This window comes from Excalfactoria chinensis, chromosome 1, assembly GCF_039878825.1.
Source record: "Excalfactoria chinensis isolate bCotChi1 chromosome 1, bCotChi1.hap2, whole genome shotgun sequence".
NCBI lineage: Eukaryota > Metazoa > Chordata > Aves > Galliformes > Phasianidae > Excalfactoria > Excalfactoria chinensis.
Window position 1 is genome coordinate 24,134,193 of NC_092825.1, and position 72,089 is coordinate 24,206,281.

Consider the following 72,089-nt stretch of genomic DNA (forward strand, 5'->3'; position numbering starts at 1 on the left):
ACCGCTATGGCCATGGGGCAGGAGAACTGCACTGCCCCCATCCAGCCCACTGGAGGCCCGGCTGTCCGGCATGAGGGGTGGCCTTAGATGTGGCTGAACGGGAGAGGTGGCCAATGCTTCATCTTTATACTGACTCATGGATGGTGGAAAATGCCTTATGGGGGTGGTTGCAGCAGTGGGAACAAAACAACTGGCAACGACAAAGAGGTAAACCTATTTGGGCAGCTGAACTGTGGAAAAACATTGCTGCCCAAATAAGAAACATTGTTGTAAAGGTGCGCCATGTAGATGCTCACGTGCCTAAGAGTAAGGCTACTGGAGAACATTAAAATAACCATCAGGTTGATCGAGCTGCCAAAACTGAGGTGGCTCAAAAAGACTTGGACTGGCAGAACAAGATTGAATTATTCCTAGCTTGATGGGCCCATGAGACCTCGGGCCATCAAGCAAGAGATGCAACATATAAGTGGTCCAGAGACCGAGGGGTGGACTTAATTATGCATGCTATTGCTCAGGTCATTCATGACTGTGAAATATGCGCCATAATTAAACAAGCCAAGACGAGGAAACCTTTTTGGGGGGAAGGGCGATGGCAAAAATATAAATATGGGGAGGCATGGTAGGTTGATTATATCACCTTGCCATGATCTCGCAATGGTAAGCGTTATGTGCTCACCATGGTGGAGGCAACCACTGGGTGGCTTGAAACATACGCAGTACCCCATGCTATCACCCGAAATACCATATTAGGGCTGGAGAAGCAAGTTCTATGGAGGCATGGTACTCCAGACACTGCCCCAGCAGTTCCACTCCTATCCCTGTCACCTGGGCATGAAGCAGAAGCCCATGGTGAGGATGGTGTGGATGTGCCAAGTGAGCCACCCCGCAGTGAGGGGGGTCATCCTGCAGCCACGAGGCCTGAGTTCACTGTTCCCCTACGAGGGTTTGGAGCTGAACTCTCCAGGCCAGGATGTGAAGCTGCTGGCACAATCGTGTGCCCCAGTGGCGCGGTGGTAGAACTGCCGCTTGCAACACTGGAGGTCCGGGTTCAAATCCCCTCTGTGGCGCAAGTGGTAGAAGTGCCGCTCTGCTACACAGAGGGCTCAAATCCCGGGAGTTGGACTCAATGATCTCTAAGGTCCCTTCCAACTTGCACAATACTGTGATACTGTGATCACCTGCTGGGGAGTTTCTTGATGAGCCTCTCCTTGATGCTTCTGTTCCACTGAAGGGAATGGATGACTTGGAGGATGGCCATACCACCAGCAGTGATGCTGGTCTGCTTCTCCCCTCTGCTTATGCTCTGGGCTCCTGACCTGACATCCAGATTGATGGAGACAGAGGAGGACAGTCCCGAGAAGTCCTCCGTGCAGCAGCCCTGTAGCTTAGGGAAAGGATGAGTGCACCTTGATGTGGGGGAGGCCCCACTAGTGCTGCCTTTCCCCTTTTTCTCCCTCCACCGTTATCATGTTCCTCTTTCCGGCAGTTTTGCCATTTCTCGAGTTAATAAATAATAGTGTGTAAAGTTACGGAGTTTTATTTTCAGCCTAAGGATTTGCATGAAAATAGATATAAATTGTTAAGAAAATAAGGTTGCTGATTGCTCACGACTATATATATGTGTGTGTGTGTATAATAAGCATAATGTAATGATGTAGAATAAGGGGTGGAATGTCATGGTTTTGCAATGTTGTAATTTTGCTATCAGTATTCCACATCATAACATCATGTTAAGTATAGATAATTTTGACGAATCTGCTGCTCACAGAAAGAAGACTACATGTCCCAGGGAGCACCACGGTCAGTCATATGACCAGGACTATATAATCTCACTTCAGTGCTGGACTTGCTCTCTTGGATCCTGCCAGCCAGGGGGAGAGCCGTGTGGGAGCGTTCCAGCCGTTTCGCCTAGAGTTACAGTAGGCCTCTCGGTTTCGGGACTCACTCTCTCTTATTTTACTTGATTCGTTAGCCTTAATTCCAATTATATTGTATTATATTGTGCTATTCTGTATTTCGATATAGTATTTAGTAAAATAGTGTGCCTCCTTAGATCGCTGCCGCTTTATTTATTTCCTTTTCCCTGTTTTCTTTTCCTTTTGGGATAGCGGCCCTGCAGGCCGTCTATACCCCTGTCATGGGTGCCGGTAGATTTTAGGGTAACCTTTGACACCTTTTTGTGGGAGGAGCTGAGGGGAATATTAGGTGCTATAGACACTGGCTAGAACACTGCAGCAAGTCTCAAGTAGTGCTACTATTCCAATTATTTACTACAAGAAGTTTCCAGCACAGTCTCAATATCAAGAAATCATGGTATGCATCCAAGCACAGAATTTCTGTCTCATGCTACCTGTGAAAACATCTCGGAGATATATTTTTATTTTAGACCCTCTGAGAATCCATGTGTACACAGACACAGTAGAACGTTCAGTAACTTTAAAACAGATGTATGAAAATTAGTACAAACGAGTACTGCTTCTGTAGTGTTAAAGGACCATAAACCTGTTCTCATCCACTTAAGCCACATGAAGAAATACCTGCTTAAATCACACATGAAATGGTCTACTCTGAGTTTAAACAAACTGATCTTAAAAATTTTCCTCAATTTATTGTATATAAACCTTCCATTTTGTAGCCCACAGAGGCCGTTTCATCACTATTTACAGCACTGTTATGAAACAACCAAATTACTCAGCTTGTTCTCAGAAAACCAAATACTGTTGAAGCAACTGCATTTAAATAATTTTCATTTTGATCAAACTTAGAAATTACTGGAATTCCATTTAATTTATTGATTACACTAAGACATGAATTTGGCCCCTTAATGATAAACTGTTCCACTGCTGTTCTGTACGAGCACCTGAGATGTAACAGATACACCTGTAAGACTGCTTGCCTACACTGTCTCAAGCTCTCTGTGCAAAGCACTTGAAGACCTAAGCCTTCAATAAATGCTGTAACAGAAAAAGCACAAATAAGACACAAAAATATTATTCAGAATAATAACTCAGTAGAAGAAGATATCCCAAAGTTTCAAAATAAAGATCTTTATTTCAAAATAGTGTTTGAGAATAGCACATCCAGTTAATATAAAATACAAAAAGCAAGTTACCATTTTTTCAAATGGGCCAGTTCGCAGAGCTATATACTGAAACACTGTACAGGTTCACAACAACAATTATAAAACACAGTTAAGTTCTGATGTTTTAATTTTACTTAAACTATATTTTCACATTTGTCTCCTTCTAATTCTGCTTGTTTTAATTACACAAGGTGCTTATAAGATTGCCTATGGAGTGAAAATTACAAAACAGAATTTGAGAATATAAATACAGAAAGAAAAGTCCTTAAACTACATACTAATATTCTCTGCTACGAAGATACATTTTACAAAAGTGCTAATATCTCTATGACAAATAGTAGCAGATTATATTTAAATGACAAACAAATCCCACATTTTTTAAATTGTCTGTAATACTTTGATAGTTCTAATCACTGTAAGGGTAAACAAACACAGCATTTTCAGTTCTTAGCATTTCACAAAGGAAGTGGGAAAAAAGTAATGTAGCTGTATATGTTTGTATGTGTACACGTGTAGAAGTGTTTGTACACATGCATGTACGTCTAAACAGAACTCTCGTATTTAGAATTTGTATTTTAACAGGGCTGGAAATAAATTCATAATGGTAAATACATTTCTCAGGATCTCATCGTTTTAGTTAAGCAAAACAATATCTGAGTTCCTGTAAGTAGAAACAAGGCTTATGTAAACTGTATGAATTTGTACATAGAAAAAAGACTCCTTGGATTGACATTTACATTTTTATACTATCTTAACCTGTGGTAAAAGTAATTTTTGCTAACATCCAGTATTCACTGAAAGCTTCAAATGCAAATGTACAGTTTTCCAAACACAAAGCGGAAACTGCTCAGGCAGAGACATCCCAGCAGTACCGGAGGCAGGAAGTCCTTTTTCCCGCCTCCAGAAGCACAAACAGACAAAGAACAGCCATAACTCACCCCTCTGTGATGAGGACACAAGGAAGGACAGCTAGTATTGCTACCTAGCCTCAGAGAACATGTCCCTATCACCACTGTGTCAACCATAGGCCTCCGATGGGTGAAGCACTGTCTACACTTTTTCCAAGGTGCATCAAGTCCCAGTGCACACCGTGATGCCCCCAATTTCCCCAGAGGCATTATGCCTTACAAAGGCAAAATGCCTCCAGGCACTGCCACTCAACCAATGCACCTCTTCCCCCTTCCCAATGTGGTTTAGACTTTTAGGAGTCATAATTGAGCCCCATGGGCCTGATTCTGAGCTCGGGGAATTTATCAATTTAACTATATGATTGCTTATTAGCCTGCCTATTACCATAATACCTTTGTGCTCCCTAACTGGAGCTACACCAATGGAAAATTCTGACATTAATGGAAATGTACTTAGTTAATGCAACACAGATCTGAATCTGGCCCAACATACAGGGGGAAATAAAACAAAAAAAAATGAATCAAAAAATAGATAAGACACCTTCTGAGTAAAACTGCATTGCACCAGAATATACCACAATACTGCAGATGTTAAGACACCTTCCAGCTTCCCATTACAGATGAGGACTTGGCTATTTTACCTTCAGTGATAACTTGCAGTAGTAAGCACTACTAGTCAGTGTTCACAGGGAGAAGCTTGGTTTGATGTTAGACAATTTGTTGACTCAGCTTCACATTCCTGCAATGTTTAGTTTGTCACATTTACATAAACTGAATTCACTACAGTGGAAAGAGACATTAATGGTCAATTCTCTTAACAGAAGAAAGGTATTGGCTACTGATGACCTTTTAACAAGTTTACTACATCCAATAAACTACAAATGGGAAATCTGGAGTGTAGATAGGAAAGTTACACTATGAGAAATCAAGATGTACAGGTGGTTTGTGCAGAAAAGTTAATAGTTTACAGACGTAAAGGGGATAAACTGGCAAATGGGAAAGGAAATGGGTACCATTATTCCCTAAATATGGGAATGTCGTAAACCTCTTTATATGTTGGACCAAATTCATTTCACAGTTTCAATGACAAAAACAGATATTAACTAGAAAACCTTAACGGTGTAATAGGTAAAAAGTTGCCAACCAAATCCCGGCTTATCAAACATTTCAGATCATGTTATCCCTCTCTGAAAAGGATATATATTTTTAAAGTATCAATTTTCTACACAGCTTCTTTTTAAGTAACACTTAAAACATATATAAGAATACTGTATTTGCTTTTTGCATATGACAACAAAATTCCTTGACTGATTCAGTATTAATTTAGTCTTTTTACCATGTTTCAATTGTTCTATCCTTTATGGGTATTTCCCACACAGTGAAGAAATAAATATTAAACTATGTGAGACTATCTGCAAAACAACAAAAACTGACAGGATCATTTATGTTTTGACTCTCGAGTAAACTATTGATAATTTCCGTTTTATAGCCAAATTTTAAAGATTTATTAGTCCATTAGTTTGTTAGTGTAAGGATATATTCATGTCTACATAAATTTCCGAAGTCTCTTTCTAAAAACAAAAGAAATGCTGTCAACGTGATGTTGCTAGCAAAATCAACAGTAGATTACTGGTGTTGACAATTTAACTTATATTACAAATATAGGCTGTTTTCAACCCCTAAAGAGATTGAATAAAGGACTTACAAACTCCTGTAAAGGAATGTTTTGTACAGAGCCCCTTGAGCATTTAAATATTAAAAGTAGGTAAAGACAAGTACTTAAGACTTTGCCCTGTAGTCTCCTCTCTGACCAAAACCTGTCACTAAATTCAAATAGCAACTTTGCATATATCACCTGCAGCAGCAAGTCTACAGTTGATTTTCAATAAAATCTTCCATTTGCAAAGCCAAAAGGAAGCTGGAATGTAGCTTGAGATTCACATACAAAACTATACAATTTGTGTGTTAGAATACAGATTTGAGGATTGCTTAAAAAAAATATTTATATATCGAGAATGAGCAGTGCAATACCAGTTGACTGTGTGAAAATCTTACCTTGTATTTCTTCAAATGTATTTAAAGAAAGGCTTTCTCCAGTTTTTAAGAGAAAAAACTAGGAAAATGTAAGTATTTCAGGATGGGAAGCAGATCCCACAGCATTCCATGCAGATCTCCAAGCAATCTGAAGATTCACAACATGCGTCCATTATGCCACAGTCCATATCACACGGGCAGTTACAGTCATCCCCCATCTCATCCCCACAGCAACAGCAGCAGGCCTCCGATGTGCAGATGCCACAGGATGCTTGTCCCAGAACAATGTTACAGAGGGTGAGAAATTCACAGAACAAGCAAGCCAGGATACAGTGAACACAGCAATCTTCATGTGCATCAGTTCAGTGGAACATCACATATTAAAGAGAAAAGGAAAAACAAAGAAACACATTAATATGTTATTTTAAATGCATACAAATCACAGTGTCAGATAAGAAGTTGAAAGACAGTGATTCGGAGTTGACATAATCCAGTATCATAAAAAACGTGTTCCCTATCTTCAGGGTCACATAAGTAGCCTTACATCTCCAATTCACTACCAGTTTTGGTGGAAGGTTCCTTTTTCTATACAAGCCTCCTGTCAATCCTTTTGAAGTTTTACTTCATTTCAAGATAGTTCATAACAATAACTGAATGTCAAAATGCATCTCTCGCAAGTATTAATTAACCTGAGGTAACTGCAAAAGTATTCCATGAACTGTCAGCAAAAAATCTGGCACCCAATGAACCAATTTATGGTATAGCTTCAAACAATTAATACATTGATTAGACATGACAAACAGAAACCAAGGTGCAGGAACTTGTACTTGGCCTTGTCATATGGCATGTTGTTCACATGGGCCTAACTCCTGAGACTCTCAAAGTCTCTATGGATGGTACCCCTTCCCTCCAGTTTGTTGACAGCACCACACAGCTTGGTGTGATTCACAAACTCGCAAAAGGCACACTCAGTCCCCACTGTCCACGTCACCAACAAGATGTTAAATTGTGCTGGTCCCAACACTGTTCCTTGGGGCACACCACTCACCACTGGTGTCCACCTGAACACCGAGCTATTGCCCACAGCACTTCAAATGAGACCATTCAACCAACGGTAAGCATTATATGCCCTCCCAGAGCAAACATATACTATCTATAAAGATTCTAAGAGGTAGTGAACAGCCAGTCCAGAAAGAAAACTAAACCTTAAAACTGAACAAAACGTTCAGCTTGAAAAATACTGTCCTTTTCTAGACTGAACTTTCATTCTTCATTTTACAGCTTGCAAACTTTTAACTCCTTTAGTCATAAACAACTGAATATTGGGAAGGCGTTCTAGGGAAAATATCCTTCACCATCTCATTCTTTTCCTGACCCTAAAATTCATCACAAGTATCTGCTACAAGAAATCATTAGCAAACACAGGATATTAAGCTATATGGTCATTTACTCTGAGCAAGTATACAATTCTCTTAAAATTCACAGATTAGAGCCTGTTATCGTAATGGAAAGCTTGCAATTGGTTCCAGTAGAAATATCAAGACTCCAAAACATTTACAGTATCAAAAATGATCAGGTTATTATCTTGATTGACTGCAGAAACCTTGATGGCCAGACAGTGTACAGCACAGTTTACACTAGCATGCACAAATACAGAAATGCAGTTCACAGTTCAACATCATTTAGAAAATTTTTCCCAAAAATGAAATTAACTACCTTAGCTACACTACCACCACTGTGCCACAGATTAATTTCTCTTCCTAACTACAACAGTGTCCAAAATTAGATGGAGAATGCCTGTATTGCATTTTTGTCACAGTCACAATATACATCATGAACACAATCAAAAGAAGTGAAAAGCAAGAAGAAAGAACTCTGTCATAAAACTCACGTTGCTGTGCAGGAAGTAGAACTGGGAAGAAAACACAGGTAAGACTGAGCTATTTTTAAAGAAAGTTGCTGCCTATAATTGAAAGGCTGCTTTTTCTAAGTATATGCTGTCACTAAATAAACGACCTTCACAGAAAACCCAGAAGATATGTGAAAAAAAGATGGGGAGTATCAGTTCACTGAAGAGGACCAAAGCCATACCAATGGCAATTAATTAGCTGGTTGTCATGGAGATGGTGTTAAACTTGTTCAGGTACAATCTCCTTTCAGATTTTCTTTTAACGTGAAGGAGAAAGATAAATAAGCCAAGAGTTGTATCTAAGAAGCCTTCATATTTGAGGAACTGAGATATCTACCGTTTTGCATCTTTAAAACACAGCTGCAAGAAGACAATATCTTAACAAATTTTCAACTACAAACATATTTGTAAACGAAACACCTCAATAAAACTTTCTGAGTATCAGTATTGAAAATAAGACACACAAATAATGCCACCATGTCTGCTTCATATAGGGCTATACAAAATTGCAGGGTGAGAAAGGAACTTTCACATAATTTCTATCATAGGTATTTATTACTTGACAAGAGAAACAGTCCGTAAGTTAAAACAAAAGCACATTCTGGACCCAAAATATATTTTCCCTGAAACACAAAACATCTGCACACTAAGTCAATACTGACATGGTGAGGCTGTGCTGATTTAAATGATGATAGTTCCAAGATAACAGCAGACACAAATAACAATTTTTTGTCTTTAGTACTATGATGCACTCTCTCTAAGTCTTTCTTTCCATCTCTTCTTTACTGACTGAAACACAGTAGGAGTATTTTCCTACTGTTTATTTTGATTTCCTTGTGCCAGGATTGTAAAACTCATCCTTACCTAACAATTTTACTTAAAGTGAACTAGCATTTATTAACATGAAGATACCTTTTCTTGATCTCCTCAGTCTTCATTTGTACAGTGAAAATAAACTTTGATCTACATTTCAATGAAAAAAAAATTGAAATAATAATGCTTTTATATATTTCATGGTATTGGCTTTTAATAACTAACCATGTGGCAATTATTAAGCACATGACAAAGAATGCTCTTACCTAGCCCAAACTAACCAGATAAATTCAGAATTGTAACTCATCTGCAATACGTTTCTTTCTGGGTAGATGACTGGAAGAATTTCTTCCATGTATGAAACCTATGTCTTTGCTTCTCATCTACTGATATAATTACTATTAAGATGAAAAGAAAAGATGTCACAGTGTTTTTTGTAACAGCAGTGATATGAGACCTTAAGGTTTCATAGCATATTAACATATTACACAGAACTCATACATTCTTCTTGACTACCCCTATTCATACTCCAAAATGTCAGCTCCTAAGAATTCATACAGTTTAAAATGCTTTCTTTGGTTGCTGTAGTGTTGTGCCATGGCCGAAGAGACACAGCCATGAAGAAGATACTATAAAATACTCACTCCCAAAGAGATAATCACCGGTATATGAGTACCACCCTGGAGACAACTAAAATATACTTCAGTACTTGCGTGCACCCTGGTAATTCTTCCCTGCTTTCATGACCAACTAATTTAACACATTAAGACTCTACTTTACTTCCATTCTTTGACCTTACTACATGAAAATCCTAACAGTTTCTGCACGTGAGTGAGAAGTAGAACACTTCATTTAAATTGAAGTTAAATTTCATTCATTATAGTCGGGAAATAAAATCTAAAAAAGTAAATTTGATGTTCTTAAGGCTTGGTAACACATCTTATAGAAACACTGAACAGATTTGAGTCTTTTCTGCTCAACAAACGATAAAGCAGTATCAGTCATAACGCAATACCTATGTTACTTTAAAAGGCTAACTTTTTTATTTTTTATTTTTAGATCCAGACTTGGTTTCCTTCTTCTTTTTCCACTAGATATAGTCACGCAAATAAGAATCAGGGGTGTCCTTTTACCAAGGATCCAACTCCATGTACCTTGCTGTTGTTGATACAGCACTGTTGCTGAGCAGTTTACAAGTTTCTTGAAATTCAAGCTTTCACCTAAATACTTTCAAAGAGAGAGAACTTAGTCTCTTTCCCGTTATATAAATCCATTAATGAAGATAAGACTTTACTCAAGACTTACAGACTAAACTGCAACAATCTCAAATTTCCACTGCTTTTCAATTCTTCTATCACACATTTCCCTAATTAACACTGAAGTACTGCACTACAGGTGAATGCTGCACAAAAATATGGATGTGGGGTGTTAAACGCTGCACAGAGGTATATTCTGCACATTAAAAAAGAAAAAGGATATGTCTACCCTTGCTCTTTTATAAAATGCATTTATGATTTCATCAAAACACTGTATCACATTTGTTGACTAACACTCAAGCTCCAAAGGCTCTGCTGAACGGCATAAATTATGTTACTTGGTCTGTCAGCTGAGAGAGGATCTCTCACAAGACCAAGCCAAAGTAAAGGGAAAAAAGCAGATCCACTTTCAGATACATAAGTTCATCCAGAGTTATCCTTTTATTCTGAATTGGATGAAAGTAAGACCCAAATTAAAAGAGTCATTCCATGAGGCATTTTTATATACAGATGTAAGTAAAGCTGTTTCCTTAGTTCTTTGGCACATCTCCAAAAGTGACAGATTTGTTAGGGAACTTTAAACAACGCCAAGGCAAATAGAATCTCAACAAACTCAGTCAAGCTTTTGTTGCTTAGATCACAGATGCAATTCCAGCTACTTTGTACTGGAGTGCAAAAGCGTGTATGTTACAAATGACAGATACTTTAAACAGGCTACAGATACCTCAGATAATATCCAGACCAGCATCTTAAAATCTGACCTTCAGCCAGCAGTGTGCCCTTGCGTCCAAGAAGACCAATAGTATCCTGGGGTGCACTACAAAAAATGTGGCCAGCAGGTCAAGGGAGGTGATCCCCCCTTTTACTCTGCCTTGGTGAGGCCATATCTGGAGCACTGTGTTCCAGTCTGGGCTCACCAGTTCAACAAAAACAGGGAACTTCTACAGTGAGTCAAGTGGAGGACCACAAAGATGATGCAGGGCCTGGAGTACCTCCTTATGAGAAGAAAGGCTGAGAGATCTGGGGCTGTTCATCCTCCAAAAGAGAAGGCTGGGGGGTTGATCTGATTAATGTTTATAAATACTGGAAGGGTTGGAGTCAGTGGATGGAGTCAGGCTCTTTTCAGTGGTACCCAGTGACAGAACAAGGGGCAACAGACACAAACTGGAACACTTACTTTCTGTGAGGATGATGAAGCACTGGAACAGGCTGCCCAGAGCAGTTGTCGAATCTGCTTCTCTGTAAATATTCAAAACCCACCCAGACACTTTCCAGTGCAATCTACTGTAGGGAACCTGCTTTAGCAGGGTGTGGGTCTGAATGATCTCCTGTGATCACAGAATGGTTTGTGTTGGAATGGACCTTTAAGATCATCTAGTTCCAACCCCCTGCTCTAGTCAGAGATACCTCTCTCTATACCAGGTTGCTCAAAGCCCCATCCAGCCTGGCCTTGAATGCCTTCAGGGCACTCTCTGCAACCTGTTCCAGTATCTCACCACTCTCACAGTAAGGAATTTCTTCCAAATATCTAGTCTAAATCTACACTCTTCCAGTTTAAAGCCATTTCCTCTCATTTTGTCACTACCTGCCCCAGGTACTGGAATGCTGCTATAAGGTCACCCCAGAGCCTTCTCTTCTCCAGCCTGAAGAGCCCCAACTCCCTCAGCCTGTTCACACAGTGGAGGAGTTTCAGCCCTCTAATCATCTTCATGACCTGCCTATGGACCCACTCAAACAGCTCCATGAGAGGCAGAATCACCTCCCTCAACCTGCTGGTTACGCTTCTCTTGATGCAACCAGTGCAATGATTCTATGATTCTGTGAGTCTATGAAAACTGTTTATTCACTGACACTCAAAGCTCCAACATTATACCTCATCCCAGTTATAAAGTTACATTCTGTTAGGGAAAAGAAACAATATTAATAGTAAAACAACACTATTTTTTGTCAGTGCCTGTCTTCAAACACTTGTGCAAGTATGCATGTTACTTATTTCTAAAATATTTATGTACACATTGTTCTTATATTTAATTTACTTTAAATACTGAAACACACTTTTTTATTTCAACTTCCTTTTTATCCTCTCATCTTTGTTTTTATTAAAAGGTGCAGTTCCAGTTAAGAAACAGATTTTAAGAGATCATCTAAACTGTACAAGATCTGCAGAAGTTAAACTGAAAAATGTGTACAGAGAAACACAGAGGCAGGCTGATCTGTGCTGCTTTTGTAACGTTTGACACTAACCTCTCACAAACTGACCCAATACACTTTCATTCCAAACAGGCAGGTCGCATGCGATAAAAGGTTTCCCTGTCTGCAATGGTAAATAAGCTCACTTACAGAATGGTGACCTTGGTCAGCTTTTTACTAACTATATCCACTGAGTTCAGACAACTCAAAATAAATCTCCAGGCACTCCGCTGTCTCACAGCAATAATCAAAAAAGGGCAAAACCACAATCAAAGTGCCGGCTGAGGTCCTCAGCGGGGGATCGCACCAAGCCCCTGCAGCGCCCTGAACAGAAGCCTCAGCAGGCATGGTTGGCTTCCTGCTGCCAGCACAGGCTGGGATAACCTACACAAAGGGATAACCCACTGCGAGGGATAACAGCCCTGGCCAGAGCAGCACAGCACTCACCTATCAACAGGAGTGAGCCATGGAGAAGTACCCCCAGCCCAGGTTTGTAGGAGGTCTACACAGACTGAGACGTCAGCTTACTGAGTGGCTGCATGCGTGCACATGCAACACTGTACCCATGACATACGCAGACCCTGTGCAGCTTCTGCTACCCATCCCCTTTTAGAAAATTCACTACACCCAGTAAAACTGTGACATGAAAATAAGAAATCCAGGGAGAACAAACCAATCTGTCACATGGCATACAGCTATCCCTGGATGACAGAGGCACAATTATTTACATGGAGGACAAGAAAGTTACACATTATTTCAGGTGATATTTTAGCATTTTAAAATATAAAATGACCATCTTTCCTAATCAAGAAAATTAAAATACTGCCCGAATGGTTAAATTACATTACAACACGAATGGAAACTTTCATCAAAGCCAATATTTTAAACTCTTAATATAGCCATAACCTCAGAAGAAAAACGATCCAGCTGGTAAACATACTATGAAACATGCAAATTTCCAATACCTAAGGCTTCCTTTGAATCTGCAACTTTCATTCCCATTGCTCATCATGGCAAATACTGAGACTAGTCAGATGCCAGCTGGACTGTGACCTTATAAAATAGATGCTGTGGAAAGACCTTTCTTCGTTACAGGCCCTGTGTTCCACTTGCTCATTTAACACAATGTGTAAATCACCTGCCAAGATTTCTATGCAAACAAAATATAAACCACACTTAAAATACACCACTTTTCAAAATACCTTCTTAAAAATTACAGTTTTGACGATTTGATGTTATTTGCGCACTGACTTACAACTGTCTTCTGCCACAACACTGTCTAACAAAAACACTGTTAGAAACAGTTAAGTACTCAGGCAGAGCTCCAGAATAAATCAAATTCCAAGAGATAACATTAGAAATTTTGGCACGAGAGGTTAGAAAGATATTAAGTAGCTGCCTAAATGCTGGTGGGATGGATTTCAGCAATGTAAATAAGAAAAAGAGAGAGATTGAAAAAGGGAAAGAGATGGAAGAAAAGAGGAAAGGAGAGACTTTAATGGCCAGTCAGTATTTCAATATACTAGTCAATATTAGGCTATCTGTGATACCAATCCAGAGACAGGACAGTATATAAAAAAACTACTGCATTTGAGAGAGAGAGAAAAAAATCCTATTCAAAATCACACGCCCAAAAGGAAAGGGAAGTTGACTGAAAACCATGTCAGTTTATATAAAGTTATATAAACCAAAACAAGATCCACTACTTCAAACAGAGAAGTCTGTTATCCTGCTAAGGCAATGACTCAACACTTTCTTTGTATATGCACATATTGGCTCTTAAGACCCAGGTCTGTTGGTTGGATTTGTTTTATTTTCAGTTAAGACATCAGTATCACACTGGATACTTTAATTAGTGTAGTCAGCAACGTAAGTCAAATAGGGCTCATCAATTCCAACATCTAAAGCAGATGATGAAGTTTATACTAATGGAAGAAAAACTGTTACATTCAAATGCATCCTGAAGTGTTGAATTTTCAACTTCTGATTTCAGGAAAAAAACACGTGTGAGATTACTTCATTGCATCTCTAATGCAGGATACATAGGATACACAATCCAGAAGACTTTTCTTTATCCCTCTCCTGCAACCAGGCTTATCTCACTTCCTATAACCTATCCGTATTAGAAAAAAAACAAAACAAAACAGAATTTGGGAAGAAGATGCCTTATCCTGCTTTCCTGGTTTAGATGGCCTGGGAAGAAATGAAGTAAAATCTATTGTATATAAAACAATTGGGCTCACAATCTGCTCCTAGTTTAACACCTTTCCAGTCACCCTAAAACCAGATTCTAACAAGCTGTTAAGAGTTGTTGTAACCACCCTAACAAATGTAGTGACTTGTGGACTTGCGTGGTCATAGCCACCTGACCACAAGCAAGAGCTCCATTTCAAAACCAGTATTTCCTTTGCACATCATTTATTTATTTACTTTTATCAACAATTGCTTTCTCAAAACAAAACGAAACAAAACAAACAACAACAACAAAAAAACATACCATGAAGCTCCATACATTTCTGGTAGAAAAAGGTTTCTTTTTATTTAACAAAATAATTAGTATCTAACTCATCTTATTGCTCCTTTCCATCACGCTAAGTTCTACTTCCATCCCTCCCATCGTCCAGCTTCTTCTCTTTCCTTATGCAATCCTAAATATGTCATTATTATCTACCTTTCACCATTCTGATACGTGTATATACTCACTAACACTCTCCTCATTCCTAACACCTAGATTTATTGTACATCTGCCTCAATGCTGTCTCCTTTAGACTTCCTTCCCTCTTTAAGTTGCTTTGGGCAAAAAAGAGTTTGTTCTCCCCTCTTCTACAGATAAACACAGGCTTCCAAATACAGCAGCTACACTTTTTTTTAACTCCTTTTCAATCGCTTTTTCAGTTTTCCAGGGTTTCTCTGTGCTACCAATAATGGCTGCAGGAATGACAATTCACTTCGCCAATGGTCTGCAGAACACAGCATTGGAAGAACTGCAACACCTTCAGTATAAATCATTTTAAATATTATTAATACTTCTTTGAATTAAAAAAATTAAAAAGCCACAACTTTAATTCCTAACACACAGCAAAATCTATCCAGTTCCTTTGAAAAATTTCTAGAACTGAAAGTTCTAGAATAATTTCTAGAAATTATTGTATTTGGTTGGTTTGTTTGTTTCTTTTAAAGAGAGAAATTCCTTCTTAATTCCTTTGTTGGGGGGTCAGGTTTGTTTTTTTTTTGTTTGTTTGTTTTTAGTGCAAGTCATGAAGTTCAGTAAGATTTTTTCAGAGACAATATGGATTAATAATAGATGCAGAGGAAGAACAGAGCTAGTGAGTTCACTTGCATCCTCCTAAGCCCCACTGTGTGTGATAGTGTTTCTAAACAGCATATCCTGCTATGATGACTTGACACCATAAACTACATCCTCATTTGAAAAGACAGAATTAAGCTTCTGTACCATTGCTACCAAACTGTCTTTCACATTTTAAGCATTTCCAATACAACTTCAGTTCCTAAAACTCACAAGATGTAATGTGCAGTACAAGTGAAGCTTGCAGATGGAACAATTAATAAGTTGTTAACTGTGACAGGGGGATTCTGGTGGGGAATAGCACTCCATACTGAATTTTTCTCTGGTTGCTTTTATTTACTTAACAAAACCAGTTATCTTCCTGATTGCCAACAGTCCAGAGGACTCAAGGATGAGATTATAGTATAGATTTCCAGAAGTATTCCTAAGGGGTTAACACTTGTTAAATTCATAAGTGTTTCTTTTTATATTATGGATACATTATTTTTCTTTACATTATGATTTGTTCTCTGTGTTATTTTTTGAATGTCACCTGACTGCTGCCAGAGTCCCTGATTGAGACTATTACTCATAGCCTACAGTTCCTCCACGCAGCCTCACGGGGAGAAAAACTGAAGAAACTATCATACGGCTTGCGTATGTGCACTGTGTAGACACAAATTTAAAACTGCTGCAGAGAACTGGAAAGCAAAACACATTTCAAAACTATGTATTTTTTCAACAACTATTCCCCTTATTGGCATATCACAATAGTCTGCATACACCTTATTCATTGCACAATACAACTTATGGTTCACTTGTATTGAGGAGCAGAAAACTTAGAGCAACAAATGTTTGCAAGGTGGGTCAAGCTACTCAGAACATGTCCAACTTACAACAAAGAAAATTAAGACATTACAAGATTATACATTTAATTCTGAATATAATCAATCTTAGCTATTACATAAGTCAAGAATCTAAATGTTGGAATAAGAATCACTCTGCATTTCCGTACATTCTGTATACTGAATGCAGGAACAATGTATGCAAAAAATAACCACACTGGACAGTGAACCAGTTTTCACAATATAGGAAGAGAAGAGACAAATATATCAAGTACAGCATTATGATTTGGGAAAGGAATTTTAAAGGACCGAAAACCCAATTAAAACATAACATTAGGTTCTTGAAGATATATATGAAAATAGGGTATAGCAAAGAGGACCAGCCCACGGAACAGCACAAGTGAAGCTCTACTTGATATTATTACATAGATTCACTCAGTAGGTGTGATTGAAGTAGTGGAAGCCAAGAGAAGTCACTCCACTGAAATCAGTGGGTTTCACTCAGGCCACTACATACAGTCCTTCTGATCCCTTCTGCTTTCATCCCGGCTATGAATCCTCCCCAATTCACTGAACAGTGCAGTTTCCCATTTCTCTGAAAATCTGTCTTTACTCACCTCTCACTTTTTTCTTTTTTTTATTTTTAGCTAGTAACATCTATGCATCCTGCCTTCACTCTGAAAGAATAACAATCTTAAACAAATAAAATTTATGTAGATTCTGCACCCTTGTTGTAACAGGCAGGAGCAAAGCTCCCTGAGTATATCAGTGCTAATGGGAAAACAATGGAATGAGGAAAGGCTCAGGAACACTGGGACCATTAGAGTAATTGCAAGCAGTGAAAACACACAGCTAAAATGCAAAGCAAAATTATTTACTTTTGCTTATTTAAGCTGTGCACTGGGAGTATGAAGCTTCTTCATGCAAATTATTTACAACATAAGGCACATTCATTATCAAAACACAGGTCTAAATTTTATTATTTAGTGTTCAAACCTCACAGGTAGTCAGAATATCATCTGCTAACAACATTCTCAAAAGCAAACTCTACTGTTGTGAAGCCTGCCATTAATGCAATTAAGTATTTACTGTATTTTCAAATACTGCTTTAACTTTTTTCCTGATATACTTGTGATGATGTTGACAGGAGTTTCTGTCAGTTCATGATATTAACTACAAAGAAGAAAACATCACCAGACTATGCTGGCAAAATATTTGAAAGCAACAAATCTCCCATTGCTTCAATTTCCTTCAAATACTTAATAGTTTCCTTTGGGGAAGTAACTTGCTTTTTATCATAATGATTTCTATTTGCTTCTGGAGCATGAGTCATGCTCTTCAATTATTTTCAGTTGATTGTGTAATTATTAGTGAGAATAGGGTTTGGCTAGTCTACATTCCGTTTGTTTTTTTAATAAGAATTTCTGCTTACCTTCAGGTGAAGGCTTTTGAGAAAACGCAGAGCTTATTTTACTCTTCTTGCTGCCATTGCTGTTGACAGACAAGGTGGACTGAATTTTCCTGTGCATTTTTTCTGAAACAGGAGATGAAAGTTTTCTGTTGTCTGCAGACGCATGCTTGACCCCGTTGTGCATTCCACTTCCATTACTCAAGCCCGCATGGCCATTTTGCACTTTGCTGCTTTCTTCCTCACCCCTTTCCAGTGCTGAAGTATTTGGCTGAGGCAAACGTTGAGGTTGTGCTTAAAATGAAAGAGAAAGAAAGTGTTAATTGAAACTGTAAATTGAACTCTGAATACTTTAGGCTAGACTGGGAAAAAATTAACATCCCCAGACAAAACAAGAAAGATTAAAATAATTACGATTAAACATTTATAAAGTGCCTCATTCATGACTAGATGAGGGCTAGAATCCCCTGTTCATCACTGCACTGGTTTGTGGTTCTCTGAATTGGGCAGAGAGAACAAGGCAAGCAACGGGAAGAAGGAAAATGCCCAGAGAGGGATAAAAAGAAAATGAAAACTGAGGTAAACCTGAGTTAAAAGGGAGACTAATGAAGAATTAGGGAAACAGAAATGAAAAGAAAGAAAAAAGTATAGAAGAGAAGATAAGAGTCTGCAGTAACAGAAGTGGAATTGCTGGTTGAATAACATGCCAGTCTCTGGAAACAACCAGAGTGACAAGGGAAGGCTGTCCTGAAAGACAGCCACCAGAGACCAGTATATTAGATATGAATAAGAATATTCAAGTAATTAATACCAGTTAGAAACTAAGCTCATGAGTTGCTGGAAAAAGCAAAAACATTCAGAATCTTCAGGAAGTGTGGGGAACGCAGCACAAAGCCATGACAGGCTAGAGTTCCCCCACTGCCCCACTGTATTTCACAATCATGAAGTTACAAATGGCTGTAATGGACACGTTAGGGCTTTAATGACAGCGAAATGAAATGGTTGGAGAAAAATACAAAATCTGCCAAGGCAGGAACCTGCAGCGTCCTGGTTAGGACTCCAAGAGAAATGTGTTATAAAATCATTCTAATGAGAGGTCATGAAACTTGATCATTCCTTTCCTTGTTAAGCTACAGTATCATAAAGGAGTCTATTTTTAATAACATCAGAAATATTTCATGTATTTAAAGTCTATAAATCTAAAGAAAAGAGAAGATAAGTTTTTAATGTGAATCTCTATAATAAAAACACTAGTTTCCAATTAAGGATTTTTATTTAAAGAAGCCAACTTGCTTCTGAAACTAATTAAACTATACAGATAGTAACACAACAAAATTTCATAATCAAAAAGTATCAGCCCAATCACCTCTCCTAATCAAAATCACTACTTTATCATGCCTGGACATAAAGAGGTTTTCAAGCAGGCCTATCTTCAACTGTTTTCGGATTTTATGCAGAGGAAAAAGCCCGTATTTTACTGAAAGTAGCAAGATTAAACAGAACCAGTAGTAAAGGAAAACACTGCTCAGAACTGCATTTCGCTTTCTTTTCAAATGATTCATATCAATTTTTTGATGATTTCACAGTGTAGCTTTGTTTGTAGATTACATATAACGTAATAATATGTGTAGATAATTATCTTCCTTTAAAAGAAACAATCACACTGATCAGGTAGATGTGACTAAACACGGACAAATACTACCGTGATGCACACAGCAGCAAAGTCTTCAGAACTCTTCGTTCTGAATTGGCCTAATGAAGTCTCAATGCTTCCTTTTTATCAAGGACTTCGATACCATCGTCAGATTGCTTCCTCAAATGATTACTAATTTACCAGATTAGACAAGTCTTGATCTAGGTCTTTGTCACACTCACAGGCAAACAGAGATATTTTTAGAATAGTTTAAATATTGAAGAAAAAAAAAAGAACGGGTTGATTTTTTACATTCTGTTGGCTATCTTTATTGGATATTTTTAGCTACAACATATACCATTTTAAGAAGACAATCCACACTGCCAACATCAGACTAGGTTAAAGCAACCCTAACAGTACACTTTCTTTATAGAAGTGAGAATTTTCTGTTACAGGAATGAAAGGAAGTGCTGGGTACACTTTTATGTTATTAGTCTCCCCAGAGATGTAGCAAGGACAAAGATGCCTCGCTTCCATTACCTGCAGTAACTGCTCCAGAGTGGCAGCACAAAGCTATCAAGGAGCACTTGAACTAACTTGCCCCAAAATATTTTCAATGGCAATACTGAAGCAGCTATTCCTTTCACTGAAAATACCTTTGCATTAGTGCATACAGTCATAGAATCATTTTGGCTGGAAAAGACCTCTAAGATCGTTTAGACCAATCACCAACCCATCATCACCTTGCCCTCTAAGCATGTCCCTGAGTGCGACATCCACACATCTCTTGAATACCTCCAGGGACTTTGAACTCTACGCACATATTCTGTTAACATTTCCAGACTATCCTAAGAGTTCCAAAACAACTGTGAAACAGGAGTAGATTCATTACAATCATAATACAAGGAATCCTTTATGTAGGATTTTCCATGTGTGCTCAAGAAATATTTCAAAAGCTATTCCTTCCATTAAAAAAATTCTTAACATAGACCTAACTTCAGTCAATAATGAAATCAATAGCAGCATCAGGAATCAAAATTAATACTCCCTGAAGTTTAGTGTTCATGCTCGTAACTCCTCCTAGCTTTATTCTCACTATCCCATTCAAATGTAAATGTTATTAAGGAAAAGCGCTTTTCATGTTCCATCCAGAGACACTTTCTTCATACTGCACTTCCTATGATTCCCAGCTGCGGAGTGGCACTGATAGCCTAAAAGTACTACAGAGGGGTTATCCTTCCTTGGTACATGTAAGCAACAGACGATACTAAAAATTCCATATGCCTAGACATGCAAGTTTCCAAAACTGACAGTTATGACCTTTTCCAAGTCAGCTAAATTAGTGGTTGCACTGTGCAATCATTCGTGTATTTCTGGTACTCTATTATAATGCAGTAACTTAAGAAATTACCCTAAATTCAATCTACAAAATTATGAGATTTCTATCAAACTGTGGATGAATAGGAATCTAAGAAGTTAGACGGCTTTGCTTTCATTATTATTTTTACTAAGGGGGGCAGACTGTGTTGTTTTTTTTGTTTTGTTTTGTCCTGGGGGGGGAAGGGAGGATGTGCTTTTTTGTTTTTATATAATCCTGCTCCCAAAGTACCCTTACTTCTGTCTTGTTTCATTACCACACAACTTTTTAGCTGATTGACTTTACAGTATTCACATGTGATACGCAGGTCAAATCAAAACGGAACAAAATCCCAAATGCATTAGTTATCTTAATTTAAATTTATTTTAACTTTATTGATAATTTTGCATTAGGGAGACTTGAATCTTCCGGTTAAAACACACTTGAAAGCAATTAGGAACCATATGACCGCATTCTAGCATAAAGAACAAAAGCAACTGACAGTTCCAAGATTAAGCCACAACCACTCAGTTTAAAACAGAAATATTTTTACCTTATTTTTTAAAGGTTGTGTCTATCTTAAAAAAAAGAAGTGTAATATGGGGAACGACACAATGCTTCTTAAAACACAGCGATACCCAGGGACTCTCACTCTCTCTTTAATGATCCACTGCTCTCATTCAGCTGTCTTTCTTTTTTCAAATCTTTACATATGTGACAGCTCTCAAAAGTAGACCATAGACCATCTGGCATTTTCAGAGGTGTAACTTGTGCAAATTCAGCTCTACTGGGAACACAATGCTATCTTCTGCCTGCGTTATAAAAGATACAATAGAATGTAGAACTTATGAGTTGTTTTGAATTATTCATTTTTTGCCTGTATATTCAAGAAATTTTACAAACTCTGCATTTTGTACTACATAATCACATGCGTTAAAGGTACAAAGAAACTTTTTGACACCTCTTTTCTACAGAAAGATGGCATTTTGTTTGATATGTGAACATTCAGCGCCTGTTATATCATTCTAAACAGGCCGTGTGCTGCTACAAAAGATCCCATTTTACACTCTATGTATGAGCAAAAATTTTATTCTCGATAGTCAGTAACAGCAATACACATCGAAATTTCAAATATGAGTTGGATGAACGTTCAGCATCTTCAAATTGGGATGGCGTTGGTCACTCAGTATATGTCGAAGATTTTTTTTTAATTCCTTGCACAACACAGAAATACCGTCAGTTTAAGCATCCACAATGAATAGTTTCAAATGTACTAAAAATACCGTGCTTTTTAGGTTAATATGTTTTTAATCTTTAGCAAACCCAGTACATTTAAATCAATATTTCATGCAGTACTAACACTAGTGGATTTTCAATAAGAATGATAAATACTGGATTAATGATTCAATACACTGAATCTTTTTTGATAGAAAACTACCAGATAATGTAGCTAGTAATAACTATACATGAATCTGCTGCCTGTGGAAAAGCAATAAAAAGGCAATATATTGCTATAGCATACAATCTATTAGCGTGTTTCACTGCTCCCTTGTCACTGCAAACTGGGCCTTAACACAGTCACTTCTGCTCTTGTTTAGTTGTGTGGTTACTATCTGGTGAATATTCACATACTAAACATTTGCTGTGATTCTGATGGTTTTGGATGAAGTAAATATGCACATTCTGACTGTAAAATCCTAGAATGGACATGTATGCCCACTGACAGTACATTGTTTATACCTCCACAAAATAACAGCTACTCTTATGAGAAAAATCCTGACGTATGCATTTAACAGAAAAATGTATGTAAACACAGGGAAATGCTCATCAAAAAGAGGACAGTTTAAGCTATCATTAGGGATTTCAGATGAAACAAAAAAAACAAACATGCACAGAATACAGGCTCCTCAGAGTCAAAGCGAATCAAAAGAAAGCATCAGGAGGGAGAGAAAAATTGAGACAGCTAATTAGTAGCCTAATCACATCAAAAGCAATTCCAAGGCAGCTGATACAGATGCCCGTGGAGTCTGATAGGCGGGCTGATGCCACCGATGGAAAAAAGTACTTTCCAGTTACATCCCGAGCATCTGACTACACACCCAGAGAGGTAACAGTGCCTATTTGTTTTCTTCGTTTATGATAGATCAGTTCACGACATCAGATCAGGCTAGAAAGGCAGTATTTTTCCAGGTGGACAAGGGTGGAACAAAAATGTACAACTGCTGGCTGTAAAAAAAATATAACCTTTGGCATTTTCAAATATTGGGAAAATACAAAACAGGATTTCAGTTCAGAATATCCCTTGCATTTCTCTGCCTTCCCAAAAAACTGCAGTGACAATAAGCAGATGAACTCCTTTAGGAACCAGAGAGGTCCTGCTTCGGTCTGCTAATGCTGAAAGCCAGGATCTACATGCTAATTTGATCTTGGGAAATTGTTTGATCTCAGTGGTAGCTGCTCCTGCTCTCTCCGCATGGATCACACTGAAGAGGCCTCATGCAAGGAAGGTACGAATCAGGCCTCTGTTCCTTATCAGTACTTCTTCATAACACAAGCCCAAGCTTGAGGGGAAAAATAAAGCACATGACAGATAGTCATGGATTGTACAGTAAAACCAGGAACTGCTTGTATTCTAGAGTAAAATTAAGGTAATTCCACATTGCTTCTGGAAAAGACATAAATTCCTGAAATATAAAAGGCAACATTTCAAACTGACTAGAAAAAAATCTCACCTTTTCAAAAACCTTACAAATGATATGTATGCATTTATATGCTCAATAAGCATAACGCTGCAGTGAAACTGGGAAAACTCAAATATCTCAGTCTCTCTCTCCCCCTACATTTTAACTAAAATCCTGACTAGTCTCTATGTGGATCTTCAAACTACATCAATAGTTTCCTCTGCGCAGCTATCCAGAATATTAACATTCAGATTACAAGATGTGCCTCTGAGTCAACCTGTGAAGTGGCTTTTGTCAGCAATTATTTTTGAATATTTTCTAGGACATAAATGGCACATACTGCAGCTTCCATATCGTAGAAAGCATACATTAACTAAATAACAAGGTACCATCAAGGTACAATCTATCTTTTAAAATCAATTTTTCACACTGAATTTTTTATACCATGCTGACTTTACAAGGAAAACAAAGTTCCAACTAACGGCATCAACCACTTTTTTAGAACTGTTTCTTGTAAGACACGAGGACATCTTCAAAATGAATACAATACATTATTATGAAACAGGATGCCCTTTGTAATGAAAATACTGTAGTAAAATTGCTGGTATGAGTTTTGCAAGACCCACACTGAGAACACTTTGTTAAAATATGCCTGAGAGCATCCAGGGAGAGCCAGTTATAACAGAAATGGGGCTGTAGGGGGACAAAGGGAAAAGGCATTTTATCCTGTCAGCTCTCAATGTGAGAAGGGCCAACGAGAATGGAGTGTGTGCATGTGTGTTTACAGGTTGAGAAGGCGACACATGTGCACAAGAAGGTGCCAAAGTACTCTTCAATCTGTGCAAAGACACCTGCAGTGCCTTCCTCTGGAAGCACCGCGGGATCTCACACATTGTTTGAAGAGTTTCAGAAATTGTTTAAAGACATCTTTGACATACCCCAAAAGAAGCAGTTACCACAGGGAAGCATGAAAAGGGCCGGCAGCCAGAGGTTTACAAAGTTGATAGGCAACTGAACACGTGGAGTGAATTTCTGTATTTACAAATCCTCTTCCCTGAAGTGTTTTCTCAAAATGAAGAAGTGCCTGCTGATTCTTTTAATGACAGCAACATCATATTCTTCATCGTTGCTGGATTGAGTAATGCCTTCACATTTTTTTAATTACCTGTCACCTAACAGCTATCTCAAAACTCCAAACATCCTTTTGTCTTCTAATTACCATTAGGTTATCAGCAAATTCTGCTCCTTTATCATACACAAATCTTGCCACCATTAGCAGAGTTTTACTGGTGAGACTGAAAATATCAGCATCTATAATAAACTTTGTAGATGATAAAAAATTCTTTCTAGAACACGGAAATAAAAACAATTCCCATAATGCAGTGATTGTTATGCTACATCTACATAAAGTGGGACGCAGCTCTCTGCAGAATCACGAGAACAACAGCTGTAGCTTGCCACAAAAAATCCACAAGAACCCAAACACAAAACAGGCCGTTGCAGATAACAAGCACTCGGATTTCTGGGAAATAGATTTCTATATAAAGCTGTGTTCAAAAGTAGGAAATTTTATCTCCAAGCTTTCCCTTTAAAACAATTATCCACCCATTTTCTACCTCATATGTTATGCTAAGGAACTGGAAAAGAACTTGCAGTGTATTTATTCTTACGTTTCACGGCATTCCAACTACTCACAGAGTGGCAGTCATGGCACAGACATGTAGAATGCCAGATTAATTTATGGTCACCATTCCAGCACTCTGTGTGCATACTGATGGTGGATTACATATTCACTGATGACTTCTGAAGGTGATTTTTTTCTATGTAAGTAATTTCTTCTTATGTTTTCCACACAGCTTACTTATTTAGAGGCATAATGATTTAGTTTATTTTTTTGTTGTTCTTGTTAAATGTTGTTTTTTAAGGAACGGTGACTTATAAAAACTGGATATGAAAACAAAATGATACACAAAATAAGAATCAGAGAATTAGGTTCTTGTTATTTCTAAAGCGGCAAAAGTGATTTATTCCCTGACCATAAATAATTGGTAATTCAGTAAGTGTAAAGACAGTCCCCAGAGCTATAAAGGATACAAAGGGGTGCAAAACCAACACAATCCCATCTCACTGAGGAACAGCACTGTTTGCTTCTGGAGCTCTAATTTTGAAAAGAAGGTTAATTAACCACTAGACGCAAAAAAAAATAATCCAAACTATTGGCATGACAATCACAGCACTTACGCAATTAGTACAGATTACAACATATGGTTATACCAATGCATAAAGGTGCACAGGAGTCCCATGAAACTAGCACATTAAATCAAATATTTGGAAGAGTTTTGATGCCTCTCACCATTGTGTTACTTGTTCCCAAATCAAACAAACTTCAAAGAGAAGCTACAAACAACAGGATATATCTTGCTCGGTTTTGCTTCATAAGCAGCACAACAGGATGTATGAGACAGGAGAGATAACCTGAATGTCATTAATAGCCACAGGCTGTACCAGTGCACGAACAGGTCCTCTTGGCTCCAGCATCTTCTACTCCCTTCCTCCAAAGGCCAACAACCACAGACAAACTAGTCATTGTTGAACTATGGGAAAGAAGATAGAATGGTGAGGCAAAGAGCAGAGCTGGCTTCACAGACAAGCCCTTTCAGCACTCACCTTTGAGAGAGAAACACTCAAAGGTTGGGTTTATTCACCACTGACCCTACAAACAAAATTTCCTAAGACTCCAGAAGTGTTCCAGCTCAGATGTCTCTAGCCCCTGCTTTCACTGCTTTGTCTTGCATCATCTCTATAATTCTAAACACTTCACAGTACTGCTATCAACAAAATTTACAAGATGCAGAAAGAAAGATATAGGAGTAAAAACAGGACAAGGAAAAAAGAATGGAGAATGTGAAAAGGTACTGAGTAAGGCAAGGAAATAGAAGATCATTACAAAAATAGTAACAAATAAATTGCTATCTGATATTCCGACCCCTCTGCTGCACTCTCTGTGCTATTATTTCTAGCAATCTAGAGCTGACGCAAGATTTGGCACCAGCTATTGAGTACCAAAATCCAAAGGAAGAACAAAGTAAAGCACAGCAGCAAAGAGAACAAAACAGGAGAAGCAAATGGGTAGTAGCCAAAAGGAACATGCAAAAACTTGGGATTTTACATTACTAAGCCAACAGCAGGGCAAAAACATCAAAAGGAGCAGATGGTAAATACCCAGAAGAAGACAGCACTGGAGGGGAAGAGTATAGGAAAGGGAAAAACACAGGATGAGATGAGCCCCTTTGGTCTGTGAGGGCAGAAAAGAAGAAAAATTGTAAGTAAAATCCACTAGAGATGAAGCATTTGCTACAAACTTTACACTTAAGGAAAGAATTAAATGATAAGCCATTCATCGAGAAGCAATGAAATAAAATGAAGACTGTACTTGCACAGTGATTTAGATAGAGTTGAAACAACAGTTCCCCTTCTGCTAAAGGTCAGAGAGGCTCCAGGAGCCTAGGCCAGCAATCAGACACATTCAGCAACAAATGAATGGTGGAAAATGGAAATCCTATGTCAGCAGCAACTGGATGTGAGATCCACAAGAACACTTTAGTCTTTGCTGCAGAGTGATTGATTAAGAAAGTGACTGTCAGTGAGAAAAAAAGAAGTGGAAACACAGCAGAATGTACCAGGTGTCCAATTCCCAACCCAGAGAAAACAAAATCGGAGGAGAAAGAGAAGCAAGATTATCTGCATAGTGTTGGCATTTCTGCCTGCTGCTCATGCACACAGCCCTTACAGAAGAGCAAATGTCAGAGTGCTGACCGTGTCTGGTGAAGACTGAACTTCCTGTAAAAACGATGCACTAAGTTTCCTGAAAGGAAGCCAAACATGAGCTGCTCAAACAATTCGCAAGAAAGCTCTGATATCAGAGTCACACAGTTGCAAATCTGCACTGCTGAAAAAATATAGCGTCACATTAATAATCACCAGTGACAAGCACAAAAATTCAGAGAAACAATCATATTAATTTAAAGGAGAAAGTACCAGACTGTCTGAGGGAGAAGGTAAATTGTCTTAGTTGTATAAAATCACACATCCAACTTTTTTTCATTTCACCCTGCAACTGAGCTAAAACTCTGATTCTCCTTTCTGTTCATGAAACAAGATATAAATCTCTGTGAAATTATTATGCTCAAACCATTTCAATATAGTAGAGGCCAGTAGCACTTGCAAGTCCTTATGCTACAAAATTGATTGAATAGCAGTAGAATACTGGGTTTTATCTCTAACGTCCAGAAAGCGAATTTTCTTATTTCAACATGTTCAAAAGCGTTCAGCATACATGTGGAATCGTTTTCGTTCTCTATTAAATATTAAAAATACTTCTTTCAACTTATAAAACTTTATTTAGTTCACCTATTATTTAGAAATACTCCTATAGCATTTAAATTCAGATGAGGCCCATGCTTTGAATTGGGATCTTTTACGATAAAAGCTTTTCCTTTGTCTTTTATTTAGAAGACATATTTCCTTTTATTTGGGGTAAAAAGAAAATTCATTTGCACACTGACCACAGTTACTTTTTTGAAATAGAGTGCAGGTAGAGCAGTGAAATTTGTGCAATGTCAGCTTTATTCTCCATACTGAAAAGTACCCGCTTGCAGGTCTAAGAACTCTTGGTTAGAAGGTTTTGCATATAAGCAGAAGGACTCATAAGATCGAAACAGCATTTTAAATGAAAACATTACAATTTAAAGTTACGCCCATGCTTTTTTGTCCTTTCACAATTCAAGAGCTTCAGTAAGTCACAGCACAAGCAGGAGCCCTTTCTTCCCCAGAAGTGTCAAAAGACCAACAGCAACCCTCACTCTACAGCAACAACAGCAACTACATTATGTGCAAACAACCTTCCTCTGCTTTTTACAAAAGGCTTCAGTCCCACAGAAACATTCAGCAGCATCAGCAGCTCAAGTAGGTTGGCCATCAACAAGCCAAACTGCTGTCTCCATCTCTTTGTGCTGTGCAGCTGTTTGGCACTGAGGGAACACCTCAGCCTCCCTCATATTTCTTGGTCCCAAGCAGAAAAGCTCTTAGGAAACAACAAAACATCTGCCAAAAGGACACAACTGCAGCATTTTTCACACATCCTTATCACTCTACTAAAGTTTCATGCAATCTGCCATTTTACTTTCACTGCTACCAAAGCCTAGGAATTAACGACAGCAACCTTTTTGTTATTGTCCCTCCACCATAACAAGTTACATATTACTGTGCCACATTGGCTGCTGGGATTAACAGAATACAATGGGAACATCCCCAGGCTACCTTATATTTAATTAGTGTCCTGCTAATTTAGACAGAATTCCTGGTTTACTTCCAGCACAGTACTGCCAACTCAGATTATGTAAATACTATCAATAATTTTATCTTTAAGTTTGTCCTTTCTATTGGCATTCTCAGTTTTGAGTCTTCGAGCTTTCGTTAGAAACTACAAAGATTAAGACCAAGTTAATGTTTTTGTTTTATGAAAATTTAAATCCTATATAATAACATGACGTGGGATAAGGGTGCAGTAAAGAAAATGATGCAGAGAAGAGAAAAATGCCCTAGAGACAGTAACCAGAACAAGAATGGATCATCCTTTTCTTTCTATTCATAATTTATAAAATTAATATGGAAAAAGGGCACTGAACACAGTTTATTAAAAATAAGAACAAACCTCCAAAATCCCTCTAATTCTGACTCTACCATGATAGCCACCACATCTCTTCCACATTCTTTACTTTACTTTACTTACAATAATTTCTAAAGGAAAGATTTTATGATTATAACCTTCAACTGCCATTCCTCTATAGTATCTGTGAAGATTATTTTTAACACTTAGTTTAAGTTTTGAGAGCAAAGTAGACCCCTGCCTGTGCAAGAGCTAAGCAAACAAGCCATATCTCCCTTTCCACAAGGACTTGTTCCACAAATATCTGAAAAAAATATTGATAATAGGGGCTATGGTTCTCACCCTATTCCAGCTATCCCAGAAGAATCCCCAATGTGGATGCAGCTATGTCAATAACAGAAAGTTTTTGCCAGGCTATTTGCTGTTATTCAACAAGTAAGCATAACAGCAGATGAGGTCGCCCCATTAGACTGCTTTGGTCACAAAGCTGTAAGAGCAGATACCACGTAATACACCAATGGTCAAAACAAACAAACTAACCAGAAGAAATTTGTTTTAAATACAACCTGAGTTTATCAATTAAATCATAGGGAGAAGATTCCTTAGGTAGAATGCTAACATACATATGGGAATTAGAAAATCAAGCAGACACAACAGTAAATGAAACAAGAAAGGAAATAACGAGCAAAGAACAAAATAGGTAACCACTAACAAAATTCCTCCCTTGAAAATTCTCCTCCTGTGTTGCTTCTCCCCCACTCAATCTTTTTGAAGTTAAACACTGTTTCCTTTGTTTTAAATACGAAGCTCACACTGAATTGAATTTTCCAAGTCTCGAGCCCGCACAGAACAATTTACAGAAGAGCTGAGATGAGGATGGTTACAAAACATGGGGAAGAATTTTATGACTACTTCAGACACACAGAGGTACACTACAAAACACTTTCTAGTGTGGTTTGTATATAGTTTCACTGAAAGGTCTATTTCCATGTAAAAATATTTCTCAATACCGATTTTACACTACAAATACAGTATTAACTCTTGTCACTACAAAGTCAGAATACACTAATATTAACATTTATTTAGGGAGGGAAATATGTTTATTTATAAGTTCACAGTTACAAAGTGAATACTAAATTGTCAAAAGAGTTGGCATAATTGAATAGAATATCTTACATGGACACCCCATGTGTATTATCCAAACTTATCTCTTCATCCTGCCTTATCATCTGATTGTTTTTTTTTTAATTTATTTCAGTCACCTCTAAGAAAAACTCAATTTGATCACTCAGACAAACCTTTCTAGTCAGGATGATCACAAATCATCTCGTCAAAACACAACATCTTCCTTGACTTTGAAATTCAAGCAAAATGAGTATCATTCACTGATCTATACAGGAGACCTAAAAAGCGTTCGCTAGTTTAACTGCTCTTAGGGCCAACTGCGGTCGTCGTACAAATTTTTCATTGCTTTTCTGTCAAAACAAAAATTTTATTTTAGCTTGCAACTTACAGAATGGCAGACAGAAGACGCATCTCTCCTAATAAACAGGAGTGCCTTCTAACCAGATTAGAGGTCACTCTTTTCAAGAAGGATATATTTTGGAGCTACCCAGACATGAAGGCAAGCATACTCCTGCTCTACTAAGGAACAGGCAAATGGCATGTACCGTTTCCCTGGGGCAAAATCTTGCCCTGAAGGTCAAATCTGACTCACAGGGCACATATTTTATAGGCTTGCCTAACAGTTTGCTCTACTTGACTTGTCTCAAAAGCAAACTTCATAACACTTTATGCAAACATTATACAACCATAAGTCTGAGCCATAAATCAATAAAACTCACTTAAACTTGAAGAATCTCTGTATCAGGAAATAGCTTCTTACTTGAAATTCTGCTGTAATTAATATTAACATTGCTCAATCTTACAATTTTCTCTAAGCAAATGTCACAGCGCTTACAGCTTTAAAGTAAAAACATGACAAACAAGATTCTGCATGGACTTTGAGGGAGGCAAGTTTTAAAGTAAAATTTGTCTCTTGTTTCCATGTGCCTCAATACAGAACTTGGCATTTGAAAACTCCTGCGTCAGAATGCTGCTAGAATGCTACTGGTTAGTACTCATGATCACAAATTTCAGTAGAAGTCACCACAGAAAACTGCATTTCCTACATGCCAGAACACTACAGCTCAGTTAGGAATACTCAAGACTCGGGTGGCAAATATTTCATCACTTCCTCCAATCAAACCTCAATATTTCTGGAAGCATACCTCACCAGTATAATGAGTTAACAAAACCAATATTAGAAATAGCTGGAGTAACCACAGCTGTTTGACATTTGAATGTTTTTCAAAAGGATCTTTTGGGTCTCGGTCATGATTATTTATTTGGTTTTTTTTAAGGGAAAACAGGAAACCAGCACAACAATGTGCAAATAGGCCACAGGCCCCTGTTTTTCCCCATCCTTTACAAAAATACCTTCAGGGAAAGGGTACTTGTGGGCAGTGTAGATACTACCAGAATGCAGAATAAGTAAGTAGTATTCAGAACTTACTTTTCTCTGAGTCGCTATTTAAAGAAGAGAAATATTTAACCATAATTACTTAGCTGAGCTTTCTGATGTGACCTGAAGCCCCTCTTCGTCTTTTCCTTTTGTATCAGTAAATACAGCATTCAGAAGATTAGAAACTAGTTTGGCTCTCTAAATTTTGAAGAATTAATTTCAGAATTTTGATATAAACACAATACACACTACTATTCTTCAGGTGTATGAAATTACTCCGAGTGATCCACACATGATAACAAAAATAAAACATAAAAAAAAAATAAAAGAAAAACAGATGTTTTGCCATGGTTTATGTACAAGACATTTCTGCAAGAAAACAGGTTCCTAAAAGTACAACTTGTATGATGATACTTTCATGTACTTTGTAATTTGGTGGGGCTTTTTTTTTTGCTAAAACTGGCTAACTGAATACTGTTATTACTGAAAATAGCAGACTGAAACTGCACTGACTCATTGCTTTTGTATTATAACATTTCATACAGAACCCACTCGAGAGTTCTATTATTTTTCCTTTTAAGGAACCGCCACAAACATATTGTATTTTTTTTTTCCCTATATGAGGAGCTCATCAGGAAAAGAATATTACTCTCCACTGAGGCACAACAGCACATGGGTTCTGAGACCACACTGATACAACAACTGAAAATATTCTGAAATTAAGATACAGTTTACTTCAGGCTAAAACACAGTCATCTTTACATTAAAGAACTTCACCTTTCTCTGGCACTGCTGATTACCGCCATCCAAACCTCTCCAGCCTCAGACCATATATTCAGATGATGTTCTCAGAAGTAAGGTAAAACAAAAAAAACAATATACCTCAGGTAATTCTGGCTACCAGAGATACGCACAATCATAGAATCATAGAATTACCCAGGTTGGAAAAGACCTTGACGATCATCAAGTCCAACCGCAGCCTAACCATAGTACCCTAACTCTAACTACCCTCTACTAAATCATATCCCTGAGCACCACATCTAAATGTCTCTTACAAACACACCCCCACCTCCCTGGGGAGCCTATTCCAGTACTTAACTACCCTTTCTGTAAAGTATTTCCTATCATCCAACCTAAACTTACCTTGGCACAACTTGAGGCCATTTCCCCTCGTTCTGTCACTTGTCACCAGTGAGAAGAGACCTGCCCCACTCTCACTGTAAGCACCTTTCAGATACTGGACGAGGGAGATAAAGACTCCCCTCAGCCTCCTTTTCCCCAGACTAAACAGTCTCAGCTTCCTTAGTCTCTCCTCATAGGGTTGATTCTCCAAGCCCTTCGCGAGCCTCGCTGCCCTTCTCTGGACCTGCTCCAGTACCTCCATGTCTTTCCTGTGCTGAGGTGCCCAAAACTGAACACAGTACTCAAGGTGAGGCCTCACCAATGCCAAGTACAGGGGCAGGATGACTTCCCTAGTCCTGCTCACCACACCATTCCTGATACAAGCCAGGATGCCACTGGCCCTCTTGGCCACTTGGGCACACTGCTGGCTCATATTCAGCCGACCGTTTGGCAAAACACAACACTGAACAATCGACAACACTGCATCTATCATGCAGTCATCTGGCACAGTGTAAAGTTCTCGCTGAAGTTTAACTACTGTTCTAAAAAATGATCAGCGAAAGCTAAAATTTTATTTCTCAGCATGGAGTCACCACAGAGTGTGCAAACTCCTTACCAGTCACAGTCTGTCATTAACTGTACAGCTTCAGAATGCTCAACCTAGAGTCAAAGGGCAGAGGCAACATGGAAACCTTCTGCATCCTACTAATGCTGCATCAGTGACACTCAGATCACCAATAGCTTCAGAAAACAATGAAGATCCGGTTTTACATGATGAAGGCTGTAATTGCATCTTTCTGACTAGAAATGAAAATTAATGAAGATTAAATGAAAATGCTGTGGTTGTGTAACAAGGAGGTGTGAAGTGTCTTGGATACGAAACTTTCTCATCTGAGTCATGTCATCACAGAAATTCCAAGAGGAAACCAAAATGGCAAGAAGATGGATACATATTCTGCAAGAAAAAAAACAAAACCAAAGCAACACTTCTTTTTGCAGAAGTCTTCCAGGCAGACTGGGAAGAGGACATAATCATTATACATTAGAACTGCAAGAGAAAATCGTTAACAGTGTCAGCAGGATCACCAAATCTGAGGTATATGTGCACCATCTAGAAACTGCTGAAAACTACTGGTGTCCTGACAGTCATTACTTGTGGGTTCCTATTTGTATTTCTCAGCCTACTGCAGGAGCTAATTCTTATTCTTCTCCTCAGCCAAACGGGTGCATCTTCAAAGCAAATTAAATCCAAAGATCCAGCATAGGCCTTATACTTTCTGTGTGTTCTACAGGCATCTGTTGATATATCATAGTATTTTATCTACTTATCTTGAAGAAAGAAATTTTTCAAGAATGCATATATTGCTTACAATCTTACTACAACATGTTGGAAATTAATAATAATAAAACATCAGGCTCATATTGATAAGTGTGAGAATAATTGTCTGAGGAATTTTGGAACGAAAGCAGTAGGAGATCTGCCAGGCCAGGGTAAGAGTATCATAGGATAGCTGACTGCTGGAAAAAGGATTAGAAAATCTCTCTGGGAGGGGAGTTTGTATGGAGGTGTGCTTCATGCTGCATTAACTTCTACAAGCCAGATTTCTCAAAGACTTGTCTTTTTTTCAGAAGACAATATCAAATACTGCATTCCTGTATTTCAGTGTTTAAGTATTGAATTGATTGAAGTCCTATTCATTCACAGCCCCCCCCAACCTCCCATTTCTTCACAGCCAGATGGAGAAAATACCTGCGTATATAGTGAACATTATGCAGTCACTGCTTGAAGTAAAAGAATACACCCTTCAGACTCAGCAAGATATTTTGAATAATTTCCATTAATCTATTCTACACAACTTCTATACTCACACATTCGGTTACAATGAAAGTAGTCTGTATGTGTCATACTTTCTAACTTTGAAAAGAGCCATTTAAGTTATCTCAAGAACTGGTACTATTTTTTAGACAGTATGAACACAGATATCTGAAATCACAACCACTGTAAGATGACTGTGCTCTATGAATTATCCAAGAAAAGGTACTTTTGTGTGATTATCACATGGAACAAACAGCTATAACAACAAATTATCTACTTGTTTGCAAAAACAGCCCCAAACCCAAGCTTGCTTAACTACGGAAATCACCCACATAGCCAGCTGGATAAGGGAATCTCCAAATATTGTAATTAAATAAATCACTATTATAAGTAAAAACACCAATGTAAAATATATAAAACAAAATTATATATATATATTAAAAAAATCTAATTTCAGATTTTAATAAAACAAAATGCAAGAAAGTACTAATAAAAGAGTGAGCATGAGAACACGCAAAATTGTTTAATTCCCACAGAGCTGAATGAAGCATTTCTTTCCCTAAAGAACCACTCTTATCAGGAGGCTGCTTCCTGGAGGAGAAAGAGGCAATTGAAGCTAGGAAATGATGGATAGCAATGACCTTTCTATCTGTAAAACATGGGCATATTTTAGGTATTTAATCTTGAGAATTGGATTATTATTAATCAATTATTCATGACAATTTGAATCTATGGTAGATGTTTTTTGTTTTCTTAAATATCACATAGCTAAGGTCCTGCACGAGAACCAGAAATGAGATTAAATCCTCACAAGCAAATAGTGTTGGCACTGGCATTTTCTTCTCTCCTAAGCATTCCTTCCCCTACGTAACAGCACACACTGCCAATTACCTACCCTCTACCCTCTGTAGAACTTTTTACTAAACATTCTGAAATTCACCTTTACGGCTTTCTTTTTTTTTTCTTAAAGGACAAAAATGTGTTTTCTAAAGAACAAAGCAGGTCATTGTGGTAATGCAGGGCAGCAAAAACTCCTACGGTTTCATTCCTGTTGCCAATGGTTATGCTGCTGTGTGGTTTTTAACATTCGCTCTTTCTCGCTTGCCAAAGGTGAGTGATAACAGAAGCAGAACGTCTCCAGTAAAGACTACCAGATCATAAAATGAAAAGACAAAGGTGTTTGCAGATATTTAAAATACATTAAATATAAATTAAAAAATGCTGAAAACAAAGAAAAAGCAGATGGAGCTACGTGAGTCTAAGCACTTTTTAAAAGCAAGACCTCCAATAGTGTTAAATAAAATGCAAACTATGTATGCATTTGTGAAGAATAAGGAACGGGTCCTGGCACTGCTCTGAATGAACAAAAAAAAAGTCATATGAAAAATCTAGCTATTCCAGTTTGGGGAACTACGCTGGAAAAATTCTCACTGAAGGTTTAAAACTAAGGATCTGAAAAGCAATGGTCATTTCTCAAAGTCAAATTAATGCATCTAAGGAACATCTGGCAGTTCTACCAATGTTCTTTAATAACCAAATCTTCTTTAATTTAAACTAAATAAATGGACCTTATTTCCAGCCCAAATGAACTTCCAGACATTCAGTCTAGTTCTCCCTTTGCTGTTCTTGTCTACTACACTTGGAGCATTTAAGCAGATTCACCAATCTTACCAGATTTCTGTATATTGTGTCATCATGCTTCTTAGGCACTAAGCAAGTCTGAGACACAGACCTGATGGAATGCATCCAGGGAAGAGCCAAAATTGTGATTCATGGAATGAAACACCTCTCCAGTGAAGACTGGCTGAGAGAGCTGTGGCTCTCCAGCCTGGAGAAGGTGACCTGATAGCAGCCTTTTAGTATCTAAAGGGTAGCTACAACACAGAAGGGGACAGACTCTTTAGTAGGGTCTGTGATGACAGAACAAGTGGAAACGGCTTGAAGCTTACAGAGGGCAGATTTAGGGTAGATAGAAGGAAAATGTTTTTAACAGCAAAGGTGGTAAGGAACTGGAACAGGATACCTAGAGTTGTGGTTGATACCCTGTCCCTGGAGGCTTTCAAGGTGAGGCTGGACAAGGCACTGAGCAACCGGACATATCTGTAGTTTCCCCGTTCATTGCAGGAGATTTGCATTAGATGGCCTTCAGAGGTCCCTTTCAACTCTATGATTCGATGATACTAAGTCATTCCTTGCTAATAGTGAACAGATTGAACCCCAGGAGTTTTTCCACAATAAGGCATGTTTTCAACCATTCCTGAGATATTTGTGGTTCTTCCCTGATCCTTCTCCAACTCAACACAGTATTCCAGTAACAGTTATGAAAAGCATTAACAATTAATACTGAGAGGTAATATAAACATTTCCATCTTATTTAGCTCTCCCTGTTTACATGTCAGTACACAGTAGCCTTTTGAAGCACAGGTTTGTACTGGAAGATACTACTCTTCTATCATAACTCAATCTCCTTTCAAAACCGATTAATTCCTTGCTTAAGTAAATAGATAATACTTACCAAAGATTAGCCATTTGACCAGAATATTATGAAAGTTTTAATTCTGAGGATAATGGATGTTCCAAAGGCGGTTATGGAAGGGGTAATTTGGGGGAAGTCTCATATCAATAAACTTTTTAAAATTGGCTTGAGAAAGGGACTGTGAAGTAAAGGTGAACTGAAAGTATCTTAGTGTGGAAAATGAGTGTAGTAATTCAGCTTATTGATGTTGCCTGGTAAACTGAGTTTACAAGTGCAAGTAAGAAATCATACATAATGAAGTCATTACAGAGCCTCTAACACTGGACTTCGTTGTTGGTGTGCCAGTAAAACTGACTGATTAATCTACTTCCATATAACAGCAGGATAAAACAGCTGCAAACAAGAAGAACCTTGGAAATTAAATGCTGGAACCATTTATAAAGTTAAAACTAACTAACACTAATGGATTAAGTATCAGCTGTGGGGCAGGAAAACAATCTGTATGGGAAAAAAAATGAAATCAAATCACTAGGATAGCGGTAAATAGTTGCTTAATCCTTGAGAAAACTGAAGTGTGTCCTGTCTAAAACAGCTTAAAGGAACAGCTTTAAAACAGTTTTTAATAGACAAAACACTGTTTATTCCTAACCTCAAGTTTCAATATTCAATATTCCACAAAATTTAGTCTAGTGAGGTAACAGACTTGGTCAAACGGAAGTGATTCTGAGCTACATTGCCAGTTATTAGAACTAAGTGCTTAAGTGGTGTATGTGATAAACCAAATTCTCTCTGTTCTACTTCTGTTGTTCTAATTTTTGTTACCATGTAGACCTTCTGCATGCTACAAGAGAAATCTGTTCGAATCTGATGATATTCCTCGATTTTGACTTCTCTACTAAAGGTTAAAAAAAAAATCAGACTTGAAAGACTTGAAAGTGGTGTTTCACAACAGCTACTCAAACTCATAATAAAGCCACTAGTATATACAACAATTATCAAGATAATGAGTTACAGGAACTTCCAGCTGTCACCTAAAATTTACTTTCAACAAAGGTAAACTAGGAGGAACTCCAGGAAAGGCACAATTAGGCACAGAACAGAAAAATACCTCTGAATTCTACCGTGCATCTAGCCTTTATCGAGCAGATAACCTTCTCGTCCCATACAGCTGCAGCTAACTGTTGAGCCGTTTCACACTTCCTTCACAACCAGGAACTTGCAAAATCTGCTGCAAATTTTTCCATATACTGAAAAATGTATGCAGTTCCTTGGTGCAGCCAATATACAACCTTGTATCAAAGAGATCAGAGGAAACACAGACTGACATATTACTGTCCTTGATCCTTCCTTCCGTAGTTTAGGCATGCTGTTAAACCACTACCAGATAAATTTGCTTGTCTAGAACTAAGAAAGGCAGAATAAAAGTAAGAACACTCCAAAAGTAGCCAACACATCACCTACCTCCCCGCATCCTCAACAAAAGCACCGACCTATTGCTTGTACTAGGCCTACATGAATAATCCTTAGGGATTAAGGAAACTCCCAAATCAGGTAAAACAATTTTTACTGCCCATGAGAAATACTTTTTTAATCAGTATCCTAGGGATGTAGGTATTTGTCATTATTTTGGTAATTATTTAGGACTCATTATTTTGAAATAAATTGATTATCTCTGATCTGCAAAGTTGTTCACATGCTAAGACAAAGGTCAGGAGAAAACGATCAGACAGATTAAGAGAAAAATAAAGCCTATGACTCCAGAGAAAATGAACAATTACAACAACGGGCTCAAAAAATGTGAATTTATCTCACTGTGAATAGTGGAGCGTACGTGCAGCATAAAGAAAGACAGAAGCATGTGGTAAAACAACGATCTCAGACTGGGATCTGGAGCACCACAACGCTTTCGGCCCATTTGCTTCCTGAATACACCCTATAATTAAGAAGAATTTTTCATGCTGCCTCTCCCTTCAACATCCGCATTCAAGAATTCACAGAATTTTAAAATAGCATTAGCTCTGGCAACCAAAATATTTTCACCCCAGGAGAGTGATCTTTTGGTGATGATCTTTTGGAGGTGACCTTTTGGACAACACTTTTTATAATACAAAGCACCTAAGACATAAACACCTAAGACATAAACTAGGAATGTGGGCTTGTAAAAAACAAACAAACAAAACAAACAAACAAAAAACTGAGGAAAAAAAAAAAAGCCACCTAAAAACCCTATAATACTTTATAATACTTAAGGTGTAAGACCTTGTCATACAGCACCCCTCTACTTTTGGGATGACCAACTACCTAAAGATTCACAGTTTCTTTATAAAATTACATCTGACTCAGTCTATCTGGAAGAAACTGCTTTCAATATGGTTCACCTCCATAACCTGAGAAATCTGAGGTGATGAGACTGAGCACAGCTGCATACTGTAGCTCACATGCCTACTAAATGATACATATCTCACTAAAAGAATACAAAACTAAGAGTTAAAATATTGGTCCTGTAGAGGTAAATATTATACTGCACTACACTCATCACACCGTTATTTCAAATTGTTGCTTAGAGATGCTGACAGAAGTCATTCCAGGAAATAAATTCTCAGACATGCATTACAGTTGCAAAACAATTGCATTTGACACACATTTAAGGGAGTCAACAGGCAGTATCCCCTTCACACGACCAAAGCAAGCCTAAATGGCAGCAATTTGTTCTGGAAATACTTACTTCTGATGAGGTCACCATCAGTGCGATTTCCCCAGACAGACTGCTCTTGTATCTCTGGCTGTATACTTTGGTTACTGGAAGGCTGGTTTTTGTCTTTATCTCCCGCTGCAATATTCTGTTGGTCAGTTTTTTCTAAGGCAAAGGAAATGTGAGATTATTAGTTTCTTTGGCATTTTTCTTCTGGGTGAGCAAATCTTATATTTGAAAGTTAAAAACTGCAGAATGTAACAGCACAACTTTAATTAACATCTCATATATCTTTCATAGATAAAGATGAAAACGTTCCCTCCTTAAAAGAAGTCTTTCCGTCATCATTTACTTACTCATACAAAATAACAGTCAGCATCTTTTGTAACAACAGAGTTTATGTTCAGTTACTTTCCATGACATTTTCAGATAAAAATTTCAATCTGTCACACACACACACAAAAAAAAAAACAAACATTACTTTTTGCCTGTGTGCATGTGCCTCTGGCATATAAAAGTTTTCCATTATTTACAATACAACTTATGATTAAAGGCCAATATTTTTGAAACGTCAATGATGACTACAATGAAGTTTATTTAACACTATGCCACATTCTTCACTAAAAAATAAGACTGTGAATTAGTGAGTACATTCAATAGCCTGTAAGGAAAGGAAGAGTTATTTTCTAACTCCAGGAATATACAAGATGCAGGGAAGTTTCCAGATAGTAAATTCTTATGCTTACTTTACAAGATAGCAGATATTTTTGTTGACGGCCTCTATATTCTCAAGCCAAGGTGAGTGACAGCTTTCATATTAACTGCTGTAGAGTATTAGCTTATATCACTTTCAGTGTGGACTACTTTTCAGTATGTGTACAAGATGTTATGTCTACTGTAAAACTAAAGTAAAAGAGCAACTGTTGAACACTATTAGATCTCTTTTTCTCAAACTAGAACCTGTTTATAAACTATACACATATATACTTATATGTATATATATATATTACATTTATCACAGTGTAATGACTTCATATCCACTAGTAAAGCAATTGTTCTGGTTCTAAGATGCAGAAAATTGCTTATTTCTAGTTCTATGGTTAGTTTCTTTATGTAGCCAAAAGTAGTTTGACTTTAAATCCTGACTTTCTGCCTTTGTTGTCCACCCTACTAAACTGAACCACTGAAGATCATTCAAAATAATATATGCCATACTGTATGTATAGTAGCACATGCCTTCAAGCACTGTTGCTCCTCTTCTACTATTTTCCACCTCTGAAATATCTGATCCTGCTGCCTACATGTTACTTATCTCTCAGTGCTCCCTCATATCACCATTTCCTCAATACTTTGTCAGTATTTCCTCAAATCCATCCTGAGATGAATAGTTTTCATCGGGATTGGCGTAAAATTACCTCACTGACTGAAAAGATACTCATCAACTTCAATGACAAATTCTGCATACTGTCCTTTACAACTTAACTTCACCTCGACACTCATCCTCTTCGAAACCAAAACCAAAAACAGATTTTCTTGAAGCTCTTCCATAGACCTCAGTCACAAATTATTAATCCCTGATATCTATCAGACACAGATATGACTGTATTGGAAGTATAACGATTTTGTCTGTGCAGTTGGGCATTAGGTGCAAATGTAACTCAATAGTGTTTGAAAAGTGCCCTGAAATAGGCTGAGTGAAAATAAGTAGTGTCCTGGAGAGAGCTAGTGTAAAGAACTGCAAGCACAGTACAATCTCCTTTTCATACAGAGTAAGCTTAAAGGAGCTATTTTAAGAGATTTTGCTCTTAAACTACTTTACTGCAGTAACAACACTTAAGATTACAACATCTGCCCTGCAGCTTGTAGTGCAAAACAGGAGAGTTGCTGTATACAATTTTCTTGTAGAAGATACAAGTTTATAGAGCTCTACTATTTGATGTAGTAAACAGTGAACAACTGTAAGGAAAGATTAGTATTAGCATTTGTGGGGCTGTTGGTGTTCTAGATTACATTTTTATCTACAAAAATTGAAGGAGTGCAGAAGGCAACCAAAACATCATTATTCATAGGAATTTAGTTTTCTCTGCTTGTTTTCTGTTCTGTATATATATCAACATTTTTTGTTTACAGGTTTCATTTATGTTTTCTATGTTTACTTCCCCTGTTCTTGCTGGATATGACAAACAACCAGTCATAACCTTGTAAACAATATTCCCAGTTAACAAGAAAGAAGCACTATTAAGAAACAAAGAAAGCAACTGCAGTTGAATACCAATTAACATGAACTGAGTGAAAATTCATTGAATTCATATTAAGTCTCCCCCATGAATGTTCCTAACAATAACTTCAATATTGCACCAGACATTAAGCATTTATTTGATATTTTACTTTCCACTTCTTCATCACTCAACAGAGAAGCCAAACTCCTGTCAGATGCTGCTATAGGGATGTGGCAGGTCAGAGCTAAGCACCACACAGCTGCTCCTTCCCTCCCCAGTGAAGCACGGGGAGAAAACAGAAAGAGCTAAAGTGAGGAAACTTGTTGGTCAAAATATACTAGTAATAAGTGAAGACAAGAAGAAGAAAAGCAAGTGATACAAAGGCAATTGCTCATCATCTTCCAGAAGTTTCCAACCAACAGATACATCCCCCTCAAAAACATTCTCTCAGTTCTTGCTGTGGAGAATGAGGATATATGTTATGGTCAGATCAGTTCAGCTGTTCCAGCCCCTTGCCCAGCCCCAGCCTCTCACCAAGTGACAGGGACGTGCTGTACAAGCACAGTTCAGCAACAGCCAAACCACTGGTGTGTTATCTATCTATGCTGTTTTAGTCAGAAATCCAAAACAAAGAACCAGAGGCTGCTATGAAGAAACCTAACTCCATCCTAGCCAGTCTTGGTGCAGTGGGGATTTAGAAAAAGTGTTCCTTGTGCGTATTTAAGTTGTTTTGTATGTTCACACTACTAAAAAATTGATGTGCAGAACACTGAAAATAAACAAATACTGGACTCCTAATTGTTGTATAACTACAACGCATCAACAACTGATCACACATGAGAACAGCTTGAAGAACACTCCTGAGTCTCTATTTTGTTGATGCCATTACTTTTTGGTTTAGGTGCATAAAAATAGTTATGGTACTTTATAAAAGGTAATGAATTCATGAGACCAGTAAAAATCCACATAAAGACCTCAGTCTTCTCTGATGTGCCACGCTTGTGGCAGAACAGGGTTAATAAAACCTGCAGCAACCACCAGTATTAATGGCTGGATATTGCCACAGTCAAGCATGTCATTTCTCCGTTCTATTTTCAAACAAATTTGTAACACTTCCCTGCTTTAATTAAGCTTAGACTTAAGAAATTTTATGTAATATTTATTTGGTATGTTAGCTTCTGCTTCATCTAGTACACTCTTCCACTCTCCAGTGACTAACCTTCAAAACTGACAGCCAAGAAGAAAACCAGATGCTCTTCCTAACGGTTAAAATAATGGAAGGAAAAGAATCATTATGTTCTGAGTCTGGCTGTGCTGAGAAATCCAATCTCTCCTTAAAACCACTGCAAGTTACTCTACATTATGTCACAAAAGCAACACAGCTTTCTTACCCAGATACTTGGCTCTACTGATTCGTTCAACCTCCTGATCAGCAACCTGGATGGTTATGTACCTCCTCTAGACAAGCAGCAGTCCCTGAACTGAGCTCCTAGCCAAAAGCCCTGTGGGTCTGATAGATCACTCTGTGACTTATCCTGAACATAAGCATAGGCACAAACTCTACTTTGTGCAGGGAAGAATGCAAATGTAAGGTTTAAATAAGGAAAAGAAGGAACCTGGAGGCCAAGTAAAGAATTGGAATAATTAACAATCTAAATCATATCTATGTTAAAGACAAGATAAAAATTAAGAACCTGATTCACATCTAAAAATCTCTGTTTCATGAAACAAATGAACAAAGCGAACTCCTACTTCTGAGTTATTTGGAATTATTAGTTTAAAGCATATATAGATCAGTTTTATACCACATTAATTCACCACAATCTTTTTATATTTGTTTTTAGAATTACACAGCAATACATATGTATTTCATGGAATAACATTTTTACAGTTACAAATGACTGCAACATTGATTTTTAAGTTGTTTTGGTTCAATTAGCATGCAAACTGACAGAAAACACACAAAAAATTCATAGGTAAAGGATGTGCATTTGAAGGACACCTCAGAGAACTCAAGTCTTTGACAAACACGCACCTCTTCTTTAAGTGCTTGCCCATCTGTATCTTTACCTTCCAGCTGACTCCAACCACCTACCATCTCTCTTGAGTTTATACAGGAATATGTCCCAATGAGTTCAAACACCTCATGCTGTCACAGGCAGCTGAGCTGCTTTCTATTCATTAGATGACACATTATACCATAAGCTGACATAACCCATTCTTTCAAAAAGCTGAATGATGAAAAGCGCTAGACCTGCAACATGACAAGCTGGACTTCAGAAACTGGTTCAGAGTTCACGTATTGATGAGGGAACGTGGTAGACAAAAAAAGTTAAAAATCCTGCACCTGTCACAACTAAAGACTTTGCTGTTATGGCATTCATTTTCTGTTCACCAACAAAATGGGAGACAGCACCAAATAAAGTAAAAGCTTTCTGGAAACCTGAGTGCATCATTCTCACCAAGAAAGCAGGAACAAGCAGGAAAGACTTGCATAACTGACCACCACTAAGAGTGCAGAAACAAGGGCAACTCAACACTTTCAATATATAAGGGGAGAACGATGAAAGCATGAGGCAAAGCTTATTTATACACCTAGATATGACACTGCTGGGATGTGTGAGGGCTGCTCCAAAAGTAATGCATCCTATTTTATTATATCAGCCCACAATGTCTGAAGCAAACGTTGGTGGTATGGCAGTAGAGATTGAACTGTCCCAGCTACATTCCTTTACATGGTGTTGCTCTGCGACAGATGGCGGCAGAGGGGCAGTCTTATAAAGCAGTGTCTGACATGGAACAGTATATGAAGGTGTGTCAATGAATTCCTGCATGTGGAAAAAATTACATCCACTGAGATTCATTGATGCTTGCGTAATATTTATGGAGACCAAACAATGGATGGACGTGAGCACAGTGAAACAGTGTGTGGTGTGTTTCAGCAGTGGTGACACAGACAGTGGGTCACCTCTGCTGATGCAGTCTTCCAGAAACACAGCATGCAGGCTCTGGTTCATCACCAGTGAAAATAAACAGTTAATGGTGATAACTGGGTTGAAAAATGGCATTTTTTTAGCTACAACTTTTCTCTATCAAATACTGTCACTGCATTCTTTGTCTCTGTTGTAGTTCCATGGAAATAAATAGGAGGCATTACTTTTGGAGCGACCTACACACTTTGGACTAGTGCTCTAGTCTCAAGATCATTTCTTGGCTAGACTGCATCAGGCACATTCCTGCAGTGCATCTTCCAGAATATTTAGTTCAAAAGGAATCCAATCCAGGGCACTCCCCAGGAAAGCAAATCAAAGCAGGGGTGAACAGGAGGTTCAGTTCAAAACAGCATTGCTGATCCAAATGAAAACACTAGCACAGACACACTCATTGGTGGATGCTACTTAAGCAAGAAAAATCAAGTGTTTAAAGTAAATCCTAACTTCTGAAGGTCTGAAATAGAATTTGGGAAGAATGACTGCAATATAAAACTTGCCTATGAGATGGAACAAAAATATTTCAAATTTGATGCAAGATCTTAACAGTCAGCTCTGTGAAATACTAGTCTATCACACCCGTGTAGACATGAATCACTTTACTGGAACTGCATGTACGTGAAACTGAAAGCAGAAGTCTATTATTATGACTAGCTAGAGTCAGACACTTCTGAAGTTTTAGGTACTGTAGTCAGTAACGTTTAATAAATGCTTTACTGCTGACAGAAAACTGTAGAACTAATTAACACAGATTCTCTAAACTCTCTTCTGAGAAATGGAAATTCAAGTAGGGCAAGCCCTTCCTAGGATTGAGCAATTTGAGTGTATAATTTAACCATTAAAAAAAAAACCATTACTCTTAATATTGGGACACTACTAGTAAAGTGCAACAGTCACGGTGACAGTAATAGGTGTTGCTTCAAGAATTCCCAGACATTCCCACAGTGAGTTTTCTGTCACCTCATCTTACCTAGCACTGCAGAGCTCTTGATCATGCAAACAGTTGGACACATGAAAACAGCTGGACACAGAACACTAAAGGGTTTGAATCACATCACTGAAGAAGAGCGCGTTGTTTTTGTGGTTTTCTGAATGGAGGTTCTGAATGAACTGATGTTGCTGTATACAGTTTCTTGACACCAAACCATAACTGCATCTCACTCAGCAACAGTGACATGATTTGCACAGGAGTGAACAGCCACTTATAGAATCTGAGTCTTAGTATTTCTACTGGACTCAGCCATACACACATCAACCAATAAGGAAATCTAACAGATCTCCATTGTCTACACAGCTATTAGAAATTTCTAATAGTTTGTGTGATTGTCTTCTGTTTTTCTTCATTCCTTTACACTGTTTGCAAATTCAGAAAGTTAATTATTAATTCACGTGTTATTCTATTCAGTCAGTTAGTAACGGGCAAAGATAGAAGCCTTTCAAATACTTTATAGATGTTAATGCTGCATTTTCTAAAATGTGGCTCGATTCCCAAAATGCAGTTTCTTGTCTGTTCAAGTTCTCTCTCGCACCCTCTGGTCTATTCAAATGCAGAGGATTTAATGGAAGAAGTCTACACATAGTCCAAGCAACACTCATGGTGTGACCTCTAATACACAAAATGTTCTCCTTAAAGCAGAAAGGCTGCTGGTCACAAATCGACCAATTCCTTGTTTAGGGATGCTGAATTGTTCTGAAACTTGCCAGTGCTGAGAACACTTGATCATAGTCAAACTAAACTGGTATAGATATGACACCATGCACCTGACCACACTGTAGTGCACACAGGTAGAAGTAGTCATACTTGGATTCCAAGGGCTATGGAGCCCAGAAGAGCAGAGTTGATGTGAGCAAGATCTCGAACAACAGCTCACATCTAGACATGCTTTTGCAAGGACATGGCAAAACACGAACCCAGTGTTTGCAGAAATGAGGTTAAATCTTTTCATTCTCTTTCAGCAGCAGACTATTCACACAAACAGTGGTTTAAAGACTGAAACAAAGCATTGATATTGCCAAAAAAGAGCAGCATTTCATCAACTATCTCTCATAGCACACTAAGTGTGGAGGGGCAAGGTCCCAAGATTCTCACAAATATTTATACATGTGTTAAATCAAAAATGAGCTAAAAAAGAACAGTACAGCAGAGGTGAGATGAGAGAGCATATTGCTTAAAGCAATGTTTGATCATTTTCTTAAGTTGAGAAAGTCAGAGAATGCCACATCTCTTGGCCAAGCTGAATCTCAACCCAAAATGTAGTTCTTTTGATGTTTCCTCCACATGGTAGCACAGCTATTTGATGAGTATTTACAGTTCAGTTGGAGTTTCTTTTCCTTTTATGAAGAAGAAAAATTAGGTTTCAGCATCTGAATAATTTATGAGAGCAACCACAAGGAGCACCTTGAAATTTGGATTTCTTTATGGCACCTCACCAAACTTCAGAAGAGAACAGAAGTTCGTTCTCAGGATGCAAGATATCCACAACAGGTAAACAAATATAGAACACATGTTCTATAGGTATGTTGCTACCAAACAGAAAATCTTGCCCATTAGGATGTGCTTAAAACTATATCACTTAGTAAATCACTTCTTTCTGATTAAAGAATTTTTACTCTCAGGTGCAGATCTAAAGGATCTCATTGTAAATACAAGGAGTCATCAACTATCTATTAGAAGATGATACCAAGTAAATTAATAATCACTTCAACTTATTACAACTATAGCCCACCTCCAGAAATAATGTGAATTTCAGCCACGGCTTTTACAATTATCTCCAAATTCTACAGAAGTCAGTGTACTTTGTGTCTCCTGTGGGATGGTACAGAAAGTGCTGGAGGGTGCTGAAAGTTCCAGATATATTATCTGAGATCTTCAGTCCTGGAATATCACAATTACCTTACCCTGTAACCACACACTGCAAAGCTGACAACAGAAATGCTGGAATATAGACTGGAAATGTTATGAACTCACCTCTTCCTCTTTCCACCCCCATTTCCCCAACAGAATTAGACTTGAAAAAAGCAACAAATATCCACAGTTATCCTTAAATCTAAGTTCACTAGATTTTTATGTTTTTTAAAAAAGCACATTAAAATGCTGAACTGAGTAAAAAAAATGAACAAGGTTTTATCTTTCTGTGAACCATGTGTGTCCCTTAAAAGTGATCATGTACCTTGGAAGGTGTGTCCGGTGAGCAAACCTGAATCAACACATTACACTTACTTCTTTGTACCTTAGTGATCCCTGAAAAAGTCACTCTACAACCTTTCACTTTGACAGTTCTGAGCTCTAGTCATGCCTTTCAGGCTCTGCAAAGAACTTGTCTGTGTGGAGGATATTATTCTTCTCCTTACTTTCCGTAAGAAGAAAAACGGGTATTGAAAATGTTACAGAAATTGAATCATATACAACTTTATTTCACAGTAAAAACATAATTCAAAGTGGTACTGTAAGCAGACTTTCTCCAGGCTAGTTAGCTCACTGGCTTGAAACTCCCCTAACTCTGATGTATGGCCTACACAATGCATTTAACCAGGGTGGCAGCTGGATCACATGACAGAGAAGAGCAACACATGGAAAATAAACATGTATCATAAATACTGTTTTTCCTGGCCAAAACATGATTCTAAGAGTTCTGTTCTGCCTGATCTTCTGTATCTAATCTTCTTTAATTATTTTTTTTTTTACTGTTTAGAAGTTATGAGTCATTCTCCAGGACAAAAAAAAATCAACAAACAAAAAACCCAAAACAATAAGATAAGTACAAGCCAATTTAATATGTCTCCCTGCCAGACTTTTTTTTTTTTTTTTTTAAACTTTGTTACGGATACTTTCTGGTTTCTCAAATGAGTCTTCAACTTTGATTTCACACAGCTATTGATTTTCCATGTTACAAAAGCGCTGCATCTTTAATCCACTGTTGCACAACCGGGTTACCAGGCTCTGCTAAGTTAACCTCTTATGTATAAAGTCACAGCCTTTGAACAACCTTATTTGTCTGTTCTTCAGAGGCAGAAAACTGCTGTCAGAACTCTGAAAAACAAAGCTGTAGCTGTAAATGCAAGAGAAGAAATAAGGCTCATCTTCACAGGCCAGAGCTCAGCAGGCAAACACACTGCCCTGCTTTGAGGACAACCTACAGTACACCTTGTCAAACTCTTCTACATGAAGGTGATCAGAGCATCAATATGCTCCATGCAAGTGCAAACTGCACACAGTTTGAAGGATTTCTCACTATAACGAACAAGCTGTTGGAGAACGGGTGAGCAGTAAACACAAAACAAATGAACAGTCTCTGAACAGGCATTAAGCGCAGCACCACAGAAAACTAAGAGGAGAAACAGGCGTGTGCCCTCCCACCTGCACAGCACTGCTGGCCCAGGACTGCCCTTCTCTACTGACTGCAGGGCTGAGAAGAGGAGCCTGGCAAAGCTCCAGAAAACAAACGCCAAAGCTGAGCAACAAGGAGGCGGTTTCAAGGAGCAGCATCTGCCTCTCAATGACTGCAGTTTTTCAAGCAACGACAAGCAGCGCTGACATCAGTGCATCCTTTATTTCTTCCCGTTTTGTGTTTCTTGCATAGGATATTTCTGGCTAAAACAATAAAGGCGGGGCAGTGAAAGTGTTACAGAGGTACACCAAGGAGGGCCGGGGAGCGGGAAGCCCCAAGAGGTTAAAACGCACAAAACGAATCAGTAAACGCATCATTCAAATAAAAGGCGCAACAATTACCGAGAAACTTTAAAGCGACTCACCTCGAGGGAGCGAGATCAAAGCGCTGCCGTCACTCGGAGCCCGCTCTGGCCCTTCAGGCCCTGGAGGAAGAGGTTCCCTCACTTGGGACATCTGCCAGCTCTCACCGAGTAGCGCAGATCCTGCACTCCCTCCAGCCGAACTAACACGCCGCCCTGCAGGAACAAGCACGCGAAAGGACTCGTTAGCGCGTTCTACGCAGAGAACTCACGGCTCGGGGCGCGGGAGCGCGGAGGGACAGCGACGGAGCGGCAGTAACTTCGCGGCCGGGAGCGCTGCCCGCCCCCCGCGGCGACACCCGCGGGACCGGGGGGCGGCGGCCGGCCGCGGGCGAGGGGGGGGCGGCGGCGGCCCGGCAGCCGAGGGGCGCGGGGCCCCACGCGGCGCGGCGGGGCGCGCCCTACCTCCGCATTTCCTCCCGCTCCGCCGCGCCGCCCAGCCCTCCTCCGCGCCCCCGGCTCCCCCGGCGACCGCCGCGTCGTGCGCCCCACGGGCCTTCCTCCGGGCACACGCGTGCACTCACGCACCCGCACTCGCCCCCCGCCGGCCCCCCGCCGCCGCAGTCACTGCTTTGCCATCATTTCCGGACGATGAAACATCCCACTCCGGCTGGCGGCGAGCGCGGATCGGGGCGGCCGTTGTGCGTGTCCCGCCGCCCGCCAGCGCCTGGCCGCGGGCTGGGCCGCCCCCCGCCCCCAGCCGGGCCTCCCGTCACGGGAAGTCCCCGAGAGGCCGAAACCCGTCAAACAGCAAAAGGGAGAAAGGAAAAATAATTAAATAAATACATTAAAAAAAAAAAAAAATACACCACCCTGAAAGGAAGGCTTTCATGCCTGGACAGGGTTCGCAGCTGTAGAGTTTGGCTGAGGCACTTCTCACGGTGCAGCCGCTCCCTCACAAGTTGTGCGCTGCAGTGGTTACTGTTTGCCTTCAGCCTGTCGCGCCTCAGAAAGTGGTCAGCCCGGTCTAGGGAAGGGATGTGGGCCTCTGCTGCCCGCCCGGCCTGCCGCCCTTCAGACCTGCCCCGGCCTGTGAGCCTCTGCCTGCAGCATGGCACGGGTGTGTGAGAAGGAAGGACAGGATGATATTTTTCAAATGCAGTAACCCAGAGAGCAAACCACTCCTTCTGCTAGTACCTGCCTAGCAGCCTTACCTGTGTTTCTCTAAACACATTTCTTTCCCAATACTTTAATTGGTTTGGTTGGCTTACGCTCTGCTGCTGCCCACACTATGGAGTGCTGACATTACTGCTCACCTGTACCCATACACTAAGATACCTTGCACATCCTACCCCAGCTCTGTACAACTCTCTCGTTACGTGTTCATCTTAGTCTGTAATTTATTTAAAAAGACAGAAATTTTAGTATAGTTTTGCTAAGATGCTTTACTACTGCGTCCCAGCACAGACAAGCGGGTACCTTCTAGAAAGTTGGAAATAGGAATTAAAAACATATAAATTTGTCTGTATCCTAACATGGGAAAAGAGAACTGATGGATACTGCTGATTTCACAAGCACTAAGTAATGTGGTCAGATATTAAAAGTTCTCTTCTTAAAGCTGAGCATTTCCATTCAGTACTCACAAACTGACCATACAGCATAAATACCTGAGTAGGAGCCATTTCCTTTGGGACACCACCCACTTTAGGGCCTCCTCTAATTGCAAAACCCATCACAGTTTAGCTTTATTATTGGTCACTATTGGTGCAAGAGGTACGTATGATGCAACTAATAAGAAACGCTATTTTGGGTTGATATATTTTTTGCCAAGAAATACAATAATTTTTAAGTTATTTCAGTACATGAAGATGTTCTTTGGTACAACATAGTATTTCCTTAAGCTTTCTCATGATATAATGGAAAATAAAAATGTGCTGTGTCCGGAAGAAGCCAAGTAAAAATTCCATTTAGCATACACAAACTTAATATTGCATTGCATGATAATAATGCGGGTATCAATATCTGCACTTCTCATCTAAGAAAACATTGCATAACTTTCCTCAGCACCGGTATACAACAGCTGCTTCTCTCCTCGCCATCCTGGAGGCAGAGCACTTCAGGCATAAGGTAGAAGGACTTACCTCAAACTCGCAAGTGAGTCAGTAGCAGAAGAGAGGTTATGACTCATCCTCAACGTCCAAGCCTGTGTTTTTCCCTCTGAAACTGGGAAACAGCACAGAACAGTGGGAGGAGCGACAATTTAGCCGGCCACACCCTGCCTTCAAAATGTTTCATTGGATAATACGTGTCTATCTACCAGATGCCATCCAGGTTTTATGGCTTTTTTTTTTAAAAAAAAAACAAAAAACAAACACCTTATCTACAACACACACATGGTAAATGTCTTGGTGTTCAGTTTATCTTTTTCAAAAAGAAGATGGCATGAACTCACTCTGGGAAGGTTCTGCTGTGTAGCTACATAGAGATGTGTAGTCTACATAGAGATTGAAACAACCAAATAGATGAACGGAAGAGGATCTTCAGCTGATGTTGCCATACTGTGATTGGTGCAGTGTGCAATAAGCCCAGGGAAAAGCAATTGTTCAAATCAAAAGTTCAGATAATTCAATATGCAAAAAGTTCAGCTTGCTGAAATAACATTAAAAATACTGTGCTACAGCTACATTGAAAAGCTGTGGTGCTGTTTGTACCGTGATTGTTTTACTGATTGTGAAAAGATAGAGCCAGATGTGGTCACTGTTAGTGAGATACCACAGATAGACAAAGTTCATTGGCAGAAGCCAACGAAATGGCACATTCCTGACAACCTAACACTGCTAATCTAAACTGATTCTTTCATACTGCTTCTTACAGTTTATGTTCCTCTAAACTATTATTGAAACTTCTGAGGGAGTGGGCAGCCTAACAGCAGCAGCCCTTCAAGTCCATTACAAACAGGAGATGCAATGGATCTTACTATAGAAACCAGGGTACAGGCTGTTGCACATATATATTCCACTACACTCTTCCATTGCTAGATCAGAAAATTCAGGTATGCTTTTCAAGACTATAATGACAGATTTGGGAGGTGGATATGAAAGTAAGCTCAAAACATTTTTAAATGCAATAAGTATGGTTTGTAGGCAGGTCAAATTTATTCTAAAAGCCTGCTCCTTATTGAACACTTTCAGGAAAACAAAATCCTATTAAAAGTGCACAAAATGTGTCTTCAGGACAAAATTGACCGTCACCATTTTCTAGTCTGACCTCCCACACAAGACATAAAATAGATATAATCTCCAATCAAAATAAGGCTCATCACCGAGTGAAAGTATTTTAGAAATACACAAATTATTATTTAAGCTAAATCCATTATATCCCCACAAAAAACTGCTTCAAATTTTAGGGTATTTTTGCTTACATTATTAAAACCTTAAGCTAGTACTCTACTACCTGTGTGCTTGTTGTCCTTCTATAGCTAAGAGCATAATTCTCAATTTTGTAAAACGCATTTTTAGCATATGTGTATTATTCTAAATGTCACAGCTATTTTCACTATGGGATAATGGCAGGCTCCCTGCCCTAAGTACTTTATAGTGTGGCAACACAACAATGAGAAGACGACTATAGTTGAGAGGAATAAAAAAAAGAGTTAGTATTAAAGATAAATTACATTATAAAATAACAGCATTTCAAATTAAGATGAATCATTTTAATTTAGGTTGAAAACAAGAATTTACGCAATATAAGAAGTTCAGCAGAAAAGAAACACTGAAGGGCAATTGGAAGGGCATTAGCATGCCTAGGTTCTAGGTTTTCATGACCTGGTTTGTATATTACTCTTCTTGAAAACATCTTTAGAAGCCACAACAGATTTGGATTCTGCCTGTAGATTGTTTTAGATTAGGTTTTGCATTCTCTAAAACACAACCACTGAAGTGCGAGGGGATTGACAGTGCTTTAAACACCAGCTGCTCATAGCAGGGCAACCAATCCCTTCTATTCCAAGGAGATCCATCTCCATAGAGCGCAGAGAGAAAAATAAGCACCAGGATGCCAAAATGAAATTAGAGGCATACAGAACAATCAGAAATGGAGTCAAGAAATGCAGAGAAGCAATTGATTCCAGTAACGCTGCACGTTGCCATTTGGAGGAAGAAGTCATAGAATCATAGAATCACCAAGGTTGGAAAAGACCTAAAAGATCATCCAGTCCAACCGTTCACCTATTACCAATAGCTCCCACTAAACCCATGTCTTTCTACCATAAATGATTCTTGCTCAGGTCTAGTGTTTCTCTGCCACAGGATGGACTCCTCAGGGGGGAGAAAAAGAATGTGGGGCTTAATGGCTACATTGTGGCAATAAGAATTACAGTTAAAGTACATATGAATTTATATATATATATATATATTTATCCTTCTCTATACTAGTTTCCTTTTTATAATGAACTATTCTCTGTGAAATATTATAGCAAAGATTTCATTAAAATTGATAAATTGTAAAATGAAACAAAATATATTGAGAATTATTATTTCTGATGTAATTCCAGTGAAGCCAAAGGAGTTGTATGAAAGATGAATGCAGCTCAGCAAGCTTTATCCTACTTAGGGCAAAGCACATCACATGATACGGTTTATGGTAGTTTCAGCTATTGCTTAGCAAGCTCAAGCAAGTAGCTCACTCAGGCAAGTAATAGATCTCACATGAAAAAGTAACAGATCATATATTGAGGCATGCAAAATGACATTTCATCACAACAAAACAGCAACTAGTAATTTATTGCATTCCTACAAATAAGTCATGAAGAAATATTCAATATTCAATTAAAACCAAGTCTGCTGGATTGCAACATATAATTTATTTGCATATATTCTTTTCAGTTACTCAGCTTTTCACATTGAAGTTAATATTCTGCCTTAATAAAAAACATATTTAATTCCTCAGAAGAAACCTGAAATTCAGCAGAAGTGAACGCTTCAAACACTTGAAAGGCTATTCAGACTCTTCGGCGCGTTGAAGATTATTTGGAATTTCTTTTGACATTAAAGATCATCTTTGCAAAGAGAAGCAGTGGACAACATCATCCCTTTAGTTAACAGGACAGTTAAGCAGTTTAAGTGAATATGGATTAAAAATTGTGGCTAACTAAATACAAAATGTAGGAACATGAAATACATAGAGATCTAGTAAATTTAGAATAGCATTCTGAATTTACCTAAACACCACAGACACCGGGTCTTGAAATGATGTAGGTAATTTCCTCTTCACCCTTTCTGGTTATTCCAGTTAGTCTACAGGATGAGGTGGGATGAAGCCAAGTCTTCCCCAGGTTTTCTTTTGCTTCCTGAGGTAAATCCCCATCCTGCGGGCACACGCACAGATTTACATTAGACCTGGTCCCAGAAGCTTCATTTATAACAGGTGAAAGAAAACCAAGTTAGCAAGGCTTCGTTTGCTTCTGCAGGCTGAGTAGTATCCGCATTTGGCATCATTCTACCTTCGTATTTTATGCACATTGTTAACAGTTGTGAGTATTCATGAAATTTACATTATCATTTCTCAGCACTACCAAACTAATTGCTAGTATCAAATGAAGCTTGCAAAAATACCATTCCTAGAATTTCATAAAAATAAAAATATTTCCATATAAAATTAATACCTAATCAATCCTTCTCGATTATATTGAAAGAAAAAATATTTGAACAAGCATATTTTACACATAAGTGAACAATGCAATGGAACAAAAGGCGGTGTGCTTATTTTGCTGTATGACACCATGGAATCACATCCAGAGATCTATAAAAATATAGCTGAATTTGTGCCTCTTCAATATGAATTCATATTGCACAGTACTGTACAGGTGTTGCTTTGGAGATGTCAGTACACCATGAACCAGAAATTAAAGATGCTGTGCATTCTCTGTTACAGTTCTATAAACAGAATGGTCTTAGTTATGTATTGCATATTATTCCAAATGTATATTTGGAGCACATCTTATTAAAGCTCCTTTGGAACATCCAGCACGTGTGCTGTGAATATATGTTAATAACAGAATGCATTTGCATTTTATGAGTCCATAATACTGAAAGCACAATCAGATCTTTGATAAATAATTGTTTCTCTGCTTATAAGCTGAAATTATTTGCTCACACTTCCCACTCAGAGCTGTGCAGAGTCATTTCTCACCCTGATCTTTACAACTCACAAAGAAAAACAAATTCCACTTTTGCAAAAAATCTTCATACTACGGCTTTCTTAAAGTAAAATATTTCATTCTATCTCTGTTTCCACTCTTTTTTTTTTCCTATCTGCTAATGATAATCAAAATATATTTTTTTAATTGCCTGAATACATGCTCTCAGTTTTTCTTTATGGCGTCCTTTTAAGTGACTGGACTAAGCTCTTAGCATCAAATGCTTATTTGAATATTAATATTTGAATATTATACATACAATTCTCCTGCTGTCCCAGTCAGCAGTCTGGATTGGACAAGGCTCTTTCTTCTACATCACAAAATATGGTGATTTTTGAATCAACAATTTGTTGTTTTCTGCATCAATAAATGAACATCCTGGCAACCCATGCAAATAAAGATGAAAAAAGCATTCTTACTTGTCTAAGTCAGGGAAGTAAATAAAGTCTTTTGTTTCTTGTTTATCTAAATCAAAGTGCTACAAATCTTGGGATCTTGAGTCCAGTTCTACTACAGTCCTGTGTCTGTTCCCACGGGATGGGGATTTTCCACAGGAAGCAAAAGAAAATCTAGGGAAGACTTGGCTTTGTTCCACCTCATCCTGTAGAGTAACTGGAATAACCAGAATGAGTGAAGAGGAAATCACCCTCATCATTTCAATGGTGCAGAATGGCAAGTAATAGTTTTAAAATATTTCCAGTTGTATTACTTTAATAAGTAGTACTGAGAAGTATTTTTCAGGTTTTATACTTACTGCAGACCTTAGCTCCAAAAAGTGTACAGATAAGCACTTTGGCAATTAATGGTGAGTGTAAACTGCAAGCCATGTAAGAGTCAAATATTTATGCCCTTGTAGATAAATATTATAACATCTCATCTAAAATAATAATAAAATTAGAAAACTCAAATTAGAATCAAAAAGCCCCACGCATGTGGCACCTTCAGATAATGCTGATGGAGATAGATACAGTCCTACCCACTGAATGATAGGTGTGATTATACTCCCTCGTACAATGTCTAATGTCTGTTACATATCAGAGAGAGAGAGAGAGTGCATAAAATCAGTGGAATTTTAGTGATTTCCTTTAAAATAAATGGTTACATTTTATTATGGTGAGGAAGGCTATTGCAGTGTACAAATTCCTCCATTTCTCTTTTTCCGTAGTTTATTTTAACCATTTTAAAGCATTAATGAAAATGTTGTAAAAATTATAATGTTAAAGTATAATTTCATTTAACATTGTTTTACATGTAAGAGCTATAAACAGGCAGTAGTAAACTTATACAACCAGTTGTCTTGAGGTCTGAGCTGGGTTTTTTCATTCTTTTATGACCATAAATAAAAGTAAGATAGTTTGCACTCAGTTATTTTAGGTTTCTAACATGCTAGCTGTTCTGTCTCAGATTGTTTCAAGATATAAATGCCAGCAGTTCACAAATTACTGTAATCATCAAGAATCAGAAAAAAAGTTAAATAAATTCCATAGTTTTTCAAGGTGACTTTTATGTCTTTGCAATAAATTATTTGTATTTTCATCCAATATCTTTTAATACAATAAAAGTAAAGTTCTGGTAACCATCTCCTACCGCCAAGTAAAATTGAATCAACCTCAGCATTGTATCACTGCTGGTTTCACTTCAAGGTAGAGTCACTGGTTTTCCAGTCCTGGAAATCTATCCATTTCTTCAGTTTTTACCCAAAATTTGTTTTAGTAAAATGGAAAAAAAGATGTCAGATTTTTTAATTCAATAGTACTGGATCTATCCTGAACTTGATACAATACTTTACACAGACTAGTTTAAGTTTCACGCACCTGTTTCTGGGGTCAAATATGTACTTCTAATTATTTTACACCATAAATATAATTAAGAAGAAATATTTTTTTATCACACTGGCAGCAGGGACATGAGACTTCTGTCTCCCTCCATCACATCACCATCAGTCTGTTCTGGGGCTGTAAGTGGGAGTGCTTCTCCTGTGGTGACCCTTCACACTCACTCCAAAACAATAAATGCTGCTGACTGATGATGTCTTGCCTCCTCATGTTACCATTTATGAGTAGTTCTGACAAAGAGTCATAGCTAATTTAGAAAAGAGTTTTTGAAGTGTTCTCTCGAAACACTGTAGTGTCACCAAGGTGTCATTTTCCTGAGGGAAAAAAATACGATTTACATCAAAAGTTTGTGTAGTAGAGCACTCAAACCAATGTGAACTCTCCTAGTCATCAGCAGCTTCGAGTTCCAAAACATACTACTAGTTCAGAAATGTATGCATGATGCTTTTCATCCCACAGCCCAGGTTTAGTCATTGACTAAAATGGCAGTAAAACTGTGCAGCAAAGTCTTTTCAACACAGGAATGTGTCCTCTATTCAACAGGTGCCTCCTTATGACTTGCATCAAATACACTGAGAAATAAAATATTTTTTAAAACCATCATGATTTAAATTATTGCAAATCATTCTGTGAAAACGTGTGAGAAATAGTACGAAAAAAGTTAAAAAGTAAATCTTTACAAGCATCTAGGCTATTGGTCATCAAATTCTCCAGTTATAAAATAGAAGCTAGACATACAAAAACATGAGGGTAAGGAGAAACACATAGACATGTAATTTTTTTCCTTTATGATACAAAAAAAGAAGCCAAAAACCAGCAATCCATCTCATATAACATCTGCTGCTTCTTATATCTTGTAACACTTCTTCTATATAACATTTGTTATGGAATGTGAAGTGGTGAGTAACAGCAGCCACCTCCTGTGACAACAGAGACTTCTTAAAATAAAGCAGAAACACATTTGATCTTGCCTACTCAGCATAAATGAGAGAACTTGAAAACAGTACCATGACTCTTGCTTCACACTGATGCAAACAAAATGAGAATCTTAGTCCATGGATATAGCAGTGTGCAAAATACTATATTAGCTTACTCTGCCAAGAAATGCACTGTTTGGTAAAATAAGGCGATTGTCTTAGAAATACACAATAGACTTTGTACACAATAGACTTTGTATACATTAATGTTTATATAAGTATCTGTCTAGACACCCACAGTTAACTACACTCGCATTGTGTATATTTAAAGGATATGCCACAGTAGACCATGAGATTATGCATTTATCCTCATTTGTGAAGGTGGATGCCTAGAACTCTTGAATGGAAAAAGATATATTATGAAGTATTTAATCCTAATCAATATTTATTAAAGGAGACAAAGTAACAGTAAGGCAGGCCTACAGTACTTAAGAAAAAAAAAAAAAAGCAGAAAGCTGTATTTCTTATCTTGCAGAAGTTAATGAAGTTCTATAATTTATTTTAACCCTGAAGTTGGTTTACAAAAAATCTCTAATTATATTAATGTACTGAAAGAAATATAATTGTCACCTGGTTTCATTAAGCATGACAGGTGACTGTTCCAAAGATAAATGATGAAACTTGTGAAAATTGCAAGTTTGGGTTGAAGTGACAATAATATGGGATGGAATTGGGTTGCTCACTGCATTAATCAATACCACAGTTTATTTTTTAATGTATGAAGAATATATGGCTTCATCAATTTATGACTAGGTTCTTTCTATTTTACTCTTCCATTCAGTCTTTGGACTCTTAAAACACTCTGCCTGTTTATAAAGCTACAGTCAATCTCATGAAATACCACTGTTGAGAGAGAATCAGCGTTCTGCATGCCATGTGCAATTTGGCAAATTGGGAATATAACTCTATCAATTAAAGGAGATATGGCTCTATCGAGATCCGGAAAGTTGTAGAATCATCACCTGTGCCATACGCTGAGCAAAATCAGAAAAGATTTAGAACTGTTCAGTTTATGATGTCTCACTTATCTTCACAAAGCATAGGCTATGCCTCCAAGCATACAGAAAGCCACAGATTTTTATTAGCAGTTGCTAACACATACAATACTGTACTAAGTCAGCATTATATTTAGATTATTACGTCCGGAATTTGTGACTTGAACAGGGACTGAGAGGATCCTACCATAATGTAATTTCGTTGCAACTTTATGACTCAAAACACAAACACTCACACACTGTGCTGCCTCATACAGCTGTGGTTTGCTTATCTTGTAACTCATGATAGTTCACATAGTTGAGTTTTAGTGCTTAGGGGTAGGCAAGCTGTTAAAAACTTTAATTTCTTAATACAGTTTATGAGCAGCAATCAGGTTTGTATACTAGACTTTTATGGAGAGCTATCAGCAAGAATGCTTACAGCACCTTGTATAAACGTATTCATGCAACTTTTAATTTTTTTTTTAAATATGGTTAAAATAACATACATACAGACATTGATGCACAGATATGAACATCCAAAAAGGCCATAATGCATCCATTTAAGAAATCCCCTTCACTGTATTATAGAATTAATACATAAAGGATTTATCTCTAATTTGGAATATATTACTTCTTCCAAGTAAAAATACTGTCAGTACTAGTTATCAGACAACAATGAAAACTGGACTTGTTAACAGGTCTAAAGTAGTTGCTGTGTTTTTTTAAACACACCTACAGATGAGAAATAACATAAAAACTTTAATTCTGGATGTAAATAAATACATCACATCTAATGTAAATGAGCATGAACCAGACAGTAGCCTTTTCTATTTATACCATATATTTTTCTCTATGCATGTTGTGTGAGCTCAAAGTTAAGGACTTGGCACTTCTAATGTTCTTTACATCTCCTGTGCATCTGGCTCATTATTCTTCTGACCTACCAAAATCCACATATAAGTGGGTAGTGTCTCTTAAACTTATTAATCCAGTTTGATTAAGAGACAGTGTTCATAGTGGAGGAGTATATGAGGCAATTTATAGCTTTTGAGGGTGATTAAATGCTGAAGTGGAGTCAAGGCATTTGATAATCACAGAAGTTATTTATTGGTAGAATATTCCAGCAGCCATCAAGATAAGAACATTCAACAGACAACATTAAAAAGACAGATTTTGCTGGGTAAATGTAACTTTGAATTGCTGTGATGCAACTGCAGGAGAGAGCCCCCCACTGTGTCATGTGAAGGGCAGGTGTAGGTAAAGCACATGAAGAACTCATCAGGAATGTGATAATCTCCCTATGAACTGGGCTATGGGAAAATCTTTGTGTGAGGGAGTTACCTGTGTGGAAACTGAGGGCTGGTACTCAAGTGAGAATATAAATGATTTGAGTCAAGATTTATGATTCATTTTCATTTTGTTACTGTAGATGAGTAACAGTTGTCATCGGTTAAGTTGGCCTGTTAGTTCATGTTGGAAGCAGGTCCAAAGTGGCTGCAGTTCTCCTGTCTCCTGGGAACGAGCCCATTTCATTTATAACTCCAAAAGTATAAATGAAGTAAGAAATGACACTGAAGAAGTAGGCCACTGTGGAATTAGAAGGGAGGCTCTGCTGGAAAACCCTTATGAGAGCTTGAAGAGGAAACTGGAGTTGAGGGATTTGGGGGATTTTGAATTTTATTTTATTTTTTTAGTTAATGCTGTGAGTCACAAGTAAAAACAGTTCTGAGATCCTACTCCATATTTATTTAGACAGTGAATACCAGGAGATACAAATCATTCACAGAGCCCATGTGGTAGTCTGCTATCCACAAAATAACCATGTTTGGTGTTTTTGTTTTGTTTTGTTTTGTTTTTAATTTTTTATTTTTATGTTTAAAGAAGGCATCAGTGGTACTCTTGTGGAAAAAAACAGACAATGTCTTCTGCAGCTAAATTATTAAAACCAAGAATGTGAGACTGTAATTTGTACCAATCTCATCACGGTACTTCCGCTCGGGATGCTTCTTTGTCCTATTCTGAGCTCACAGACTTCAGTCTAAAATGCCAAGAAATTCAACCCTCTTTCACTTAGTGGAAATGAAGGAGAAATTGGAAGGAAGATTCTGAAGAGTCAGACAGACCGTTCTGGTAAATGTCTCAAAGAAGACTACACTGGAAGCAGGTGACATTGCTTCCAGTGATTAACTGTCATTTCCATAAATGCTAATTAAAAAGAAATAGAAAACATTTTTTTTTTTTCCTTACTGATCAGTAGGTAGAAAAAGAAAGTAAGATCTCATTTGCCCTATCAGTTTCTTTCCTTGAGTTTACTTTATATGTACTAGCAATGATCTACATGGGTAGAATGAAGGAAATCTAAATTCCTGAATGTACATAACAGATTTGTTTCAACAGCGTCCTAAGAAAAACTGGAGATGGACTACTACTCGAAAGTAAAATACGTGAGTACTTCTATTTGCAGTTGTTAGACATCTTTCTCCCTAAATAATTTCAGAAAGTAGATAGGAAATAAGCAGAGAAACAGTGTTGTGGGGGAACCTTGCCTTTCACTCCCCTTTACTCAGAGGTGCTCCATAACACTTTTGCAGTGAGAGGGCAGGAGCAAGGAACTGCCATGCTGGATCACTCCAGAAACTCTCCTAGAGCCATCTGCTCTCCTGCAGAGTAGTCAGCAGTCATTCCAGGGAAACATACAAAGTTAGTAACAAAATGTGCTCTAATTCTATCACATCTACACACAGTGAGATTTTACACTAATTTGCAGTGAGTTGCTCTTCCATTACCTCTGACATCAGACTTTGTTCATTTAATAGACTATCTCTATGCATAAGTGGTTCATACAATTCAAACATTACCCTCTAGTCTTCACAAAGAAATGTATAAAAGTCACATTTTAACTTGATGAGGAATTTGTTCTTTCCTCTCTAGAAACTGCTAAAGCCTCGGGGTGATTATGGTCTCAGTGCATCTAAACTCTGAGTCCCAGCCATGTTTCCAGAAATACACATCTTCTTTTGGACCTAGAACTGTCTACCATTGTTTCTTTGTATTTTTATTTATTTATTATTATTATTATTTGTAATGTAGGAAACCTCAATTCTCTTCTGAAGTCTATCACAAACTTAGATAGTTTCAACAATCAAAACAGTCTGCATGTACCTTCTTTCTGTTGCCTACGAATTAGGATTAAGGATACTACTATCCTTAATTCTGGGATTTACTTCCCAGAAATGCTGTAGTCTAGCTTCTCACTAACAAACTCCAAGTAGTAATTCTTTGCTAAAAACCTCCAGACCACTATCTGGGAAAAGTACCAGGCAGCCACCCTATAGAGGATGTCAGGAGGCTCCATTAGGAGGCACCATTGCAGGATTTTTGTTTTTGTCAGTTTTGTCTCTGACTGGTGCTCTGTTTTGGCCTGTCTTCCTGGCAGTATTATTGACAGAGATTGCTTTACTCGCTTTCTCTTTCCTCAAAGAGTTAGTGAAGATGTGATGACAAAATAAGAGCTACCACTGCGACAGCAGGGTAGTTATCTCAGAAAGCATACCAGGGCACAGTTTCAGAACAATCCCACAACACTATTTAGAAGTTGACTGGCTTCTTGTTAAAGACATAACAAATCAGTTTGTTCATTCTTGGGATGATAATGCCATTTCACTGAAGTACAACTGAGCGCCTTTTACATTTTCTGTGCACAGGAAAAAAAAAAAAAAAAAAAAAAAAAAAAGCCCATAACAATACTGTTGAGCCTTCTGAAATGAATACGTCTTGAAGCAATAAATCTGTTAAAGGAAAAATGGTTTCTGGGCACCAAGGCTATGCGTTTAAGGATTTGAACTTTCTTAATGCCTAAAACCTGGAAAAAAAGTCCAGAAAGGACACCCAATTAGAAAGATATTGACTCATCCTGACAAAGGGGAAGGGGGAGGGAGCAAGGGAGGAAGGAGGGAAGAGATCAAGGCTCCCAACAAAAGGCCTATTCATTTATAACAGCTTGGCTGTGGAGCCATTCCAGCATGCTTAAAAATACTTTATCCATTAGTTGAGAACTATTTTCTAAATGTGAGCTTGCTGCCCACGTCTGACCACAACCAGGTCCCTTTTCACACTGAGGACAGCAAGGTTCACGTTGTCAAAAGCTGTTTGCCGCCTCTTCTGGACCTTGTACAGGAAAGATGCAATGTAAAGCAGAGGTGCTCTGTGTGAAACAAAACTCCCTGACCTCCAGCATGTATAGAAGGGAAGTAGAATGCTGCTCAGTTCCTCCCAGGCTATTTTAAGAAAAGAGGACAAGCGAATACAGCATTTAACTAGAGTTAGCCTCACACGAAAAGAACAGGAAGATCGTTTTAGGTTAATTAAGTTATTAAGAATAAGGTCATTTAATGCCTTGGTATACAAGCTCATCAGTAATAATTTGCAATTTTAGATAAAGCTGCTTTATGTTAAGCTCTGGCCATGCATCTGAATAAAATCATCGAACATAGAGCACCAGTGTTCTTATTGGTAATAGCCAACAGATGAATGTTTTTAATTACAAATGCTATGTATTTTTTGAACAGCAGAATATTTAAATCAAACACTTCTCTCCTGTGAACACTTCTTTCCCATTTATAAAGTGACATCGCTGGTACTATTAATATTTTATGCTAGACACTGTGGATACAACTTCATATAAAAGCATTTCTTTATGTGAAATGTGACTGTTGCATTTGAAAGTTGGCATTTCTACCTTTTCCCAGTATTTTGTTGCATGTGGTTTCAGAGTTTAGTTTGAGGAAAATGAATGTCTGTTTTAATATGTGTTTATTTCTCTTGACACATACGTAGCATCCTTATGTTAGTTTGCACTGAGACTCTGGAGAAGATGCTGGGAGAATATCGTGCGGTTGATCTTCTCATCAAAGTATCTGCTTTACTAAATGTGTCTGTCAGTCAGCTACAGCAAAAAGTACTCTAAATTACGATATATGCCAATTCACCTTTGTAACCTTTTCTCATGTGGATATTCTTAATAATATCAGCCCTACGTGAATGTGAAAAGGCTACATCTGTATCTACAGCATCTGTTTAAAGTAAAAAATCAATGAACAAATGCTTAAGATCTTAAAACAAAGTATTCAATAATTTATATTTGAGCTTTATAGTTTATGTCTAGTAAAACAAGGTTTGCAAGAATTCCTTGTTTGCATTCCTGAGTTTAATTATTTTCAAGCTAGGATGGAGAAGCAGTGAATAAAGTGGGCACTGTAAATAAATATTCGTATGCATCCAGTTGCACAGAAGCATTTTTTTGTTGTACAGAATTCAGTGAGTGCAAAAGAGCTGCCTTTTTAGTTTCCTGAGACATGATAGCTATTAACCTAGGTTCGCAGGTACCTTGAAATATTTATGAATAATACAATACAGATTTGAAAATATGATCTCCTTTTGTGAATACTCGCACATTGTAAGCCAGCTCTGCAGAAGACCTAAGAAAACTGGCAGGGCAAGATCAAGCGTTTGTTTACATCTCACCTCCAATAAAATATAATTATACTTTGGCTGACCTTTATGAAGATGTAACAATTATGCAACTAAGTAAAATGCAAGCCAAAAGGAGGAAGAGAGGCCACTGGTCACTAGAATACAGAATACACTAGAAACAAACTCTAGTTGCAGTTTATCATGAGAAATCCTAAGTTTTACATGCAGTGTTGGATTTGTAAATGTTTTTAATTCAACAGGGAAACATATCCAGATGTTAATAGTTCGTTTCATTTTTTAGGCTACATCAAAGAGCAAGATGACCTCAATGCAATACCAGGAATGAAAAGAATTCCTGAATCCTGACCCTAGTTGCAGCCTGAGTTCAGAAGCCTTCCTGTCACCATGTGCCTTCTGCATTCTCATGAGCTGGGTGTTGTCTTTTTTATTATTGTTATTTATATAAGGGCAATTCATATGCCGTGTGAAATACGACATGTGCTGGGAAACAGAGCTCAGTGCTGGAAGTGCAAAGGGCAGTTACAGTGCTGTTAAAATACTGTCTAGGAAGAAGTGACTGATTAAATCTAAACTCCTTGCTTCAACATTCCTCAGAAAAGATATCTTGGTAGAAAAGTAGGTGTCTTTCTTCATCTTTTGAATCCAGGTTGGAAAGTGCTCAACAAAGCTGGTACAAAGTTTGCCCTTGCTGAAGATCAGGTGTTGCACTTTCCTTAAACCTCTCGCTCTTGTCTCTGCGGAAGGTGCTTCCAGCTGAGGCTAAAATTTAGCCAGTGTGGAAAGTGGATCATCAGACAACTCTGAGCTTCAATCAGCCAAGGTGATCAACTTGGCTATGTGGATGTAAGTCATATATCACATTGCACTTATGTAATGCAGTGGAAAGCACAATGACAGCAGAGTAGCAAGGTCCTAGGATGCAGCAAGACAGAATTTGCTCAAATGTGACAGCTGTGGGCACAGAAATAAAGGAAAGAAGTTACTTGCCTCCAGAAAGCCTCAGGTAACAATAATAAGTTTATTTCCTGAGCCTACTCTTCTACGCCATACTTGTAGTTCAGAACTAACTGGACAATTCTTGTTATTTAGCAGCATTTTTGAGTTAATTTGTGGATTTTTCTTCCAATTCTTTTTGAACTTATACCAACTTATAGCACTGCGCATGTCCTGTAGTAACTTAATTGAGCAAAGAGTTATTTCTTTTTAATTTTAAACTTGCCATATACTAACTTTATGTGAGAGACACTTGTTTGGTGCTGTCAGTTCCTCCTTTACTCCTCCATAATCTTGATGATTTCATAAACATCCCTCTCCCCTTGTCTTTTTTTCTAGCTTTACAATTCTTAAGTTATTTTATTAAACGTTGCACTGAAACTATTTCACACTTTTGATTATCCTTGTGAGCTTCTCTGTATCATTTTGACTTGGAGAAATTGTGAGGGGAAAGTAGGCCAGAAATATTTACAGTGTTCAAGATGTGAGCACACTGTGAAATTACAGAGAGGTATAATTATAATTTCCAATTTGAGCTGACATTTTCATAGAACTGTTTCTCTACAGTTATCTACTATTTATAATTTGAAGATCTCATTCCTGGTTGACAGGCTGCATCTGTTAAGTTGGGACTTATATATAATTAAAACGTGAGATTATTTTTCTCCATATTTATTTACATTTCATTTAAATTGCTTTTTGTTACCAAATATTATGTTCTGCATTTTGTCTCAGATGGTCCTCATCTCTCTTGCCTTGAATGACTTTGTAATACCAAAAAACTTTGTTGTTTCACTCTTCATCCACCCACTGTCCTTGTTTTTTACAGTGTTAAGTACCATAGGTACTCGTAGGGTTCTTCATTTATTCTTTATTTTTTATTTGTGATTTGTCTTTACAAAGACCAATGCTTTCCTCTACAAAACATATAATCTTTATTTACATGTTTACTAATTCTGTTTATCTATTCTGTTCATATTTGCCAGGTTGGTGCTAGAACAAGTAAGTTCCTTGGTCTTCTGTGAATTTATTTTTTAAATCAGCAGCACATATTTGCCTTCCAGTTCTGAGGTATCAGAGCAGTTTAAGCAAAAGATTGCATTCTATAGTAAATTGTCTGGCTTCTTCATGTCTGAGTTACTCTAAAGTCATTGATTTCATAAATTATATCCATATCCTTTATATCAATATCAATCTTTCAGTCTTGATCTTCTTCCCATGAATTATTTTGTTGAAACAGATCTCATAGTCCCTTGGGAAAGGAACCCAAATTTCATCACATTAAATATGTAAAAATGCTTGTAGTTTCAAGTTTCACTTACATCTTCAGCTTCCCTAAATCCTTTTGGCATAACTGATTATCCATTATCTCTACAATCTCTAATTTCCTTCTTACAAACTTCTTGGTTTTCATTTATTTGGAGAAAAAAAAGAAAAGAAAAAAAAGTTTTTTTATCCATGCCTTTTGCAAATTTTTCCTCAATTCCTTTTGGCTCTCCTTTTCAGTTTCTTCTTTAAGTTTCTTCATTCCAATGTAGTTCCCTTTTACAAAATGTATAGAATTTTTGGCTTTGTTTTACTGGTAATTATTCTGCAAATAAATACATTATGACCATGCTAAGCTTCCTGTATGGATTTCAAACTAAGATTTAAAAATATATCTATTAAAACCTACTATAGCTATAATTTCAATAAATTTTACATTAACACCATTTATTTTAATGTCAGGGAAATGAAATGAACTTTTCATGTCCCAAGAAAAGGGCACAGTAAAAAATATAATCATATCTTCTTTCAATTAAACTATTTTCTTGATCTTCCTGAAGCTAGGGAGTTGCAGTAGCCGAAAATCATCATGGCTCAGTGCAATGCTGACTCCAACTGCAGCCTGCACAGATAGATAATGTTTCATGCACATTGCTGAGCTGGAGACCAGCATCAGCACTAGTTTGCAGCTCTTGGGCCCAGATGGAAGATATGATTGCTCCCATAGCAAACACTGAGATATTACCTCACGTGGCAGCATGCTCACTTCTTGGCTGGAGCTTCATTTATTCTTTAAACATTCTTCTAATATGTATTACCTTGTTCCAATATATTCCCCCACCGTGGTGGTGAAGAGCTGTGGCAGCCAATGGCATTTTAGGGCCATAACAATTTTACTGAGCCTTCTGTGAGCCCCTGATGCTAGTCAACCTGTAGATCAGATATCAAGAGCGTCCTCCAACCTGGAACACTCCGCACATGGCCTCTGAGCCATGTAGACTACTGGGAATAAATATATATTTATTAAACCAAATGCAAGAGGAAGCAAAAAAGAGAAGGATAAAATCGGAATAAGTCTGATGAAAATGGCATTGAAGAAGACAGAGGTGGCAACTGATTTTTTTTACAGAATGGTTAAAGAAAAGTAAGGGATATAACAATATGCAGTAGCAGCTAACATTTTATTTGCTTAATGGAGTCAGAGTTTGAGTACATAAGTGTGGATAATGTCATAGCTTTCAATACTCAGTGCAAAGTCACTCCTATTCAGGGGAGTTTCCAAACAGCAGTCCATAATTTGGTCAGTCATATGTAGACTATGTTTAATGTTTGGCTTAGAATTTCAAGGATCCTAGCCAGACCTGCAACAGCAAGCTCAGATGTGGCTGTTACCTGCAGCATTTGTAGTCTCAATCAGCTGCTAATGCTTCTCTTGTGAGATTATAAAATAATTGCAAATGGCTCAGATTAGGAGGTGTGAATGTCACTTAAGGCTCATTTCTATTTCATATGGTTTCCAGCATTCTCTGTAGGCAGCAGATGAGGGTCTGCAGAAAAATGGGAGCAGAGAAACAAACAATAATAACAAGCACTAATCAGAGTGTAATAGTCTTTTGAGTTGCACTTATGTTAAAAGGTAATCACTGATATTCACACAGCACTGAATAAGTAGCATTTCATATAGACTTCATAGTTTCAAAAAGGAAATAAAGCCTTTGATTTCCTAAAGACATCAGCAAGAAAACACAAAGAAAAAACAGTTCTGAAGTTTCACTACTGGTTTTCTGGAGTTCTGCATTTTCTCAGCTATAACATAAAATCCTGTGCAAGTATGTAAAGTACATTTTACACCAGTTCTACTTTAGCATGGTGGTTGAACACAGATCTCCAGTTGTAATACTGTGGCAGATGGGTGTCTGCTAAGTCAACAGTACTGACACTTGCATGTATCTGGACATAGGTAAAAGTGGTCACATAGGTGACCAGGTAACTTTGATGGTGGAAATTCCTATTAAAAAGACTAGAAGCACCAACCTGATTTGACAGCAGAGGAGACAACGGTTTCTTCACAAGAAATCTTGAGAGACAACACTAACACCAGCAGTTGCTACCCTTATCTCCCCTGTTGCAGTGGCATTGGGGACATGAAGGGATTGTTCCACATAAAAGTGTTGCCACTGCCATGACCATCATATATGAGTCTGTGGCCTGAGAGAGCTTTCAAAATGGAGATGCAGTTGGAGACCTCAGTCTGTGGATCTAAACTCCAGTTCTTCTACAGTCTTATCTGTTGTGCTTTTAAAATACACTAGTAATTTTTTCTTCACTAGTGTGTGCAAACATTCATTTCCAGCATTCATGGAGTACTCTGCGATCCTTGAAGAAAGGATGCTGTTGAATAAGAGGTTTGTTTTTTTAATTTCTATATCAAATACAGAAAAAAAAGATTATATTCTTCTGAGTGTTGTTAAGACTGCCTCAAAAATTTGAGATAAACCTCAAGACTAGCTCCAAATATAGATAAACTGCAGTTCTCATCATACAACTAAAATAGAAAGCAAACAAGGTTTCAAATCCCTACTTTATTTTGTACATTTTTTTATATATACACGCTGAATCAATATGTGTATGTATTACGTCTATGTAGGAGTAATGTATATGTCCAAGCTATCCTGAAAGCTTTATATCAGCTTGAAAAACAAATCATATCTTCAATATGATACCAAATACCCATATTTCTCACAGATTTACCTATTTATTTGATTAAAATACATAATATATCTGGAGTTTAAAATACAATTGAGAGTGCCTGGATGAGAAAAATATCTAGTAAATTATTTATCATATTACATCATATAATCTTTGCATTCATAAATACAGTAATCATGAAATGTGGACATTAAAATCAACAATATAGTAATGTGAAAAAGCAGAATGTAAGGTTTTTTCATGATAATAACCTTAGTGATATGAGATTCTTTATATACACAAATATGATCTTTAAAATGGCCTCTATCAGCTTAAAAAATGGACAATATCATGAAACTTGTTAAAGCCAAGGTGAACTGTGGCACCAAATCCAAATGCAGAAAAAGACAATCACATTTTTCGACATTTCTACTGCTGATGGCATTGAAATGTCAGCAAAGCTCAAAGCAAAAGTACACAATAAATCTGATATTACACCACATGTTTGATTAAGCCCAAGGGTGAAATTGTAACCTGCAATTTTATTCTGAGTCAGTAGATTTCTGACACATTTTGATTCTTAACAATGGGAAACTCAGTGTTAAGGCTTCACAAAATTCAGTAGGACTGTCATTGTTTTGCTCTTCTGGAAATCGGTCTTTACAAACGCAGTGGACACAAATACAGTCTAAAATGTTATTATTTATGTTATTAAAATCTGTTCCCAAGGAACGGTTCAAATAGCACAGGCGATTTGACTATACTCAACATGCAGACTATTAATAAATTGCAAAAGTGCAATGAAACAGTACAGTTTTCATCCACAAGAAGCATTGCTGTTTTCTACTTCCATATTTCGATACATTAGAATTTGTTGTAAACGCATAGTTGAAGTTGTTTGGGTTTAAAATGCAACAGAGTCATGTACAAAAATGTCCAGGAATTTCTGACCATTCTTACTTATTTTTAAAAATGCATTTATGCTTATTTTAAAGCAGAGGATAATTTCAATAACAGCTAAAAGAAAAACAAGTCTGCCTCACGATGAAGACACGGAGAATCAGTATCAGTTATTGTGACAGATATCAGGGAAGAAACACTTGACTAGAGATGAAAGAAATACAAATGGTGAAATGCACTCTGGTTTATGACCATGGAGTATGGTAATTAACTGACACATACTGAAACACATTTTAAGAAATAGCCTATTCAAAAGTCAGGCATTGTTTTTGTTGTTTCTAATTTTTATCGCACTGCGGGATCACTCAGAAGTGATGCTGTCAAAGCGGCAGTCAAGGACTGAAGTAATTGGAACTGCTGGGTGAAAAGACAAGCTCTGTACAGGAATTTCCTGCCACTCTGGTGACTGTGACGGAAAAGCTCTGAAATGCCGATAGAGATTTAGAATGATGAAGAGCTGCTACAGTTACTGAGAAATCTTGGAAGTTTGATTTTGTTTTATTTGTTGAAATCTTACCAAAGAAGGCTTGAAGCCTGAGACTTGTAAAATGTGACTCCAGGATGACCTCTGACAGTTGGGGTTGCTGTGGATGTTATGCTTCTTACTTATCTGTGAATATTGTTAGCTGCTTTGTTTCATTTCTGAAAAAAAATAAAAATAAAAATAAAAAAATAAAAAAATTCCCACTATTTGTCATTATTTATAAGCTATGAGGTTAATTTCTTTATTCTGAGACCTCTTAATTTTCCTTCTACTATTTGTTGTAGCTATATTTTGTACCATTCTTGATTATTATGCCTGTATTCCACTCCTTATCCTTTAGCCATATACAAGGCTACCTCCTCGTAACAAACTTCAAATTAAATTGTTGCAATGTTGAACTTAATTACCCTGCTGCACAGTGGAATCTGGAACTCTGTGATGGGCACACAGCCTTCTGCTGCCTTGAAACCCCCAAATAAATAGGCTTGTGAGAATAAGACCCACAAAACCAGGGAAATGGCACAAAATAAAAAATGTCAATAAGAATATCTATCAGCACTCCCATGTAGATAACTGGCCATCTCCAGCAGGACACTGATGATTGTTTCCCTGTTTAAATTACCAGATGTGAACCCTCTTCTGA

The 72,089-nt window shown here is 37.8% G+C and overlaps 1 protein-coding gene across 4 annotated transcripts; it reads right to left on the minus strand.

Moving 5' to 3' along the window:
- Window positions 1–3,024: 3,024 nt before the first annotated feature.
- On the minus strand, window positions 3,025–51,802 carry MDFIC (MyoD family inhibitor domain containing). 4 transcript variants are annotated; one of them, XM_072326701.1, is made up of 5 exons: window positions 51,719–51,802; window positions 49,641–49,793; window positions 39,713–39,844; window positions 17,756–18,025; window positions 3,025–6,370 (listed from the first exon to the last, which is right to left on the minus strand). In XM_072326701.1, exons 2-5 carry the CDS (start codon window positions 49,729–49,731, stop codon window positions 6,123–6,125), a joined length of 741 nt encoding a protein of 246 aa, XP_072182802.1. In that variant the 5' UTR covers window positions 49,732–49,793; window positions 51,719–51,802; the 3' UTR covers window positions 3,025–6,122. The 4 variants fall into 4 exon arrangements, with proteins under 4 accessions (XP_072182802.1, XP_072182803.1, XP_072182801.1 ...); XM_072326702.1 differs by lacking the exon at window positions 51,719–51,802 and adding an exon at window positions 50,450–50,575; XM_072326700.1 differs by lacking the exon at window positions 51,719–51,802 and adding an exon at window positions 50,166–50,352.
- Between the last annotated feature and the right edge of the window lie 20,287 nt (window positions 51,803–72,089).

Excerpts from the sequence above, each read along its gene's own strand:
- MDFIC (XM_072326701.1), bottom strand. The coding sequence starts at position 49,731 with ATGTCCCAAGTGAGGGAACCTCTTCCTCCAGGGCCTGAAGGGCCAGAG. Across the intron at positions 39,845-49,640 it reads TTTGATCTCGCTCCCTCGAG|AAAAAACTGACCAACAGAAT; the intron begins GTGAGTCGCTTT and ends CCTTTGCCTTAG. Across the intron at positions 18,026-39,712 it reads TGATGGTGACCTCATCAGAA|CACAACCTCAACGTTTGCCT; the intron begins GTAAGTATTTCC and ends TTTCATTTTAAG.